The sequence below is a fragment of the Oncorhynchus mykiss genome, chromosome 2, assembly GCF_057628025.1.
Source record: "Oncorhynchus mykiss isolate SJ-2025 chromosome 2, ASM5762802v1, whole genome shotgun sequence".
In the NCBI taxonomy this organism is placed as follows: Eukaryota; Metazoa; Chordata; class Actinopteri; order Salmoniformes; family Salmonidae; genus Oncorhynchus; species Oncorhynchus mykiss.
In genome coordinates this window covers 48,252,145-48,324,233 of record NC_143023.1, presented here as the reverse complement: position 1 = coordinate 48,324,233, position 72,089 = coordinate 48,252,145, and the positions used below count along the sequence as shown (strand labels likewise).

At 43.2% G+C, this 72,089-nt stretch overlaps 1 long non-coding RNA gene across 1 annotated transcript; it reads left to right on the top strand.

The window, feature by feature from the left end:
• The first annotated feature begins 15,932 nt into the window (after positions 1-15,932).
• On the top strand, positions 15,933-43,040 carry LOC149985124 (uncharacterized). Its single transcript, XR_016486921.1, has 4 exons — positions 15,933-16,038; positions 32,353-32,493; positions 39,840-39,976; positions 41,802-43,040. It is a non-coding gene; the product is annotated as an uncharacterized LOC149985124 (long non-coding RNA).
• The last annotated feature ends 29,049 nt before the right edge of the window (positions 43,041-72,089 follow it).

The window sequence follows — 72,089 nt, the reverse complement described above, 5'->3', positions numbered from 1 at the left end:
ACATACCCCAAGCGACTTACAGCTGTAATCGCAGCAAAAGGTGGCGCTACAAAGTATTAACTTAAGGGGGCTGAATAATTTTGCACGGCCAATTTTTCAGTTTTTGATTTGTTAAAAAAGTTTGAAATATCCAATAAATGTCGTTCCACTTCATGATTGTGTCCCACTTGTTGTTGATTCTTCACAAAAAAATACAGTTTTATATCTTTATGTTTGAAGCCTGAAATGTGGCAAAAGGTCGCAAAGTTCAAGGGGGGCGAATACTTTCGCAAGGCACTGTAAGTATTCAGATCCTTTACTCAGTACTTTGTTGAGGCACGTTTGGCAGCAATTACAGCATCGAGTCTTCTTGGGTATGACGCTACAAGCTTGGCACACCTGTATTTGTGGAGTTTCTCCCATTCTTCTCGGCAGATCCTCTCAAGGTCTGTCAAGTTGGATGGGGAGCATTGCTGCACAGCTTTTCTCAGGTCTCTCCAGAGATGTTAGATCGGGTTCAAGTCCGGGCTCTTGCTGGGCCACTCAAGGACATTCAGAGACTCATCCCGAAGCCATTCATGCACTGTTTTGGCTGTGAGCTTAGCGTCGTTGTTCTGTTGGAAGGTGGACCTTTGCCTCAGTCTGAAGTCCTGAGTGCTCTGGAGCAGGTTTTCATTCAGGTTTCCTCCAGACGTGACGCTTGGCATTCAGGCCACAGAGTTCAATCTTGGTTTCATCAGAACAGAGAATCTTGTTTCTCATGGTCTGAGAGTCCTTTAGGTTGCATTTTGCAAACTCCAAGCGGGCTGTAATATGCCTTTTACTGAGGAATGGCTTCCGTCTGGCCACTCTACCATAAAGGCCTGATTGGTGGAGTGCTGCAGAGATGGTTGTCCTTCTGGAAGCTTATCCCATCTTCACAGAGGAACTGTGGATCTCTGTCAGTGTGACCATCAGGTTCTTGGTCACCTCCCTGACCAAAGCCCTTCTCCCCCGATTGCTCAGTTTGGTGGGGTGGCCAGCTCAAGGAAGAGTCTTGACAGTCCCAAACTTTTTCCATTTAAGAATGATGGAGGCCACTGTGATCTTGGGGACTTTCAATGCTGCAGAAATGTTTTGCTACCTTTGCCCAGATCTGTGCCTCGACACAATTCTGTCACTGAGCTCTACGGACAATTCCCTCGACCTCATTGCTTGGTTTTGCTCTGACATGCCCTGTCAACCTTATATAGACAGGTGTGTGCCTTTCCAAATCTTGTCCAATCAATTGAATTTACCACAGGTGGACTCCAATCAAGTTGAAGAAACATCTCAAGGATGATCCATGGAAACAGGATGCACCTGAGCTCAATTTCGAGCTTCATAGCAAAGGGTCTGAATACTGAATACTTTTTTATTTGTTAGAAATTTGCTAACATTTCTAAAACCTGTTTTTGCTTTGTCATTATGGGATATTTTGTGTAAATTGATGAGAAAAAATAAATATTTAATCCATTTTAGAATAAGGCTGTAATGTAAAAAAAAACTGTGGAAAAAGGGAAGGGGTCTGAATACTTTCCGAATACAACGTAAATCATTCTCAAGTTCATTCTATTATCTACACCTCTTTTTTCTTTAATTAAGAAAATATACATTTTATGTATGAGCTTGTCTGACCACCACGCTTTCTACTGCCAGTTTCACATTTCTGAATCTCCTAAAAGAGCCACATGCTGGCGTTTCAACGTTTCATTACTACAAAATCCTACATTCTGTGACCAATTTAAAACTGAACAAAACTAATTCATAATGATCAATAAAAATTCAGTCGATAACCCACGGATTCTATGGGAGGCCACCAAAGGTTTTATAAAAAATTATGCAACTGCATTTGCATCTGGGTTGAATAAATTACCATTAAAGAAGATAACTGTTAACTGTGTTAGAGGGTTCTCAACAAACACTATTTTCAGATCAGATAGCTATTACTCTTTCCAAAGTCAAGACAGGACTTAATTTATTGATAGGACAGAAAACAGAATCTGCTATCCATCGCTTAAGACTCAACCATTGCTTCCATGGTAATCGTCCCAGTAGTTTACTGGCCAACAAGCTATGCAGTAATTTTCAATAAACCGATATAGAAAATGCTGAATGTGAAATTTTTAATTTTTAAAAACAAACGTATACATATGAACAACAACTTACAGATACACAAACAATGACTACATCTAATTCTGCCCAGACCCCATGCTCACACCCCGATCCCTAATGCCTGCATTATTGTTTGCCTCTTGGCCTTAAATTGTACCAATTCGTTTTTCTCGCCCATGCTATTTCAATATTTCAATAATAAATAATTCGATTTTTCTATTGTGTCAATGGTGGCAGATTGGTTGACTTCCAAGTTTTTAGTATACGTTTTTTCAAGATAACAATAAAAATAATCCAGGTAGCCATTTGATTAGCTGTTCAGGAGTTTTACGGCTTGGGGTTAGAAGCTGTTGAGAAGCCTTTTGGACCTAGACTTGGCGTTCAAGTTCCTCTTGCCATGCAGTAGCAGAGAGAACAGTCTAAGACTAGGGTGTCTGGAGTCTTTGGCAGTTTTTTGGGCCTTCCTTTGACACCGCCTGGTATAGAGATCCTGGATAGAAGGAAGTTTGGCCCCAATGATGTATTGGGCCGTATGCACTACCCTCTGTAGTGCCCTGCGGTCAGATGTCGAGTAGTTGCCATACCAGGTGGTGATGGAACCAGTCAGGTTGCTCTAGGTGCAGCTATAGAACTTTCTGAGGATCTGAGGACCCATGCCAAATATTTTCAGTCTCCTGAGGGGGAATAGGCATTGTTGTGTCCTCTTTACGACTGTCTTGGTGTGTTTGGACCATGATAGTTTGTTGGTGAAGTGGACACCAAAGAACTTGAAGCTCTCAACCTGCTCCACTACAGCCCCTTCAATGAGAACGGTGACGTGATTGGCCCTCATTTTTCTGTAGTCCACAATTATCTTCCATGTGTGCAACTTCTGAAAGCACCTCTACACTACTGCTCTATGCCACTACGCAAAAGCGCTGACAATGCATGCAATGCTTATGGAGATTTGCTTTTCATGCATTCCGGTACCTCAGAGCCCCCCAGGTCACCCCCTATCTCGCACACTGACATCTGCCATTCTATAAGCTTTGTTATTATTTTATTGTCAGAGTTTATTTAATAAACTATGTATCTTAATCTTTTAAAATTATAACTGGTTTAGCATGTATTCGTTTTGTGAGAGCTGTGAGATATTTACCAGGTTTATTTTCTAGTTTTTGGCTCTCTTCAGAAGTAAAATATTGTATTTCTGCTTAAGTTCAGAAATTGTATTTTCTACTTTACCTTGTAGATATTTTTAGGGGCTTTATCTAAGATTGTGATTTATTTTTATTTGTATAAATTTTATTCCGAGTATGAGATTGTCATTCCCCAAATTATATTGGGGGTTGGCTTTTCTCTGTTCTCTGTGTCTACATTTGTAATGGTAAAGGTAAAAATTTTTTTGTTTATGTATTTAATACAAAACATCTGCTCTGTTCATTCTCCAAATTCCGTTGCTAAATGTATTTTCTGTTAGTGTAATTAAGCATAATACCGGCGAATGATCCGATATCACTATATCATAATTTTTTTTCCCCAGTAATTTTTATTTCCAAAAATGCAGTCAATTCTTGAATAGCTTTTCTTATTTTGAGAAAAAAATGAATAATATTTTATAGTTGTCCTGTAAATTATTTGTAGAGATTTCATTTTTCAGACTCTTTGGAGGCTCCCTAAATGTTTTTTTTTTATTACTACGTCTGTCAATCTAGTAAAATGTATGTTTTACGTCACCTGTTAAAATAATACTTCCTGTCTGGATTTGATCTAACATAGCTTGAATTCTATCAAAAAACACCAGATTTGCCCCTGGTGGGATATACAATGGATTACTATCAGAACCCAAATGAACCATTCAAAGATTCTCCCGCTTCTACAAAGAACTGTACACCTCTGATTGTAAATCCACACCATGCCAGACTTTGAAGAATTCAAAGTAGAACGTAGAAGAATTAAGAACTCCTCTTCTCTCAACAGAGGAAGCCACGTCGCTTGCAGCCTAAATATCTTTCAAAAGGGCATTGGATAGCATGAATATAGGCAATTATGCCCAGTATTGCTCGAAATGATTAACATAACTGTTCACAAAGGTTAATTTGGGAGAGATGTGAATACAGCACTAATTTCACTTTTATTACAAAAAGGTGAAGATGCCACCCAGTGTTCTCACTATCTTTGATAAACGCAGATGGGTTCAGAGGGTTCATTAAAAAGCGTTTATCTTCGGATAACCTCTGTTGACTATTACATATCTCAGATGCTTCATTAGAAACAACAGCTCCTTGGGCTGTATTATCTCTTGATACAGAAAAATATTTTGATATAACAGAATGGTTATATCTTTGGTCTCTCTTGGAACATATGGGAATTGGCTCCAATATCATTAATCTGATTAAAATACTATATGCCAATCCCTCAGCCATAGTTATAACAGAGTATATCTGCTCTACTCCACTAAGAATCACGAGAAGCAGCAGACAAGGTGATCCAATTTCGCCATTGCTTATTATCTATTGAAACCTTGGCCCAGGCAATTCATAAATCTAAGGAATTAACACCAATTTCCCTCAAATCTACTGATCACTTCTCATTATACGCCTGCCAATATCTCAATCACTACCAAACGCATTGAAGATCAAGATAAATTCAGCTTAATCTCAAATTATAAAATTAATCTAACCAAATCAGACCTACTGCCTCTCAAGACGCCCCGAAGGAGGACTCCCATCGCTACTTATAGAATCCCAATCGTATCCCATAAAACATATTTGGGAGTAGAAATAGATCTAATTGAATCTGAACAACCCTTTAAGTGGAACAGAATATGGAAAAATATGATCTGGCATCCTGTAATCAGAACCATCAATTTATAAATGTTAAGTTTGTTCACAGACAGTATTTAATACCAAGGATCCGTTTTACGATTAAATTGGCCCCAACTCCCAACTGTTCCATGTGTCCCTTGAATCAGGTAGGCACATTCCTTCATATGATGTGGGACTGCCCTATAGTTAAATGCTTCTGGGGCAAAGTTACAAAATACATTTCGAATTGCATGAATTTAAATATTCAATGCTTTGCATCTATTATGCTACTTAGTGATGAAAGCTCCTTGAATCTCTCAGTCAATCAGAGACGATTACTAATGGCAGGCAACACTGCGGCAAACCACCTCACTCTCTCCCACCAGTGGATACAGTTACTGTTAGTAAGTTATTTATAACAGAATTTTATCGACAGCGATAATGAATTTTGTTAGTCAAGGAACAATTGAGACCTGGACAAATATACTTGATGCTAGGCGGGGTGGGATGTTTCTGGTTCGGGAGGGAAGTTGTGGACAAGTGGATGGGGAGTGAGGGGTGGAATGGCTTGGGTTATCTTTGTATGCAATTCTTTGACATTTTTTTTTACCTGTAACCATCCCTCAAAAAAAGACAAAATGAAATAAAAAGTTGATCACAAAAAAAACACCTCTACAGTGCAACCAGTAGGGCTGTGTCTCCAGATGGGATCATTTAGTAGTTCATGTATTCTTGGTTGAAATATTATTAAATTCCTGTGTATAGTGATCATGTTCCTGTACAGTGGATATATATAATGTTCCTGTAAAGTGTATCTAGAGGATCTACAGTTGAAGTCGGAAGTTTATATACACTTAGGTTGGAGTCATTAACTTCATATGGCTTCCGGGCAGGATTTCGACGTCTGGATGAGAAGCCCAAAGTAAACTGGCTGTTAGTCAGGCCCAGAAACTATGATATGAATATAATTGGTATATTTAAAACACTCTAAAGTTTCCAAAACCGTTTAAATAATGGCTGTGAGTATAACAGAACTGATATGGCAGGCGAAAACCTGTGGAAAATCCATCCAGGAAGTGGGATTTTTTTAATGTGGGTATTTTCAATTGAATGCCTATAGAGTATTCTAATGGGATAAGACCCAGAATGCAGTTCCTACGGCTTCCACTAGATGTCAACAGTCTTTAGACATTGTTTCAGGCTTGTTTTCTGAAAAATGAAGAAGAATGACACCTTTCTGTCAGTGGACTGTAGAATCATGCAGTGCTGTCAGTGGACTGTAGAATCATGCAGCGCGCCCTTTGTCATTTTTCCTTTCTATTGACTACACTATTGTCCGGTTGAAATATTATCGATTATTGAGACAATTGACAACCTGAGGATTAATTATAAACATCGTTTGACATATTTTGACAAACTTTACCGGTACAATTAAGGAACCTCGTCCTCCTCTCCCGAGGAGGAGAAGCGAGAAGGATCGGAGGACCAAAACGCAGCGTGGTAAGTGTCCATAATGTTTATTTTAAAATATAAACTGAACACTACGAAATACAAAACAATAAACGTGAAATGAACGAAACAGTCCCGTGTGGCGACAAACACTGACACGGAAGACAAACACCCACAACTCAAAACTGAAACCCAGGCAACCTAAGTATGATTCTGAATCAGGAACAACAATTGACAGCTGCCTCTGATTGAGAACCATACTAGGCCGAACTAAAAAATCAACATAGAAAAACAAACATAGACTGCCCACCCAACTCATGCCTTGACCATACTAAAACAAAGATAAAATAAAATAACTATGTTCAGAACGTGACAATTAGGATGTATTCGTCTGCATGTTTTGACAGCCTTTGAGCCAGTGGATTACTGAACAAAACACACCAACAAAGGTTTTTGGGATAAAAATAAGGACTTTATAGAACAAAACAAACATTTGGGATAAAGATTTGGGATAAAAAAGGGACTTTATAGAACAAAACAACATTTATTGTGTAGCTGGGACTCTTGTGACTGCCACCAGATGAAGATCTTCAAAGGTAAGTGATTAATTTTATCGCTATTTCTGACATTCATGACTCCTCTATTTGGTTGGAAAATGTTTGTATGCTTTTGTAAGCGGGGTGCTGTCCTCAGATAATCGCATGGTATGCTTTCACAGTAAAGACTTTTTGAAATCTGACAAAGCGGCTGGATTAACAAGAAGTTAATCTTTAAACTGATGTATAACACTATAACACTGTGAATGTTTATTATGACTATTTCTGCATTTTGAATTTGGCACTCTGCAATTTCACCGGATGTTGTCGGGGTGGGTCGCTAGCGGAACGCCTGCGCCAGAAAGGTTAAAACTTGTTTTTCAACCACTCCACAAATTTCTTGTTAACAAACTGTAGATATGGCATGTCGGTTAGAACATTTATTTTGCGCATGACAAAAGTAATTTTTTCAACAATTGTTTACAGACAGTTGATTTAATTTATAATTACCTGTATCACAATTCCAGTGAGTCAGAAGTTTACATACACTAAGTTGACTGTGCCTTTAAACATCTTGGAAATTCCAGAAAATTATGTCATAGCTTTTGAAGATACTGATAGGCTAATTGACATCATTTGAGTCAATTGGAGGTGTACCTGTGGATGTATTTCAAGGCCTACCTTCAAACTTAATGCTTCTTTGCTTGACATCATGTGAAAATCAAAAGAAATCATCCAAGACCTCCACAAGTTGTAGACCTCCACAAGTCTGGTTCATCCTAGGAAGCAATTTCCAAACGCCTGAAGGTACCACGTTCATCTGTACAAACAATAGTACGTAAGTATAAACACCATGGGACCACACAGCCGTCAAACTGCTAAGGAAAGAGACGCATTCTGTCTCCTAGAGTTGAACGTACATTGGTGCGTTCCTAAAGTTCAAATCAATCCCAGAAAAACAGCAAAGGACCTTGTGAAAATATCGGAGGAAACAGGTACAAAAGTATTATTATCCACAGTAAAACGAGTCTCATATAAACATAACCTGGATGGCCCGCCTCATTAAGGAAGAAGCCATAGCTCCAAAACCGCCATAAAAAAGCCAGACTACAGTTTACAACTGCACATGTCGACAAAGATCGTACTTTTTGGAGAAATGTCCTCTGGTCTGATTTAACAAAAATAGCACTGTTTGGCCATAATGACCATCATTGTGTTTGGAGGAAAAAGGGTGTGGCTTGCAAGCCGAAGACCACCATCCCAACCGTGAAGCATGGGGGTGGTAACATCATGTTGTGGTGGTGCTTTGCTGCAGGAGGGACTGGTGCACTTCACAAAATAGATGGCATTATGAGGGAGGAAAATTATGTGGATTTATTGAAGCAACATCTCAAGACATCAGTCAGGAAGTTAAAGCTAGTTCGAAAATGGGTCTTCCAAATGAACAGTGACCCCATGCATACTTCCAAAGTTGTGGCAAAATGGCTTAAGGACAAAAAAATCAAGGTATTGGAGTGGCCATCACAAAGCCCTGACCTCAATCCTATAGAAAAATAGAAAATGTTTGGGCAGAACTGAAAAAGCGTCTGCGACCAAGGAGGCCTACAAACCTGACTCAGTTACACCAGCTCTGTCAGGAGGAATGGGCCAAAATTCACCCAACTTATTGTGTGAAGCTTGTGGAAGGCTACCCAAAACGTTTGACCCAAGTTAAACAATTTAAAGGCAATGCTACCAAATACTAATTGAGTGTATGTAAACTTCTGACCCACTGAGAATGTGATGAAAGAAAGAAAAGCTTAAATAAATAATTCTCTCCACTATTATTCTGACATTTCACATTCTTAAAATAAACTGGTGATCCTAACTGACCTAAGACAGGGAATTGTATGTAATGTATTTGGCTAAGGTGTATGTAAACGTCAGACTTCAACTGTATGCCCCTATACAGTGTATACAGTATTACAGTCATTTCTGAATATATTCAGACCCCTTCACTTTTTCCACATTTTGTTACGTTACAGCCTTATTCTAAAATGGATTAAATACATGTTTTTCCTCCTCAATCTACACACAACACCCCATAATGACAAAGCGAAAACCGGTTTTGACATTTTTGCAAATTTACATATTTTTTTCAACAGAAATACCTAATTTACATAAGTAGTCAGACCCTTTGGTATTGGACTCGAAATTGAGCTAAGGTGCATCCTGTTTCCATTGATCATCCTTGAGATGTTTCTACAACTTGATTGGATTCCATCTGTGGTACATTCAATTGATTGGACATGATTTTAAAAAGGCATACACCTGTCTATATAAGGTCCCACAGTCGACAGTGCATATCAGAGCAAAAACCAAGCCATGAGGTTGAAGGAATAGTCCGTAGAGCTCCCAGACAGGATTGAGTCGAAGCACAGATCTGGAAAAGGCGCCCAACAAATTTCTGCAGCATTGAAGGGCCCCAATTACACAGTGGCCTCTATCAATCTTGAATTGAAGAAGTTTGGAACTACTAAGAATCTTTCTCGAGCTGGCCACATTGCCAAACTGAGCAATCAGGGAGAAGAGCCTTGACACCATCCCTACAGTCAAGCATGGTGGATGCAGTAGATGGTATTGAGTACAGTATATACATATGAGATGAGTAATGTAGGTAGGGTATGTAAACATATAAAAGTGGCATTGTTTAAAGTGGCTAGTGATACACATATTACATCAAGATGGCAAGATGCAGTAGACGGCATAGAGTACAGTATATAAATCAAATCAAATCAAATTTTATTTGTCACATACACATGGTTAGCAGATGTTAATGCGAGTGTAGCGAAATGCTTGTGCTTCTAGTTCCGACAATGCAGTAATAACAAGTAATCTAACTAACAATTCCAAAACTACTCTCTTGTACACAGTGTAAGGGGATAAAGAATATGTACATAAGGATATATGAATGAGTGATGGTACAGAGCAGCATAGGCAAGATACAGTAGATGGTATCGAGTACAGTATATACATATGAGATGAGTATGTAAACAAAGTGGCATAGTTAAAGTGGCTAGTGATACATGTATTACATAAGAATACAGTCGATGATATAGAGTACAGTATATACGTATGCATATGAGATGAATAATGTAGGGTAAGTAACATTATATAAGGTAGCATTGTTTAAAGTGGCTAGTGATATATTTACATCATTTCCCATCAATTCCCATTATTAAAGTGGCTGGAGTTGAGTCAGTGTCAGTGTGTTGGCAGCAGCCACTCAATGTTAGTGGTGGCTGTTTAACAGTCTGATGGCCTTGAGATAGAAGCTGTTTTTCAGTCTCTCGGTCCCAGCTTTGATGCACCTGTACTGACCTCGCCTTCTGGATGATAGCGGGGTGAACAGGCAGTGGCTCGGGTGGTTGATGTCCTTGATGATCTTTATGGCCTTCCTGTGACATCGGGTGGTGTAGGTGTCCTGGAGGGCAGGTAGTTTGCCCCCGGTGATGCGTTGTGCAGACCTCACTACCCTCTGGAGAGCCTTACGGTTGAGGGCGGAGCAGTTGCCGTACCAGGCGGTGATACAGCCCGACAGGATGCTCTCGATTGTGCATCTGTAGAAGTTTGTGAGTGCTTTTGGTGACAAGCCGAATTTCTTCAGCCTCCTGAGGTTGAAGAGGCGCTGCTGCGCCTTCTTCACAATGCTGTCTGTGTGAGTGGACCAATTCAGTTTGTCTGTGATGTGTATGCCGAGGAACTTAAAACTTGCTACCCTCTCCACTACTGTTCCATCGATGTGGATAGGGGGGTGTTCCCTCTGCTGTTTCCTGAAGTCCACAATCATCTCCTTAGTTTTGTTGACGTTGAGTGTGAGGTTATTTTCCTGACACCACACTCCGAGGGCCCTCACCTCCTCCCTGTAGGCCGTCTCGTCGTTGTTGGTAATCAAGCCTACCACTGTTGTGTCGTCCGCAAACTTGATGATTGAGTTGGAGGCGTGCGTGGCCACGCAGTCGTGGGTGAACAGGGAGTACAGGAGAGGGCTCAGAACGCACCCTTGTGGGGCCCCAGTGTTGAGGATCAGCGGGGAGGAGATGTTGTTGCCTACCCTCACCACCTGGGGGCGGCCCGTCAGGAAGTCCAGTACCCAGTTGCACAGGGCGGGGTCGAGACCCAGGGTCTCGAGCTTGATGACGAGCTTGGAGGGTACTATGGTGTTGAATGCCGAGCTGTAGTCGATGAACAGCATTCTCACATTGGTATTCCTATTGTCCAGATGGGTTAGGGCAGTGTGCAGTGTGGTTGAGATTGCATCGTCTGTGGACCTATTTGGGCGGTAAGCAAATTGGAGTGGGTCTAGGGTGTCAGGTAGGGTGGAGGTGATATGGTCCTTGATTAGTCTCTCAAAGCACTTCATGATGACGGAAGTGAGTGCTACGGGGCGGTAGTCGAACTCACCAGAGCCAGTGAGTTCGGATCAGTCTGATTCTTTGTGCTTCGAGTCCGATGGGGACCAGCTTATGGTAGGCTATACCTTCCAAAACTGGTGTAAAATACATGGCTCCCATTAATAAACACCGCACTAATCCATCAAATTGTCTCACAATAAAGTGTAACTTGTGTATTTGCTTGTTTACGTCTCTGTCTCCTACCCTGTTCCCTGTTCTTCAGGACCTTGGGGTTCTGCCCAACACCCAGATTTGGATCCACCTGATGTCCTCCATTACCAACCACCCTCCAACTTTTCATTACATCATCTACAGCTAATGTTACTGTCATGTTGTCATTATCTGCTAAGGAAGTGTTCTTGCTCTATCTTACTGGGCACATGATATATGGAATAAACAGATGAACTAAAAACACTAGCACTGCAAACATTCAGAACAATTGCCTGGTGTCACACCCTGATCTGTTTCACCTGTCTTGTGCTTGTCTCCACCCCCCACCAGGTGTCTCCTATTTCTCCCCATTATCCCCTGTGTATTTATACCTGTGTTTTCTGTTTGCCTGTTGCCAGTTCGTCTTGTCTCGTCAAGTTTCCCCAGTGTTTTCCGTGTGTTACCTTCTCTCTAGTTTTGTAGTCTTCCCAGTTCCGACTTTACTGCCTACCCTGACCATGAACCTGTCTGCCATTCTGTCCCTTGTTGGCTCCTCTGGGATTACGAACCTCTGCTTGCCCTCGACCTGCCCTTTTGCCTGACCCTTTGTGATAATAAATATTCTGAGAACCGAACCATCCGCCTCCTGTGTCTGCATCTGGGTCATAGTATGACCATGACTTATCCAGCAGACTCAGACCAGCTTCACAACACTGTCTCCCTGCAAGGAGCCACCATTGGAAAACATGAGGAGCTACTTCAGAACCTTATGGAGGAACACCATAGCTTGACCATATATTCAACTCATTACTGGAACAAGCCACAATGGAAACCTCCCGGATGCTCAGTAACCTTGCTACTAGCGATACTTCTCCCCAGACTACCCCGGCTTCCCGCTTACACACCTCCGGAGCGTTATGCTGGAGAAACTGGGACCTGCCGGGCATTTCTCTCCCAGTGCTCTGTCATGTTTGAGCTACAGCCCTCTCCGTTTCCTTCGGATCGATCGAAGATAGCGTATCTATTAACACTGATGTCTGGATGCTTGGGCTACGGCGGTGTGGGATCAACAAGCAGCCGTTTGCCTTAGTCTGGATGATTTTGGAGCAGAGGTAAGGAAGGTGTTCGATTCCCCAGGAGAGAGGCAGCTTGGAAGCTACTTCGTCTGCATCAAGACTCCTGCAGTGTGGCAGACTATGCAATAGACTTTCGCACGCCGGCCGCAGAGACTTCCTGGAACCCAGATTCCCTGTTCGACACCTTCCTTCATGGATTATCGGAGGAAATCAAAGACAAACTTGGCTCCCTCATTTTCTAATCTAACCTTTATTTAACTAGGCAAATCAGATAAGAACAAATTCTTATTTACATTGACGGCCTACACCGGTCAAACCCAGACGACGCTGTGCCAATTGTGCGCCGCCCTATGGGACTCCCAATCACGGTCGGTTGTGTTACAGCCTGGATTTGAACCAGGGTGTCTGTAGTGACGCCTCTAGCACGGAGATGCAGTGCCTTAGACTGCTGCGCCACTCTGGAGACCCCTCATAGCCTTGACTATAAGGATCGATGGGCACCTACTGGAATGCAGGATGGAGAGAAGTCTGTTCTCAGCTACACTCGCTCGTCCACGGTTTCTTCCTGACCGCCAAAGAACCCCAGAAGTCCCCGACGCCTGCATTCCCGAGAGAATCCAAAATCACCCGAGCCCCATCGAGGATCATCGGGGCCTGGCGACTCGTCTTCTCCTGAGCCCATGCAGTTGGGCAGGGCTAGACTGTGTCCTAGCGAACGTTTACGCAGGCTGAGCTCCAACAGTTGCCTGTATTGTGGTGCTACAGGACATTACATATCCACCTATCCAGTAAAAGACCAGGCTCATCAGTAGGTGCAGGTATGCTGGTGGGCCATACCGGGAGTCTCCAAACTCCCATTACTTGTACTCCTCTCCATGCTATCCTACTGTGGGGTGACCGGCGAAAATCTCTCTGGGTGCTCATTGACTCTGGGGCTGATGAGAGCTTCATGGACGCTACCCTGGTATCTGAGATGGGTATCTCTACTCAACTCCTCTCCATTCCCATGGACACCAGAGCTTTGAATGGGTGCTCTCCTGGCAGTATAACTCAGAGTACGGTTCCCATTAACCTGCGAGTGTCGGGTAATCACAGTAAGTCCTTACAGTTTCTACTAATTGAATCTCCTCATACACCTGCGGTTTACAGATTTACATGGCTCCAGAGACACAATCCCCTGATCGACTGGGCTACTGGTACTATCCTGGGTTGGAGCCTGTTCTGCCACACACATTGCCTTAAGGCAGCGCCGCCTGCCCTGGGACATCCTTCTGCGGACTTGGGAAAAACCTTGGATCCCTCCGCCGTTTCCACAGAATACTATGACCTCCAGAAGGTTTACATCAAGGCTCAGGCCACAACGCTTCCTCCACATCAATCCTACGATTGCGATATTGACCTCCTCCCGGGCACCACACAACCTTGGGGGTGGCTTTATTCTGTCTGGCCCAGAGACCAAGATCATGGAGGTATACATTGAGAACTCTCTAGCTAACGGGATCATGTGTCCTTCTGCCTCCCCTGGAGGGTTTTTCTTTGTGGAAAAGAAGGACAAAAACCTGCACTTGTGTATCGACTATCAAGGCCTCAATGACATCACTGTAAAAAATCGTTACCCGCTACCATTCCTCTCCTCGGCTTTGAGCATCTCCAGGGGGCGAAGGCTAGCTTTTTCAAACAGAAATTTGCATCCTGGAACACAAACTCCAAAAGGCTTTCGACTCTGTCAATCAACACATTCTTATCGGCAGACTCAACAGCCTTGGTTTCTCAAATGACTGCCTCGCCTGGTTCACCAACTACTTCTCAGACAGAGTTCTGTTGTCCGGACCTCTGGCAGTCTCTATGGGGGTGCCACAGGGTTAAATTCTTAGGCCGACTCTTTTCTCTTTATACATGAATGATGTCACTCTTGCTGCTGGTGATTCTCTGATCCACCTCTACGCAGACGACACCATTCTGTATACTTCTGGCCCTTCTTTGGACACTGTTAACTAACCTCCAGACGAGCTTCAATGCCATACAACTCTCCTTCTGTGGCCTCCAAAAGGTCTTAAATGCTAGTAAAACTAAATGCATGCTCTTCAACCGATTGCTGCCCGCACCTGCCCGCCCGTCCAACATCACTACTCTGGACGGTTCTGACTTGTGTATATGAATATGAACAACTGCAAACTACTGCAACTACAAACAACTGCAAAAAAAAAAAGAATATGTGGACAACTGCAAATACCTAGGTGTCTGGTTAGACTGTAAACTCTCCTTCCAGACTCACATTTAGCATCTCCAATCCTAAATGAAATCTAGAATCTGCTTCCTATTTCGCAACAAAGCTTCTTTCACTCATGCTGCCAAACATACCCCCGTATAACAGATTATCCTACCGATCTTTGACTTCGGCGATGTCATTTACAAAATAGCCTACTCTACTCAGCAAATTGGATGTAGTCTATCACAGTGCCATCCATTTTGTCAACAAAGCCCTGTATACTACCCACCACTGCAACCTGTATGCTCTCGTTGGCTGGCCCTCACTACATATTCGTAGCGAGGGCCTATGAATATAGTGGGTGGGGTTATATCCTTCCTGTTTGGCCATGTCCGGGGGTATCATCGGATGGGGCCACAGTGTCTCCTAACCCCTCCTGTCTCAGCCTCTAGTATTTATGCTGCAGTAGTTTATGTGTCGGGGGGCTAGGGTCAGTTTGTTATAGCTGGAGTACTTCTGTCTTATCCGGTGTCCTGTTTGAATTTAAGTATGCTCTCTCTAATTCTCTCTTTCTCTCTTTCTTTCTCTCTCTCAGATGACCTGAGCCCTAGGACCATGCCTCAGGACTACCTGGCACGATGACTCCTTGCTGTCCCCAGTTTACCTGGCCATGCTGCTGCTCCAGTTTAAACTGTTCTTCCTGCGGCTATGGAATCCTGACCTGTTCACCGGACGTGCTACCTGTCCCAGACCTGCATTTTTCAACTCTCTAGAGACAGCAGGAGTGGTAGAGATACTCTTAATGATCAGCTATGAAAAGCCAACTGACATTTACTCCTGAGGTGCTGACTTGCTGCACCCTCGACAACTACTGTGATTATTATTATTTGACCATGCTGTTCATTAATGAACATTTGAACATCTTTGCCATGTTCTGTTATAATCTCCACCCGGCACAGCCAGAAGAGGACTGGCCACCCCTCATAGCCTGGTTCCTCTCTAGGTTTCTTCCTAGGATTTGGCCTTTCTAGGGAGTTTTTCCTAGCCACCATGCTTCTACACCTGCATTGCTTGCTGTCTGGGGTTTTAGGCTGGGTTTCTGTACAGCACTTTGAGATTTCAGCTGATGTACGAAGGGCTATATAAATAAATTTGACTTGATTTGATGATTCGTCGCCAAACTCACTGGCTCCAGGTCATCTATAAGTCTTTGCTAGTTAAAGCCCTGCCTTATCTCAGCTCACTGGTCACCATAGCATCACCCATCCATAGTACGAGCTCCAGCAGGTACAGTATATTTCACTGGTCACCCCTAAAGCCAATTCTTTTTTGGCCACCTTTCCTTCCAGTTCACTGGAATTTAAGCATCAGCTGTCAGAGCAGCTCACAGATCATTGCACCTGTACATAGCCCATCTGTAAATAGCCCATCCAACTACCTCATCCCCATATTGTTATTTTTTTGTGTGTGTTCCTTTGCAGCCCTGTATCTCTACTTGCAATTTCATCTTCTGCACGTCTATCACTCCAGTGTTTAATGGCTAAATTGTAATTACTTCACCACTATGGCCTATTTATTGCCTTACCTCCCTAACCTTACCTTTTTGCACACACTGTATATAGATTTCTTCTATTGTGTTATTGACTGTACGTTTACTTATTCCATGTGTAACTCTGTGTTGTTTATGTCGCACTGCTTTGCTTATTCTTGGTTAGGTCGCAGTTGTAAAAGAGAACTTGTTCTCAACTGGCCTACTTGGTTAAATAAAGGTGAAAAAATATATATGTACTGTATAGACTTTCAAAGTTGGATCTTCAGAACGCCTACCACCTGGTTTGGATACGGGAAGGGGACGAGTGTAAGACACCCTTCAACACAGCTAGCGGACACTACGAGTACCTGGTTATGCCGTTTGATCTGACCAACGCTCCCGCAATGTTCCAGGCCTTGGTCTGGGTACTCCTGACCATGCCCCAGGACTACCTGACATGATGACTCCTTGCTGTCCCCAGTCCACCTGGCCGTGCTGCTGCTCCAGTTTCAACTGACCTGAGCCCTAGGACCATGCCTCAGGACTGCCTGACATGATGACTCCTTGCTGTCCCCAGTCCACCTGACCGTGCTGCTGCTCCAGTTTCAACTGTTCTGCCTTATTATTATTCGACCATGCTGGTCATTTATGAACATCTTGGCCATGTTCTGTTATAATCTCCACCCGGCTCTGTACAGCACTTTGAGATATCAGCTGATGTACGAAGGGCTATATAAATAAATTTGATTTGATTTGATTATGTGGTCCCCAGATGCTGACCGGGCGTTTCTGGATCTGAAGCATCGTTTCACCACAGCCCCCATCCTAATTGATCCGGACCTGTCCCGTCAGTTTGTGTTGGAGGTTGACACCTCGGACATTGGGGTGGGGGCTGTCCTGTCCCAGCGTTCTGTCCAGGATCAAAAGCTGCATCCCTGTGATTTGCTCTCCCATCGTCTCAATTTTGGTCTATGATTGCCATGTGATGGTACAAAAAAAAATTGCTGAAAATAAATTAATGAAATATCTGTACCAAAACATAATCTAAGTTTTTATATACAAATCTTAAATATTGCCAGGTTGGACTTCACAGCTGTTTTTACAAGTGATTCATTATTGTAAATGGTAAGGTATCACTTTTTCAGTGTAGATAAGGGCAGGTGCAAACAAAAACATGACAACCAGACAAGCCAGTGTATGAATCAAATGGATTTGCGTTTGAATGTAATGGAAATTAGCTGACTTTGTGATCTGTAAGGCAAGTAACATTAATGTGTCAAGCAGATTACACATTTTATTTGCCATTTCCAAAACATAACAACGTTTAAGAATGGATTTCATGTTGTAATGTTAACAAGGTACCCAAAAGTAGTTTGAAGTAATGTTTTCATATTATTAGCTAAATAAACTTGTTTAACTTCTTTGGGACTGGGGGGGTGCAGTATTGAGTGGCTTGGATGAAAAGGTACCCAGAGTAAACTGCCTGCTACTCAGGCCCAAAAGCTAGAATATGCATATGATTAGTATATTTGGATAGAAAACACTCTGAAGTTTCTAAAACTGTTTGAATGATGTCTGTGAGTATAACAGAACTCATATGGCAGGCAAAAACATGAGAAACAAATCAACTAGGAAGTGGCAAATCTGAGGTTTGTAGTTATTCAAGTCATTGCCTACGGAATATACAGTGTCTATGGGGTCATATTGCACTTCCTAAGGCTTCCACTAGATGTCAACAGTCTTTAGAACCTTGTTTGAGGCTTCTACTGTGAAGGAGGTGAGAATGAGAGCATTTTGAGCCAGAGGCGTGGCAGAGTGCCATGAGCTGATCACACACTCACGTGAGAGGTAGCTGCGTTCCATTGCATTTCTAAAGACAAAGCAATTCTCCGGTTGAAACATTGTTGAAGATTTATGTTAAAAACATCCTAAAGATTGATTCTATATATTGTTTGACATGTTTCAAAAAAGTTATATTACAGTTCATAGAAACATGTCAAATGTCATGTTTTCGCACACACACCGCTTTGATAATTTTTCCTCTCTTTCATGATATGTCTCAAACTAATTTATTTCTGCCTTTTTTAAAATCTTCCCACCATCATCGTTCAGTTTGTATGCACAGCTTGATTTGATTGGCCTGTATTGGCGCGATGCGTGAAATTTGATTGGTCACTGAATTAACAAAGCTGGAGCATTTTTTTTTTTTTTTGAGGCTACGATGGGCTCTCGCAAACTTTCTGTGCCCTCATGATCTACTATTATGGATAGCCTACAAAATTGTACTCTGTAAAGGATGGTTTTAAAAAGGTAGTGAAGTATAATACTTATTTGAAAACATACAGTACTTATGTAAAATTAGTGGCTATGTCCGAATACTCATACTTGCATTCTAAACAGTAGCCAGTTTGAGTATGCGAAAGAAAGTTTCTTAGTATGCGACATTTTGAAAATTGAGTATACTTTAAATGCACGGATGTCATAATAATTTGGGCTTTGACAACAGCTGATCAGTTAGATATAGGGATGCACTACCAAAATCAACGAATTGCGGGAAACATCGCAATCGTGCACAATGAAGCTTCTGTGGTGGTGTTCAAATGTAATTTGTTTTTGTTAATCTACATTTTTAAAAGAATGATCACGAATATTGCATTGTAGGCTACACCTTTGAAAACAGAAGTGTTTTTTTTTTATCTCTAATTGCATTTCTGTTTTCTCGTTGTGTTTCTTGTTCTCTTGGCCTTCGTCAGAGTTTTTAAACTAAATACTAAACCATCTTTTGATTTCTGAATGTGTCAACACCGGGGACTCAGGATGTTACTGCATTATTTTAGTCATGTTTAATAAGGCCTTTTTATTTTAACACATGGACTTGTTTTAATTTTGTAGGCAAGGCTACCCATTAAATTATTTAATTAATGCATCAAGCCTTAGCAGTCATTCTGATCTCGTTCCCAATGATCAGTGCTTTATGTTGCTGTCCAGCGGTTCTAAATTTAAGGCCATGTGAAAAGGTTTGGTGTTGTACTAGGCTATTTGATTTAATTTATACACAGTACCGGTCAAAAGTTCGGACACCTACTCAATCAAGGGTTTTTCTTTATTTTTTACTATTTTCTACATTGTAGAATAATAGTGAAGACATCAAAACTATGAAAAAACATATATGGAATCATGCAGTAACCAAAAAGGTGATAAACTAATCAAAATATATTTTTGATTCTTCAAAGTAGCCACCCGTTGCCCTGATGACAGCTTGTCACACTCTTGACATTTACTCAACCGGTGTCACGGTTTTCTAGGTGTGAAGGAGAGTCGGACCAAAATGCGGCGTGTCTATTGCAATCCATGTTTAATGAAGAAACACACTAAACACAAACACTACCAAAACAATAAACTTAAACGAAAACCGAAACAGCCTATACTTGTGTATCCTAACACAGAAACAATGACATCAGGACACTAAGGACAATCACCCACGACAAACTCAAAGAATATGGCTGCCTAAATATGGTTCCCAATCAGAGACAACGATAAACACCTGCCTCTGATTTGAGAACCACTTCAGACAGCCATAGACTTAGCTAGAACACCCCACTAGCTACAATCCCCATACACACCACATACAAAAACCCCATGCCACACCCTGGCCTGACCAAATAAATAAAGATAAACACAAAATACTTTGACCAGGGTGTGACAGAACCCCCCCCCTAAGGTGCGGACTCCCGAACGCACCTCAAAACAATAGGGAGGGTCCGGGTGGGCGTCTGTCCATGGTGGCGGCTCCGGCGCGGGACGTGGACCCCACTCAATCAATGTCTTAGTCCCTTCTCCTCGCGTCCCTGGATAGTCCACCCTCGCCGCCGACCATGGCCTAGTAGTCCTCACCCAGAACCCCACTGGACTGAGGAGCAGATCGGGACTGAGGGGCAGCTCGGGACTGAGGCAGCTCGGAACTGAGGGGAAGCTCAGGAGTGAGAGGAAGCTCAGGAGTGAGAGGAAGCTCAGGAGTGAGAGGAAGCTCAGGCAGGTTGATGAATCTACCAGATCCTGGCTGGCTGGCAGATCTGGGAGAGTCTGGTCGACCGGCAGATCTGGGAGAGTCTGGTCGACCGGCAGATCTGGGAGAGTCTGGTCGACCGGCAGATCTGGGAGAGTCTGGTCGACCGGCAGATCTGGGAGAGTCTGGTCGACTGGCAGCTCTGGCTGCTCCATGCTGACTGGCTGCTCCATGCTGACTGGCAGCTCTGGCTGCTCCATGCTGACTGGCAGCTCCATGCCGACTGGCAGCTCTGACTGCTCCATGCTGACTGGCTGCTCCATGCTGACTGGCGGCACTGGCTGCTCCATACTGACTGGCAGCTCCATGCCGACTGGCAGCTCCATGCCGACTGGCAGCTCTGGCTGCACCATGCTGACTGGCTGCTCCATGCTGACTGGCGGCCCTGGCTGCTCCATGCTAACTGGCAGCTCTGGCGGCTCCTTGCAGACTGGCAGCTCTGGCGGCTCCTTGCAGACTGGCAGCTCTGGCGGCTCCTTGCAGACTGGCAGCTTTAGCGGCATCCTGCAGACAGGCAGCTCTGGCGGCTCCTTGCAGACTGGCAGCTCCATGCAGACTGACAGCTCCTTGCAGGCTGGCAGCTCCTTGCAGACTGGCAGCTCCTTGCAGACTGGCAGCTCCTTGCAGACTGGCAGCTCTTTGCAGACTGGCAGCTCTTTGCAGACTGGCAGCTCTTTGCAGACTGGCAGCTCTTTGCAGACTGGCAGCTCCTTGCAGACTGGCAGCTCCTTGCAGACTGGCAGCTCCTTGCAGACTGGCAGCTCTGGCTGCTTCATGCAGACTGGCAGCTCTGGCTGCTCCTTGCAAACTGACAGCTCGGGCTGCTTCATGCAGACGGACAGCTCAGGCTGCTCCATGCAGACTGACAGCTCAGGCTGCTCCATGCAGACTGACAGCTCAGGCTGCTCCATGCAGACTGACAGCTCAGGCTGCTCCATGCAGGCTGGCAGCTCCTTGCAGGCTGGCAGCTCCTTGCAGGCTGGCAGCTCCTTGCAGACTGGCAGCTCCTTGCAGACTGGCAGCTCCTTGCAGGCTGGCAGCTTTAGCGGCATCCTGCAGACAGGCAGCTCTGGCGGCTCCTTGCAGACTGGCAGCTCCATGCAGACTGACAGCTCCTTGCAGGCTGGCAGCTCCTTGCAGACTGGCAGCTCCTTGCAGACTGGCAGCTCCTTGCAGACTGGCAGCTCCTTGCAGACTGGCAGCTTCTTGCAGACTGGCAGCTCCTTGCAGACTGGCAGCTCTGGCTGCTTCATGTAGACTGACAGTTCTGGCTGCTCCTTGCAAACTGACAGCTCGGGCTGCTTCATGCAGACGGACAGCTCAGGCTGCTCCATGCAGACTGACAGCTCAGGCTGCTCCATGCAGGCTGGCAGCTCCTTGCAGACTGGCAGCTCCTTGCAGACTGGCAGCTCCTTGCAGACTGGCAGCTCATTGCAGACTGGCAGCTCGGGCTGCTTCATGCAGACTGGCAGTTCTGGCTGCGCTGAACAGGCGGGAGACTCCGACAGCGCAGGAGAGGAGAGAGGCTCCGTCTGCGCTGAACATGCGGGAGATTCCGGCAGCGCAGGAGAGCAGAAAGGCTCTGGCTGCGCTGAACAGGCGGGAGACTCCGGCAGCACAGGAGAGGAGAAAAGCTCTGGCTGTGCTGAACAGTCGGGAGACTCCGATAGCGCAGTAGAGAAGAGAGGCTCTGGCTGCGCTGAACAGGCGGGAGACTCCGGCAGCGCAGGAGAGGAGAAAAGCTCTGGCTGCGCTGAACAGGCAGGAGACTCCGATAGCGCAGGAGAGAAAAGAGGCTCTAGCTGCGCTGAACAGGCGGAAGACTCCGATAGCGCATGAGATGAGAAAGGCTCTGGCTGCGCTGAACAGGCGAGGCGCACTGTAGGCCTGATGCATAGTGCTGGCACAGGACGTGCAAGGCTAGGGATGGGCACAGGAGGCCTGATGCGTGAGACTGGAACCAACTTCACCAGCCGACTAAAACGGACCTCAGGACGAGTATGGAGCGCTAACCCAGGTGCCATCAAATCCCTGACACGTTCCGTCAGGCGAATTCTATGCAAAATGCACCAACACAGCAACTCCCTCATTTCTCTCTCCTCCAATTTCCCCATTAACTCCTTCACAGTCTCTGTTTCACTCACCTCCAACACCGGCTCTGGTTCTGGTCTCCTCCTTGGCTCCTCACGATAAACAGGGAGAGTTGGCTCAGGTCTGGCTCCTGACTCTGCCACACTCTCCCTGAGCCCCCCCCCAATACATTTTTGGGGCTGACTATGGGGCCTCCGTCCGCGCCGCCTTGCTTGCTTCGCAAACTCCATTCTCCTATATCCTTCCGCGCACTGCTCCATCGAATCCCAGGCGGGCTCCGGCACTCTCCCTGGGTCGGCCGCCCACCTGTCGATCTCCTCCCAAGTCGTATACTCCATACTGTACTCCTCTTTGGGCTGCTCCTGTTGTTTCTTCTCCCGCTGCACCTTTGGGCGGCTACACTCCCCTGGTTTAGCCCAGGGTCCTCTCCCGTCGAGGATTTCCTCCCATGTCCAGAAATCCTTATTGCGCATCTCCTCGCGCTGCTCCTGCCTGTTGACACGCTGCTTGGTCCTTTTGTGGTGGGTGATTCTGTCACGGTTTTCTAGGTGTGAAGGAGAGTCGGACCAAAATGCGGCGTGTCTATTGCAATCCATGTTTAATGAAGAAACACACTAAACACAAACACTACCAAAACAATAAACTTAAACGAAAACCGAAACAGCCTATACTTGTGGATCCTAACACAGAAACAATGACATCAGGACACTAAGGACAATCACCCACGACAAACTCAAAGAATATGGCTGCCTAAATATGGTTCCCAATCAGAGACAACGATAAACACCTGCCTCTGATTGAGAACCACTTCAGACAGCCATAGACTTAGCTAGAACACCCCACTAGCTACAATCCCCATACACACCACATACAAAAACCCCATGCCACACCCTGGCCTGACCAAATAAATAAAGATAAACACAAAATACTTTGACCAGGGTGTGACAACCGGTTTCATGAGGTAGTCACCTGGAATGCATTTCAATTAACAGGTGTGCCCTGTTAAAAGTTAAATAGTCTAGAATGTTTAGATTTTTTAAACACTTTTTGGGGTTACTGCATGATTCCATACTGTATGTGTTGTTTCATAGTTTTGATGTCTTCACTATTATTCTACAATGTAGAGAATAGTAAAAAGAAATAAAAACCCTTGAATGAGTAGGTGTGTCTAAACTTTTGACAGGTACTGTAATGTTACAGCACTTTGGTTTCACAAATAAACATGTTGAAATGGAACCAAACGATCTGTTTCTGTCTTCAGTCCTTTTTAAATGGGAATAGATGGGCTATATGGGCTATGGTATAGGTCGCCTGAATAGGCCTATACCTCCATTCCTATTCCAGGCTGGTTAATGTGATTCATGACTGTTGAATTTGGAAAAATCCACCCACACTCGGCCCTGCCCCACCTACTCAGCAAGTCAGGAGCCACTACTGTGTTGCGGCATACTGCATACTTTTTCCTAAATGATATGTGCTAAATAGTTTGTGACGATGAGTACATAGTATGCATTTTACTTCAGCAGTGATAATATTTTTTACACATTCATGAAAATAGTAATGGTCTCCAGCTGCCCCCTGGACCCCATTCCAACTAAACTACTGAAAGAGCTACTACCTGTACTTGACCCTCCTATATTGAACATAGTAAATGGCTCCATATCCTATGCATGTGCACCAAACTCACTAAAAGTGGCAGTAATAAAGCCTGTCTTGAAAAAGCCAAACTTTGACTCAGAAAATGTAAACAACTTTTGGCCGATATCTCCCAGTCCTCTCAATTCTTTGGGAAAAAGCTGTTGTGCAGCAGCTCACTGCCTTCCTGAAGACAAATAATGCATAAGAAATGATTGTCTGGTTTTAGACCCCATCTTAGCACTGAGACTGCACTCATGAAGTTGGTAAATTACCTCTTAATGGCATCAGACCAAGGCTCTGCATCTGTCCTCGTTTTCCTAGACCTTAGTGTTGCTTTTGACACCATCGATCGCCACATTATTTTGGAGAGAATGGAAACCCTAATTGGTCAGTTTGTCTCTATGGATTGAGATTTTCAATGTTCTTAAGATTCTATTTTAGGACCACTATTGTTGTCACTTTATATTCTACCTCTTGGTTATGTCATTCGGAAACACATTGTCAACTTTCAATGCTATGTGGACAACAAACAGCTATACATTTTGATGGAACATGGTGAATCCCCAAAATTGCCTACCCTGGAAGCCTGTTTCAGACATAAGGAAGTGGATGGCGGCAAATGTTTTACTTTTAAACTCAGACAAAACAATTCTAGGTCCCAAGAAACAAAAGGGATATGCTGATGGATATGACAATTAATATTGATGGTTGTACAGTCGTCTCAAATAAAACTGTGAAGGACCTCGGCATTGCTCTGGATCCCGATCTCTCTTTTGACAAATCTATCAAGAATATTTCATGGACAGCTTATTTCCATCTACGTAAAATTGCAAACATCAAACGTTTTGTCCAAAAATCATGCAGAAAAGCTAATCAAGGCTTTTGTTACTTCTAGGTTAGACTACTGCAATGCTCTACTCTCCGGCAACCTGGAAAAAGCACCAAATAAACTTCAGTTAGTGCTAAACACAGCTGCTAGAATCTTGACTGGAACCAAATAATTTGATCATATTATTCCAGTGCTTGCCTCTCTACACTGGCTTCCTGTTAAGGCTAGGACTGATTTCAATATTTTTCTGATAGCCTACAAAGCATTACATGGACTTGCTCCTATCTACATCTATGATTTGGTCCTGCCGTACATACCTACACGTACGCTACAATCACAAGACACAGGCCTCCTTATTGAACCTAGAATTTCTATGCAAACAGCTGGAGGCAGGACGTTCTCCTATAGAGCTCTATTTTTATTGAATGGTCTGCCTCAATATCGACCTTTAAGTCTTTATTGAAGACTCATATCTTCAATAGGTCCTATGATTAAGTGTAGTCTGGCCCAAGGCACTGGAGCAACAAACCAGCGTTGCTGTCTCTGCCTGGCTGGCTTCCCTGTCTCCAATGGGATTATCTGCCTCTGACTCTATTACGGGGGCTGAGTCACTGGTTTACTAGTTCTCTTCCATGCCGTCCCTAGAAGGGGTGCATCACTTGAGTGGGTTGAGTCACTGACGTGATCTTCCTGTCTGGTTTTGCGCCCCCTCTGGCTCATGCAGTGGAGGAGATCTTCGTGGGCTATACTCAGCCTTGTCTCAGGGTAGTAAGTTGGTGGTCTGTTGATATCCCTCTAATGGTGTGGGGGCTGTCCTTTGGTAAATTGGGTTGGAGTTATATCCTGCCTGGTTGGCCCTGTCTGGTGGTATCATCAAACGGGGACAAAGTGTCCCCGAGCCCCCTGTCTCAGCATCCAGTATCTATGCTGCAATACTCTATGTCTCAGTCTGTTATATGTGGTGTAATTCTCCTGTCTTATCTGGTGTCCTGTGTGAATTTATGTATGCTCCTGATTTTCTCTCTCCCTCACCTCCCGGAGGACCTGAGCCCTAGGACCATGCCTCAGGACTACCTGGCCGGACGACTCCTGGCTGTCTTCAGTCCACCTGGTCGTGCTGCTGCTCCAATTTCAACTGTTCTGCCTGCGGCTATGGACCCCTGACCTGTTCACCGGACATGCTACCTGGTCACGGACCTTCTCTCTCTCTCTCTCTACCACACCTGTTGTCTCGACCTCTGTATGCTCAGTTATGAAAAGCCAACTGACTTTACTCCTGAGGTACTGACATGTTGCACCCTCTACAACCACTGTGGTTATTATTTGACCCTGCCGGTAATTTATGAACATTGGAACATCTTGAAGAACATTCTGGCCTTAATGGCCATGTACTCTTATAATCTCTTATAATCTCCACCCGGCAGCCAGAAGAGGACTGGCCACCCCTCAGAGCCTGGCCACCCCTTCCTCTCTAGATTTCTTCCTAAGTTCCTGCCTTTCTAGGGAGCTTTTCCTAGCCACTGTGCTTCTACATCTGCATTACTTGCTGTTTTCTGTTTTAGGCTGGGTTTCAGTATAGCACTTGGTGACATCTGCTGATGTAAAAAGGGCTTCATGAATAGATTTGATTTGAAACGCTAGTATAGGTACTTGGACATGGCCACTGACATTGAAAATAATAAAAGTACAAGCACTCGAAAAAGCTACATAATTACAGTAAGTGTTTGTAATTCGTTACTTCCACCCCTGGACAGCAGTGATCTAATTAGAGTCTTAGTGAAACTATTACATCTTTCACAAATTGAACTGACCAATCACAGCTATGAGGCAGCTGATGATTGACAGCGGGTGAAGTCTAGACAGACAGGTTGCCTCCCACAATGTGCCAATGTTTCAGCATACATGTCTGTACTTAGGTCAGTTTGGCAAAGAGGAAAGGGCTGAGTTGGGACACGCTTCGGAAATCCATCCAGTCCTATCCATTCATGTCCTGCCATAAAAATGTCCCGTAGTTAGCTGGATGGAACTTGAGGAGGATATTTTGAATGAGTAGTTCGCCTGCACCATGATATCATCTGTCATGTTTCTGATTGTTTATAAGCCCTGCCTACCCATACTTGTAATTTGTTGGGAGAGTTGTCTGAAGAGCACCCTTCCCAAAAATGTTTTCTCCCCTTTCGAAGTGGTGCTGTTGCCCTAGGTCTAGGATTTCTGAGACTAGTGAATTGCTGTAAGGGTGAAGTCATAGGTGCTCTATAGATCATAGACACTCTATAGGTAAAGTCAGACAGAGTAACAAAAATACATGTATGGACTTGTTTGGAGTTACAGGTCAGACAGGGAGCGTGAAAGGTACAATTATGAACATCCCTATCTAGGGATCGAGCTTGACTCACGCACACGCACGCACGCACGCACGCACGCACGCACGCACGCACGCACGCACGCACGCACACACACACACACACACACACACACACACACACACACACACACACACACACACACACACACACACACACACACACACACACACACACACACACACACACACACACACACACATACACACACATCCTTGAACCACCCTAGAAATCTAGAAGGGTCAGAGGAAGTTTTGGTGTCTTTGTTGCTGTTGGAAGATGTTATTAGAATATCTAATGGTGATTCTGCCCAAAGGGTAGTCTTGTTTTTTGACAAGACAGTATAGGGGTAGGGCTGTTGCGATGACTGTATTACCGTCACACCGGAGGTCATGACCGCTGTAAAAATCCATGTGACCGTTGAGTAATGGTAATCTCCTTTTATGCACTCTGGACATACTTTGGTAGTACCCAAATTGATACTGTAACTACCATCAGGTCCTAATGGCCTGGTAATCCGGGCTCTATTGTCCCTTTAACCACTTTGACATCAATGCAAATGCGTTTGAAAATCACATCAGGCGCATATCATAAAAACAGTATGGTGCTTTTAAAAACTCACCTCACTGTGATGATCAGTTTGAGGAAAGAAGTTCAGCAGCAGGTTGAAACTGAGTGTAAAAACATTGTTGTTGTGGACTGGTTACCTTATGCTACGCTCAAAAATGTCTGTCTACGAGTCTGGGAGAGAAGTATAGCCCTAGGCGATGCTGTTTGTTCATTAATTGTACAGGGCGGCTTACAGTTAGTCTACAATTATAATTAAGGATTCTAAAAATATATAATAATAATTGGGTGACACACTATCTTTAGCTATACAGAATATCTCACCACCATCTCCTCCTCTCTCTTGTATCCCTTTCTTGAGCGCGCAGAGGGGTTGTCTATAGTTTAGTGAAATATGTTAAGTTGCAAAAACATGTTACTATCAATGTTCCCAAACAAATTTCACTTGGTTTCCAAATTAAACACGGGGTAGCTGCAGGAACAGGGTTGGAAAGACCATGACTTACAGAGTTTGGGCTGAATATCACGTATCACACAGTGAGAGCATGCTCCTCAAACAGTCATTAATTTGTGGAGTGAAATAAGTGTAATTATATTTATTTCCGCTACAAAACCGAAGTAGCCTACCCCACATAATTGAAAAACAGCCCAGCGGGAAAGCGTATGGCCTCCATTTGCTATTCAAATGCATACAGATGGAGGCTATAACAGCAGCAAAGGGGGGACCAACTCCATATTAATGCCCATGATTTTGGAATGAGATGTTCGGTGAGCAGGTGTCCACATACTTTTGGTCATGTAGTGTATGTCACTACTATAACAGCCTCCACTCTTCTGGGAAGGCTTTCCACTAGATGTTGGAACATTGCTGCCAGGGACTTGCTTCCATTCAGCCACAAGAGCATTATTGAGGTCGGGCACTGATGTTGGGCGATTAGGCCTGGATCGCAGTCGCAGTTCCAATTCATCCCAAAGGTGTTCGATGGGGTTGAGGTCAGGGGTCTGTGCAGGCCAATCACGTTCTACCACACCGATCTTGACAACCCATTTCTATATAGACCTCGATTTGTGCACGGGGGCATTGTCATGCTGAAACAAGAAATGGTCTTCCCCGCACAAAGTTGGAAGCACAGCATCGTCTAGAATGTCATTGTATGCTGTAGCTTTAAGATTTCCCTTCACTGGAACTAAGAGGCCTAGCCCAAACCATGAAAAACAGCCCCAGATCATTATTCCTCCTCCACCAAACTTTACAGTTGGCATTATGGATTTGGGCAGATAGCATTCTCCTGGCATCCGCCAAACCCGAATTTGTCAGTCGGACTGCCAGATGGTGAAGCGTGATCCATCATTCCAGAGAATGCGTGTCCAGTGCTCCAGAGTCCAATGAAGGCGAGCTGTACACCATTCCAGCCAAAGTTTGGCATTGTGCATGGTGATCTTAGGCTTGTGTGCGGCTGCTCGGCGATGAAAACCTATTTCCTGACAAACAGTTATTGTGCTGATGTTGCTTCCAGAGGCAATTTGGAACTCGTAGTGAGTGTTGCAACTGAGGACAAACCATTTTTACACGCCATGCGCTTCAGCACTGGGAGGTTCCGTTTTGTGAGCTTGTGCGGCCTACCACTTCGAAGCTGAGCTGTTGTTGCTCCTAGACGTTTCCACTTCACAGTATCAGCACTTACAGCTCTAGCAGGGCAGATATTTGACGAGCTGACTTGTTGGAAAGGTGTCATCCTATGACAGTGCCACGTTGAAAGTCACTGAGCTCTTCGGTACGGGCTATTTTAATGCCAATATTTGTCTAAGGAGATTGCATGGCTATGTGCTCGATTTTATACACCTGTCAGCAATGGGTGTGGCTAAAATAGCTGAATCCACTATTAATTTGAAGGCGTGTCCACATACCTTTGTGTATATATACAGGGTCAGTGCCAGTACCAAATTTACAATGTTTTGGGATACTGGAGTATTGACGTAGATATGTAGGCAAGGAGACAGTGACTAGTAGCAGGATGAATATTAATAATAATAGTAAACAATGTGGCAGCAGCGTAAGTGGTGGGTGGGTGTGTGCGTGGTGGTGAGTTTGTGTATGGAAGCTGATTGGTTTAATAGTCAGTTAGAATTTAGAACCTGAGGTTGACCCCTCTCTGAGGTTAGGGGTCACCCTAAAACACCATTTAATGCCCTTATTGACATTCCTGGGACTATGGCCACTGGCTGAAATTCAGCTATAGGCACTTTAAAGTGGTAGAGACGTCTAATCCAGGGTTCACTCTGACCTTGCAAGTTGCCTTATGTTTTGACCAAGGCCCAGGCACTCGGAGGCAGCTGGAGAGCAAACAGAGATAAGGATGAGTAAAAATGGTCTTGTCTTTAGAATGAGGAAAATTGCTACAAACCTTTCAGAGGAACGTGTGTGTCTCCCCATATGCATATGTCTGTTCATTGTTAGTATATTAAACCTTTAAATTTAGCAGTCATTTGCATTATCTTTGGGATCAGCATTTTCCACACCTTGAGCATAATCTATTAATCCTGACAAAGTGTACGTGTGTGTTTGTGCATTGTGTCAGTGTAGGCGTGATAGGCAGATATACATGTAAAGAGGGCGGAAATATGGTAATATACTAGTCAAATCAAGTTGTATTGGTCACGTACACATATTTAGCAGATGTTACTGTGGGTGTAGCGAAATGCTCGTGTTCCTAGCTACCTACAACAGTGCAGTAATATATAACAATTCACAACAATACACACAAATCTAGAAGTAAATAATGGAATGAAGAAATATACAAAAATTAGGACGAGCAATGTCGGAGTCTGGAGAGTAAATAAATATACACGTGATGGGACATTATGGTCAGTATGTGAATAGAATATTTAGTATTTCTGTAGAATACGTAGTATAGAATAGTACATACAGTATACGGCAATAGTTGAATAGGATGGCATTGACTAGAATACAGTGTATACTTATGAAATTTGTTAAAGTTACCAGTGTTCCATTATTAAAACGACCAGTGATTCCATGTCTATGTGCATAGGGCAGCAGCCTCTAAGGTGCAGGGTTGAGTAACCAGGTGGTTGCCGACTAGTGACAGGGACTAAGTTCAGTGCAGGGTACTGGATGGAGGCTGGCTAGTTATGGCTATTTAACAGTCTGATGGCCTTGAGATAGAAGCTGTTTTTCAGTTTCGCTGTCCCAGTTTTGATGTGCCTGTACTGACCTCGCCTTCTGGATGATAGCGGGGTGAACAGGCCATGGCTTGGGTGGTTGATGTCCTTGATGATCTTTTTGGCCTTCCTGAGACATTGGTTGCTGTAGGTGTCCTGGAGGGCAGGCAGTGTGCTCACGGTGATGCATTGGACAGACCACACCACCCTCTGGAGAGCCTTGTGGTACCAGGAGGTGATACAGCCTGATAGGATACTCTCAATGGTGCATCTCTAAAAACTTGTGAAGGTCTTTCTAGGGAGGAGAGTGGAGTGCAATTGAGATTGCGTCTTCTGTGGATCTGTTGGGGCGGGAAGCAAATTTGGAGTGGGTCCAGGGTGTCTGGGATGATGAGGTTGATGTGTACCATGACCAGCCTATCAAAGCACCTCATTACTATACTGAACAAAAATATAAACTCAACATGCAACAATTTCAACGATTTTATTGAGTTACAGTTCATATAAGGAAATCAGTCAATTGAAATGAATTAATTAGGCCCTAATCTATTGATTTCACATGACTGGGCAGGGGCGTAGGGGAGCCAGGCCCATCCAAAGGGGGAACCAGACCCAGCCAATCAGATTGATTTTTTTCCCCACAAAAGAGATTTACTACAGATTAAAAAAAACTCCTCAGTTGCATCAGCTGTCAGGGTTGCTGATAGCAGACGATCCCGCAGGTGAAGAAGTCGGATGTGGAGGTCCTGGGCTGGCGTGGTCACACATGGTCTGCGGTTGTGAGACCGGTTGGACGTACTACCAAATTCTCTAAAATTACGTTGGAGGCGGCTTATGGTAGAGAAATGAACATTAATTTATCTGACAACAGCTCTGGTGGACATTCCTGCAGTCAGCATGCCAATTCCATGCTCCTTCAAATCTTGAGACATCTGTGGCATTGTGTTGTGTGACAAAACCACACATTCTAGAGTTGCCTTTATTGTCCCCAGCACAAAGTGCACCTGTGTAATGATCATGCTGTTTAATCAGCTTCTTGATATGCCACACCTGTCACTTTGATTGATTTTCTTGGCAAAGGAGGAATGCTCACTAACAGGGATGTAAACAACATTTGAGAAAATACACTTTTTGTGTGTATGGAACACTTCTGAGATCTTTAATTTCAGCTCATGAAACATGGGACCAACACTTTACATGTTCCGTTTACATTTGTGTATAAAACATTACCCAGGGGTTGGGTGCTGTTATTATGTGAGTGGGTGTAAAAGTGTGTTGAAAGTGGTACCTGCTGCCTTTTGTCTTTGTTTATGTCTGTCTGAATTTGTGTCCGTAGAGCTGAAAGTATGTGTTCTGCAACAAGACCAGAGAAGCGCACCAGTCACAATAAACTTTCCACACAAACCTGCAAACACGAAGATGTCAAGACAACACATCAAAGCAGAGCTATAGAGGGCAACATGAATCATGGAGAAAGGTAATATTTTACTTCATGGTTTGGTTATAAGTAGTTTAAAAAACACTATTACATGGATTGTTAACACAAACACACACAAGCATACGCACAGACACACTTAAATGCATACTTGCACACACACATGCTCACACACACCCATGTCTTTTCAATTCGTGTGTCTCCATAGACTTAGCGCCTCTATCCCCCCATCCCCTATCATCACTTTGACGGGGATGAAATGAGGTATGTTGTGGGGGGTTGTAGTCTTTTCTGACTGTGCTCAGGTGCTTTCTGTCTAGACAGAACTATAGAGCATCCATATATGGCTCTAAACGAGACCACCTTGCCTTCTCACCCTCTCAATGACAAACAGAAGTTTTCACAGCTACAGAAAGACAGTCAGGCACTCAGAGAGGCTGTTTTATCGACTGGGACACCGGTGTTACACTGGTGTATAAACCCTGAAGTTGAGGGAAATTGTGTTTTATTTTTACAATTTTATTTCAACTTTATTTAACTAGGTAGGCTAGTTGAGAACAAGTTCTCATTTACACAGACAACAACACAGAGTTACACATGGAATAAACAATAAACAAGCCAATAACACAATAAAGTCAATGACACAGTAGAAAAAAAAGAACGTCTATATACAGTGTGTGCAAAAGGCATGAGGAGGTAGGCAATAAATAGGCCATAGTAGCGAAGAATTACAATTTAGCAGATTGATAAATGAGCAGATAATGATGTGCAAGTAGAGATACTGGTGTGCAAAAGAGCAGAAAAGTAAATAAAAACAGTATGGGGATGAGGTAGGTAGATTGGGTGGGCTATTTACAGACGGACTATGTACAGCTGCAGCGATCAGTTAGTTGCTCAGATAGCTGATGTTTAAAGATGGTGAGGGAAATAAAAGTCTCCAGCTTCAGCGATTTTTGCAATTCGTTCCAGTCACTGGCAGCAGAGAACTGGAAGGAAAGGCGGCCAAATTAGGTGTTGGCTTTGGAGATAATCAGTGAGATATACCTGCTGGAATGTGTGCTACGGGTGGGTGTTGTTATCGTGACCAGCGAACTAAGATAAGGCGAAGCTTTACCTAGCATAGACTTATAGATGACCTGGAGCAAGTGGGTCTGGCAACGAATATGTACCTAGGGCCAGCCGACTAGAGCATACAGGTCGCAGTGGTGGGTGGTATAAGGTGTTTTGGTAACAAAACGGATGGCACTGTGATAGACTGCATCCAGTTTGCTGAGTAGCGTATTGGAAGCTATTTTGTAGATGACATCGCCGAAGTCGAGGATCGGCAGGATAGTTCGTTTTTCTAGGGTAAGTTTGGCGGCGTGAGTGAAGGAGGCTTTGTTGCAAAATAGGAAGTCGATTCTAGATTTGATTTTGAATTGGAGATGTTTAATATGAGTCTGGAAGGAGAGTTTACAGTCTAGCCAGATACCTAGGTATTTATAGTTGTCCACATATTCTAGGTCAGAACCGTCCAAGGTGGTGATGCTAGTCGGGCAGGCGGGTGTGGGCAGCGAACGGTTGAAAAGCATGCATTTGGTTTTGCTAGCGTTTAAGAGCAGTTGGAGGCCACGGAAGGAGTGTTGTATGAAGCTCGTTTGGAAGTTAGTTAGCACAGTGTCCAAGGAAAGGCCAGAGGTATACAGAATGGTATCGTCTGCGTAGAGGTGGATCAGGGAATCGCCCACAGCAAGAGTGACATCATTGATATACAGAGAAAAGAGTCGGCCCAAGAATTGAACCCTGTGGTACCCCCATAGAGACTGCAAGAGGTCCGGACAACATGCCCTCCGATTTGACACACTAAACTCTGTCTGCAAAGTAGTTGGTGAACCAGGCGTGGCAGTCATTAGAGAAACCAAGGACTTTTGAGTCTGCCGATAAGAATACAGTGAGTGACAGAGTCGAAAGCCTTGGCTGCACAGTACTGTCTTTTATCGATGGCGGTTATGATATTGTTTAGTACCTTGAGCGTGGCTGGCAACCGTGTCCATGTCGGAAACCGGATTGCATAGCGGAGAAGGTACGGTGGGATTCGAAATGGTCAGTGATCTTTCGAAGACTTTAGAGAGGCAGGGCAGGATAGATATAGGTCTATAGCAGTTTGGGTGTGGAGTGTCACCCCCTTTGAAGAGGATGATGACCGCATCAGCTTTCCAATCAATAGGGATCTCGGACAATACGAAAGAGAGGTTGAACAGGCTGGTAGTAGGGGTTGCAACAATGGCGGTGGATAGTTTCAGAAAGAGAGGGTCCAGATTGTCTAGCCCAGCTGATTTGTACGGGTCCAGGATTTGCAGCTCTTTCAGAACATCTGCTATCTGGATTTGGGTGAAGCTGGGGAGGCTCGGGCGAGTAGCTGCGGGGGGGAAGGGGGGTAGCGGAACTGATGGCCAGAGTTGGAGTAGCCAGGAGGAAGGCATGGCCAGCCGTAGAGTAATGCTTATTGAAATGTTTGATTAACATGGAATTATCGGTGGTGACGATGTTACCTAGTGCAGTGGGCAGCTGGGAGGAGGTGCTCTTGTTCTCCATGGACTTTACAGATGTTTTTGTGCTGGTCAAGAGCAGTCAGGTCTGGAGTGAACCAAGGGCTATATCTGTTCTTAGTTCTGCATTTTTTGAAAGGGGCATGCTTAACCTAAATGGTGAGGAAATTACTTTTAAAGAACGACCAGGCATCCTCGACTGACAGGATGAAGTCAATATCTTTCCAAGATAACCGGGTCAGGTCGATTAGAAAGTCCTGCTCACAGAAGTGTTTTAGGGAGAGTTTGACAGTGATGAGGGGTGGTCATTTGACTGCAGACCCATAGCAGATACAGGCAATGAGGCAGTGATCACTGAGATACTGATTGAAAACAGCAGAGGTGTATTTGGAGGGCAAGTTGGTCAGGATAATATACATGAGGGTGCCCATGTTCACGGATTTAGGGTTGTACCTGGTGGGGTCCTTGATGATTTGTGTGAGATAGAGGGCATCTAGCTTAGATTGTAGGACTGCCGAGGTGTTAAGCATATCCCAGTTTAGGTCACCTAACAGAACGAACTCTGAAGCTTGATGGGGAGCGATCAATTCACATAAGCTGTCCAGGGCACAGCTGAGAGCAGAGGGGGGTGGGTAACAGGCGACAACAGTGAGAAACTTATTTCTGGAGAGAAATTCCGAACTGTTTGGGTATAGACCTGGAAAGTATGACTTTGCAGGATATCTCTGCAGAAGATTGCAACTCTTCCCCCTTTGGCAGTTCTATGTTCCCTTTCAGTTCAGTCACTCAACTTTGGTACAACCTGGATGTTGTGACTGAAGTTTGTATGGCTTTCATTATTTCCTAATCACAAATATTGCCGGTTATGGGAGGCTACTTGAAGAGAGAGGACGGCCAGGCTTGATGGGTATCCCCCACTGCAAGTGTCTGTCTCGGTCAAGCACCGCCTGCCTTTCTTCCAAGACTTATCAATGAAGTGTCCCGTCCCACTTTGGTGATCCGGACCTACGTATACTTTTGAGACCAATCTAGCTAACAAGTTCTGCATAGCATGCTAGACAGGTTAGCTAACTCACCGAGGTAGCATTCAGTTGCTTGGTTATTCTAAACAGAACGTACTGCAGTCAAAGAGGCTAGTTGGCTCATTACAGGGATTCATTGTTGATTCCTGCCTGTAGCACCCTAGTCCCTACGAGGTGTCTAGTGATACAAGTTATGGGTCCTGTAGGCGATTGGTGATTGGTATCGGAGTCGAGGGAACAAGCAGGGTCAACCATGCTATTATCCCACACAGTTGCTGTGGTTTTATGAACCCCAACATTTCTCTAGCGCAATGCTTTTCGTTTCTGGGAATTAGATTAGATTACCCTTTCTGGCAATTGGTCCGTTTTTCAGCGTTGTCTGTCCCATTCCCAGCTATGTTACAAGGCGCTTTGTCGCCAGTACCTATGACTGGTCGGTAGAGTAACCGCCATGATAATGTTTTCAAAGATAACGTTTTTAAATTTTTTAATGCGTATGGGTGCCAGCCAGTTACCTCCTAAACTGAGTGTGGCTCATTGTGACAAGGGTACCCTCAGGTGACACTATCAATCGGGGTACGTCACTGATTACCGGAGTCATTGTACCCAGAGTGGGCCGCGATTTAAGCAAACCTTGGCACATAAACACAGGTTTTACAACCTCAAGATCCACAGTGTTCACGGGTGTCAAAAGTGTTGTGACTCCCACATGTGAGTTAGATGAAAAGTGTCCCTTCTCCACATTCAGACACACGGTTGTCAAGAGTGGTGGAAATGGAAATATAACCAATCTCTCCCAGTCCACCAGGTGGCATCCCACCCTTTGAGATTACACTTCAACAGAGCCTCGCTGTCTGCTCCAATCATTGGTGCACATGTACAGTGTCACACTTGATCATGCGAACATTGGGGTACTGGCCACAATTTGTTGGCCATCCCCCACAGCTTTATCATGTCGACTGTCTCGATACCTCAGCGCCCACTTTGAGAGAGGAAATATCCTCCCGTCTCCAGAAGCAGGCAATCTGAGTGGCATCTATGTCAAAAATCCACGAAGGATGGTACAGACGATTTTTCCGGGTTCCCATTCTAGACCTACGTGCCCTCAACAAGCACCTCAAGATTGGCTAGTGGCAGCAGAGTCCAATGGGCAAGCAATGTTACACACATCCATGATATTGTCTCGTATTCAGTCTCTAGGCTTCATAAGAAACTAGAAAAGATCTGCCTGTCCATATTCCTTTTTTGGGCCTCAAGCAAGACTCACTAGCGTATTGCACATTTCTATCCCCATGGAGGGTGTCCAGGTTATGGCTCTGCATAGCCAAATTTCAGATGGATCACCCAGTACATTTTCACCAGTGCCTACGCCTACTGGGGATAATGGCTTCTGTGATGGAAGTCGTTCACCTGGGGCTATTGTTGATGCAGCCCTTCCAGCTCTTCCAGAGCCTAAACCAGATGCCTCGGGTGTCCTTGTCAGAATCTGTTTCTCTTCATCCTAACCTTGGCTCACTCCCTATTGCTTATGAGCAGTGCACCCATGCTCTCGCTTTTTGTGTCTCCCCGTGGCCCTCGAAACCTTGGTTCGCAGAGATCGTCCGCCTATTAGGCGGAGACTTGTGGCAACTTATCCCAAATGCACGGACAGGTTTGGCACCCCTCGAGAGGTCCAATCTTGCGGCTAGAGGTTTACCTCAGGAAGGGATTGCTACTATTAGTCCGCAAGGTCCCCCTCCCCAGGAGGGCTGTATGCATATAAGTGGCAGGCGTTTGAGCTTTGGTGCCAAAATAAATAAATGTTTCCTTTTCAGAGTGATGTAGGGGACATTTTAATACCTTTGCAGGAGCTTTTCGGACAGGATCATTCATTCTCTATTTTGAAAATGCACATGGTGGCTATTACAGCGTGTCATGGGTGACAATGTGAGGTCACCCCAGGTCTTGTACCCTGGTGCAGTTCCTAAAGGGTGTGCACTGTCTCAGACCGGTTTCTAAACCTATTGTTCCCGCTTGGGATTTTGTTTGGATGTTGTGTGAAGTTCCCTTCTGAGCCACTGGAGTTTGTGGATCCTTAGCTTTGCATACTTTGAAGGGACCCGGGATATCCGCTTATGTGACCATCTTTTTGACTGTTTTGCTAATCCAGCTAGCTAGCTTTCATAATACTCTAACTAGGCATTCCAAAGCATATCAATGTACTTGGCCAGCTGCTATCTGGCGATGTGATTTGTAACTCAGCAAGCTAACGTTAGCTTCGTTAGGTTACGCTAACTAGCTAACTAACTACCGCAGAGGGTAACGTTATGTGTTCTATTTAGAGTCCGATCTCATCAACATCTGCAGCACCAGGAACTAGTGTAAGTAAGCTTATAAAATCTACCAAATCTTTCCATGACTCCATGATGAGCAAATAGATATGCTGGAGATAGGCATAAACATGGTCCATGTCTTGTTGTCATGGTTGGTGTGTTTACAGGTAGACTACAGCTTCTACTCGAGTTCTCTCTTATGGGGGCTTACAGTAGTTGGGTCCCGCTTTAAATGACGTCCAGCTTCTAAAGGCATCATTAAGCCTTCATAAGCACTAGATAAATGTGTTACAAAGCATCTATAACCGTGTCATGCTTTATAAAGGGTTCATAAATGTGGAATAACTGTGACATAATTACCTATGTCAAATGTGACATAACCCACTAGGTCAAATATGATATAAACATGTGCGTTGTATAAAGGGTGATGGTGTGCTGAAGGATGGCATACACTCTAAAGTGATGTCATTTTAGTCACATTTACACCTAATTCCGTTTCGAGACACTTCCGCCCAAATGTGCTGAAGGTCTGGTGGACCAACACTTCAAACTTACCGTTCATTAATTAGGGTTAGGATTAAAATCACATTTTAAGAAGATCAACTGTGGAAATGGGCAGGGTTTAGCAACATGTATTACTTTCGACTGTGTTAGTTGTTTTTCTATTTTAAAAAGCATCTAAATTGGGGGAAAGCAGAAACAAATGGGTGAAATCCAAAACCTGGAAAAACAGAAACAAGTACACAAAAAATAAAAACAGATTTTTTAAAAGGCCTTACCAACGTGTTTTGCTGTGTGTGTGTGTCATATTGCAGGACAGCATTTTGAGGGAAGTTGAAGTCAGGTCCAATATTGACTATGCACCCAAGAGCGAAAGAGGTTTGACCATCCTAGAAATGTTTTAGTGAAATATAATATATACAATCCAAAGTGGCTTACAGTCATGTGTGAATACATTTTTACGTATGTGTGGTCCCAGGAATCGAACCGATCGATATCCTGGCCTTGTAATGCTCTAACAAAATGCATGACAAGGTAATACATACTTTGCAAAGCCTCAAAATAATATGATATATAAGGCCTTTATTAAGCGGTGCTTATGCCACCCCTTATAAAGCACAGGTTTATGTCACATAGTGGTTATGCCATATTTGACATTGGTGGTTGTGTCACACAGCTATTCCACATTTATGAACTCTTATAAAGGATGACATATGGTTATAGATTTGTAACACATTTATGTGGTGTTTATGAAGGCTTTATGAAGCCTTTACAAGCTGCACGTCTTTTAAAGCGGGACCCTTCGGTGATTGTTCAAGGCTTGAAGTCTAAATCAGAGAACATGAGGTATTATTAAGGAGGGGGTGGTGTGGGTGACTGACTGGTGTCTGTTGTGTGTGAAGGTTAGTATGCATGACCTATTGACATGAGCGGGGTGAGTGGATATAGTACCTTGTCGGAGTGCGTATTGATGGGAACAAAGTAGTAAGATGTTGGCTTATCACTGACTACTATGTGTCCTGCAGACTAATCTTGCTTCTGATGATGATGACCTTGACACCAGCTTCAGTAGTACAGAGCCTGTAGATCCATTGGATGAAAGCTTTCAGCCTGGAATAAGCTCAACATCATCTGACTTTGAAACAAGCCAGGACAGCCAAAGGTATTTATGGAAGCACAATACCCTCTTGAGAAATCAAAATAACCAATACATTAAACTGTCTACAAGACAAGTTACTGGTGACGCAACGCACGTCTGCGTAGTCTGTACTGCTGCACTGTTTATTGCTACTTGGCTACCTGACAAACTTTTTAACAAGTTTACCAAGGTCTTAGTTTCGTACTCACAACTTTTTCACCCCAGACGCTTTCTGGACATAGATCTGCAAGACCTCCTCCAGCCGAATAAAGAAGCTTAATAACATTATGCCTCCTCATTGCAGTCTCCGCACTCTTAATATGAAGGATAACTGTCACCTTATGGTGAGAATAGCCAAGTTGCAAGCCCTGCTTCAGACGCAATCGTTAGGCAAGGGCAATTTTAAGTGTAGGAAAAGATGATACAGCGTCTGTGCCACCAGGTTTTATTTTATTTTATTTAACCTTTATTTAACTAGGCGAGTCAATTAAGAACAAATTCTTATTTACAATGACGGCCTACCAGAAGGCAAAAGGCCTCCTGTGGGGGACGGGGGCTAGGATTAAAAATAACAAATAAAATTAAAATAAAGGACAAAACACACATCACAACAAAGAGACACCACAACGCCATATAAAGACAAGAACATAGCAAGGTAGCAACACAACATGACAACAGCATGGTAGAAACACCACATGGTAGCAGCACAAAACATGGTACAAACATTATTGGGCACAGACAACAGCACAAACGGCAAGAAGGTAGAGAAAACAATACATCACGCGAAGCAGCCACAACTGTCAGTAAGAGTTTCCATGATTGAGTCTTTGAATGAAGAGACGGAGATAAAATTGTGCAGGTTGAGTCTTTTTTGCAGCTTGTTCCAGTCGCTAGCTGCAGCGAACTGAAAAGAGGAGCGAGCCAGGGATGTGTGTGCTTTGGGGACCTTCAACAGAATGTGACTGGCATTCCTCTGACACCGCCTGTTATAGAGGCCCTGGATGGCAGGAAGCTTGGCCCCAGTGATGTACAGTACTGAGCCGTACGCACTACCCTTTGTAGTGCCTTGCGGTCAGAGGCCGAGCAGTTGCCATATCAGGCAATGATGCAACCAGTCAGGATGCTCTCTATGGTGCAGCTGTAGAACCTTTTGAGGATCTGAGGACCCATGCCAAATCTTTTCAGTCTCCAGAGGAGGAATATGTTTTGTTGTGCCCTGTTCATGACTCTCTTGGTGTGCATGGACCATGTTAGTTTGTTGGTGATATGGACACCAAGGAACTTGAAACTCTCAACCTGCTCCACTGCAGCCCCATCGATGAGAATGGGGGTGTGCTCGGTCCTCCTTTTCCTGTAGTCCACAATCATCTCCTTTGTCTTGATCACGTTGAGGGAGAGGTTGTTATCCTGGCACCACACGGCCAGGTCTCTGACCTCTTCCCTATAGGCTGTCTCGTCGTTGTCGGTTATCAGGCCTACCACTGTTGTGTCATCAGCAAACTTAATGATGGTGTTGGAGCCGTGCCTGCCCATGCAGTAATTAGTGAACAGGAACTACAGGAGTGGACTGAGCACGCACCCCTGAGGGGCCCCCGTGTTGAGGATCAGCATGGCAGATTTGTTGTTACCTACCCTTACCACCTGTGGGCGGCCCGTCAGGAAGTCCAGGATCAAGTTGCAGATGGAGATGTTTAGTCTCAGGGTCCTTAGCTTAGTGATGAGCTTTCAGGGCACTATGGTGTCCAATAGTCTACAGTATGTGCCGGGGGTGGTAGGGTCAGTCTGTCTTACCTGGTGTCCTGTGTGAACTTAATCAATCTCTCTCTCTCTCTCTGAGCCCATGCCTCAGGACTACCTGGCCTGATGACACCTGGCTGTCCCCAGTCCAACTGGTCGTTCTGTTTTGCCTTCGGCTATGGAACCCTGACCTGTTCACCGGATGAATGCTTGGCTATGAAAAGGCAACTGACATTTACACCTGAGGTGCTGCCCTGTTGCTTCCTCTACAACCATTGTGATTATTATTTGACCCTGCTGGTCATCTATGAACATTTGAACATCTTGAAGAACAATCTGGCCTTAATGGCCAGGTAGTCTAATAATCTCCACCCGGCACAGCCAGAAGAGGACTGGCCACCCCTCAGAGCCTGGTTCCTCTCTAGATTTCTTCCTAGGTTCCTGCCTTTCTATGGAGTTTTTCCTAGCCACTGTCCTTCTACATCTGTATCGCTTGCTGTTTTGGGGTCTCAGGCTGGGTTTCTGTATAAGCACTTTGTGACATCTGCTGATGTATAAATACAATTGATTTGAAGTGTTCCTCAAATGTTTCACACCCTTATAATCAGTTCTTTGGTATGGAGGAGAGGGGCTGTTAGTATACTCTTCTAGCCTAATCACTCTGTTGGCAGTGCTTGTCTACTCAACAGCACAACTGGAGGTGCTCATACACAACGATAAAAGACTGTCTACAAGTCAAGCCCCCTTCAAACTTTTCACATCTTTGCTAACAGCCAATTTCAATTCCCCATTATTGCCTCTGCGTGTAACAAAAACACGTACCCGTCTATTGTACCCTTTTTTGTTTGCAGACAAACATGGTTTAGTGTATGGTTACACATCATCATGATCAGTCTTCATGTCTTTCAAGGAGACTTGCAGTACATACAAATATTCTGGAAGAGGTTGAAGCAATGGGTGAAGAAGAACATCGCCACAGTGCCAAAACCTGCTAAACCAGCTGCCATTACTCAACACAAAAAGAGGTTCACCAGCTGAAGAACATTCTGGATCCTGCCTGAAACGTTCAACCAACAACATCCATATTCAGTTAGACTGATGTTGTGGTATAATATGGAATGCCTAGTATGCTCACAACTGCGTTGTGGTATAGATATTGCTAGCTGTTGTATATATGTATATAATGGGGTTTCATATCATTTTTTTTTACAAGTGCACTAACAAGTGACTAAATGATTCCAGCTGTATCAGAAACCAATATAACTGTTGACTTCAACTTCTGGATCAATTCATTTTGATATTCATGAAATGTATTTGAATAAACTAGATTCAATATTCCTGCTCAAACACATAATGCACAGAGATGGTGTATCATTTAATTTGTTAGCAAGAAACCTGTTTCAATAAAACAGTAGATTAGTCTGTCAACATAGCAAATAAGTGGACATGGCTTGTATTCAAGACAAAGTTTATTTGCTCTGGACACCGAGGTGAGTTTACACAGCAGTATGCAAAAACGGTTATGGTAATGTATGACATATATGCAGTAAAAAAAAGATATACACACTTATAATAAATACTACAGTTCTAAAGGGAATACTTGCATGGTGTGTTTGGGTGGTGCAGTGAGATGTTCAGAGTCATTTCAAAACAAGGGGAGATTGTTGTTATGGGTCCTTTCACATCTACTCGAGAGTCATCAACTTCTTTGTATCCAATCGTTACTGTCTGTGAGAGCAATCGTTGTGTACTGTCTGTATTCCTACTGTAGCAGCACGGTGTAGAATATGACACATCCCACAGACGCACGTTAGCTAGCTATATAACTAGCTACAACACACGGGTATAGTTACTCCGAGACTAGTATGAGTCATAAAGTCAAAGTCATTCCTTTACTTTCCTCCATCATAAAAAATGATCTTCAGTGTTGCTCCTAATGAGAGGCACTGAGGCTAGTTAGCTAACTAGCTATAACGTTAGTCTACAGTACATTTTAGGTATAGCAAACACAGCTGGCTAGCTAAACTTGGCTAGCTTGGCTTATAGTGGTACTAGCAAGACCTGTTATGGCTGAATTGATCACCAAATTGTACTGTACTGAACAACACTGCCTCATGTAAAAAGAGAGGTTATATTGCTAGCAAGCTACTGACAGCAAAACGTACTTGTTTGTCATTTGCCCTTCTGAGTCCTGGTCCAGCAGGTCTAGGCTGCTGCATGATGGTCTTGTAGTTATTTGTCCTCGCTGTCTCAACTCTCCTTCAGTGTATTCCGGGTCAAGTTGGGGAGGCAGGTAGCCTAGTGGTTAGAGTGTTGGACTAGTAACTGAAATGGTTGCAAGATCGAATCCCTGAGCTGACAAGGTGAAAATCTGTCGTTCTGCCCCTGAACAAGGCAGTTAACCCACTGTTCCTAGGCAGTCATTGAAAATAAGAATTTATTCTTATTAACTGACTTGCCTAGTTAAATAAAGGTAAATAGGTCTGTATTTTGCGAACTTGGAAAGACAGTGTATGGTTTCATAGCTCCAGTGACCCTGTAAACTAGTTCCACCCCAGTTTTGAAAAGCCTGCCCGTAGTCTTTACAAAGCTAGGGAAAATGAGTCAACCTAGATATCCTGCAATGTCCTGGCAGATAGGAACATTGTTGAGACAAGTCTACTGGCTCTATTGAACAAAGACAAACTTATCTACTCGCTGCAATCGGCGAAACACAGAGTCCACAATAATTGCTACAAAACATGTCTCCATTCATTTTTAGATCAGACAGCAGGCTCAATCAACCAATGATTTCATCTCTCCTGGCGCGAAAAATAAAAAATAAAGCCATAGTGCAGAATTACAGTATGTCTGAAATACCCTCTTGCCACTCATAATTATGTAGGTAGACTGGAAAAACACCCCAAAGGGTCTAGTGGTGAAGTTTCCCTTTAAATTGAAGGAATCCCCAGGCCCAGACGGCATCCCCAGCCGGTGCCCTCAGAGCATGCACAGACCAGCTGGCTGGTGTGTTTACGGACATATTCAATCAATCCTTATCCCAGTCTGCTGTTCCCATATGCTTCAAGAGGGCCACCATTGTTCCTGTTCCCAAGAAAGCTAAGGTAACTGAGCACTCACTTCCGTCATCATGAAGTGCTTTGAGAGACTAGTCAAGGACCATATCACCTCCACCCTACCTGACACCCTAGACCCACTCCAATTTGCTTACCGCCACAAAAGGTCCACAGACGACGCAATCGCAACCACACTGCCCACGGCCCTAACCCATCTGGACAAGAGGAATACCTATGTGAGAATGCTGTTCATCGACTACAGCTCAGCATTTAACAACATAGTACCCTCCAAACCCGTCATCAAGCTTGAGACCCTGGGTCTCGACCAAGCCCTGTGCAACTGGGTACTGGACTTCCTGACGGGCCGCCCCCTTTACACTTTTGTGTATAAGGTAGTAGTTGTGGAATTGTTAGGTTAGTTTACTCGTTGGTTATTACTGCATTGTCGGAACTAAAAGCACAAGCATTTCTCTACACTCGCATTAACATCTGCTAACCATGTTCAATTGACAAATAAAATGTGATTTGATTTGAATGAGCCTCACGCTTATCATCTGTGCAAGACGCGGCTTCCAGCGAGGCGTGGATTTTATTTGCCTTGTCAGGCGTGATTTTAGATCATTCAACCGAATTTGCGAGAGTATAGTATGATGTACCTCATTTCTCTCCTTCAGGGAACAGTGGTTATAGTCATAAAATTATGTTTCCATAGCTAGAGCTGACACTGAGGACTTGTGAAGTACATAATCAACAACCTCTGCATAATTAAAACAGTTGCTTTGTGAGAAGGTGTTAATTGTGAAAAGTTAGCCATTGTTATGTACTGTATGTATTCTGAAAAGTCCCAGTCCCCCTCAGTCTGGCCCGAAGTCAGAGCAGGTCCACCGAGACTATAGCCCAGTGGACATGGAAATAGAAAAGTCTGAGACTTTTCGGTCAAAAGCCAAGGTAAATCTCCAGTAGAAATTTGCCACTACAGTAGCTACAAGACTAAACAACATATTCCATGAACTGGTGACTCATGTTTATAGAAAAATGTACTTTATACAGTGAATCACCAGATGTCCACTTTCAAAATAAACATATTTTTCATGAGTCACTCCATATCAGATGCTGTCATATAATCATTACAGCTTTTCATTCGTAAAGTTCCCTTCGGTTCTCTTTTCAAAGACTTCTCACATTGCAATGTGTAATCAAGTGACTCAGAAAGGAAAACCAAAGTACAGGGAATTATGTGCACTTCAACTGCATGTGCTTCTTTTAAAAATGTACTTGTGATTCACCTTCCAAAGATCCCAAATTAATCAACCATATAAGAAACAGAAAGTGAAATCTGTAAGTCAAATGTACCATATCACCATACTCTTAACTAAAGTGGTGATATGCTTTGATGAAAGGTTAGAGTTACTAACAGTTCACAGGTGTTCATTTTCATTCAACTAGGGTAACCATCGACATTCACATAGAACTGAAATACTTATCAGATCTTGCAATAAACCCTTGAAAGTATCACCCTGTCTAGATCACCCTAGATCTGTTATAAGGCAGAACAATGAGTTCATGTTGGCCATGTTTCACCTTTTTTATTGTATTATTTTTCATTTATATTTTGATCACATTGGAGCTAGTTATATAGTCACACCCACACAGTAATTGAAAAGAAAAGTATTCCCTTTCATCTGTACTTAGCCACAATTGACTAAGGGAAGCTACAGAAACAATTATAGAACACATAAGAAATAATGACATGTTTCCTGAGGGTGGTAGACCCAGATCATACCAGATCGCCCAAGGAGTCTGTCTCTCCTAGCCTCCACCCACTCCCACTCTTGCTCAGGCATGCCTGGACTTGTCCCTCTCTACTCTACTCTTGTCTTTCAACACCCTTCTCACTTCTCCTCCTCTCTGCTCCTCCTCCACTTCTACTACCCCGCTACTCGCCTTATCTCCTTTCATCCATCCTCTCCTCTCAAGGTTGCCTCTACCCCCTTTCCATTCTCGCTATTGGATGCACAGACTTGTCCTTCTTTCAACACGCTGCTCTTCTACTCCTATTCCTCTCCTCCTTTACACCCCTTTTGTTCTCCTCTTCCAAACCTCTTCTATTCTCCTCTCCTCCATTTGCCCTTGCTCGGGCATGCCCAGACTTGTCTGTCTCTCCTCTTCTCCCAGCACACCATTCTCTGCTCTCCTCCTCTTCCTCTCCTTCACTCCTGCTCACTCAGGCATGCCCAGACTTGTCCCCCTCTCTGCTCTCCACCCTCACGTGCCTTTCATCACTCCACATTGTTGAGATTGTTTTAGAGAGGACTCAGCTGCACCAAGGGCCATAACCACTGAACTGAGCAAACATCTGATCTGTCTGCGCCCTTTAGCCAAGACACAGTACAACAGATTAGACACACCTAAAGACTGGGTACTCAGTCCACTCTCACACCCTAGAGAAAGCTAGAGAAAGACAGAACAGGAGAGAAAGAACAGAATGGTTGAAGAGCAAGAGAGAACAGGAGGTAGAGTGTAAAAGGAGGCAAATATGGTACTGTAGGAAAAAATAAACAGAATGATGTTTTCAAATAAATGTTATTTCCACATGTACTGAATACAACAGGTGTGACATCTGCTGATGTAAAAAGGGTTTTATAAACAATACCTTCCTAACAATGCAGTTAAAAATAAGAAAAATACAGTTTATTTCAATCACTTTGGTGCAATTATCCAAAGTATGTGGTAAATTTTCACAACGCTTAGTACACAATCATCAAAAGGGCAGTTGCTTCAAAACTCTAAGCACATTTTCAATTGACTAAGTACAACACACAAAATCATACACCGTTTCACCAAACTTAGTCAATGTTTCATCTAGAAATACATGTTTCACATTGCAATACATTGCAATATAAAGTCATTGCTTTTCACAACGCAATGCTCATTTGATATGATTGTCTTCTCATTTGTTAAAATACATTACACTTAATCCAACTGCTCTTAATTGATAATCACTAACAGTTTGGTAAACCTATAGATTCGAAACTTTGTCTACTACAGATTGTGAACTACATATTGAAAAATGTATAATACATAATACATACAGTATACATGTATATGTATGTGTATTATGATTATGGCTATTATGATTTTCTTGTACAATAAGTTTTATAAAATCTAATACCGACAAGATCATATATCAGGGAACCTTTGAGAGATACTTTTAGCTCTCATTTTTTTTATAGCTTTCAAATAGGCACTTTTACAGGGCATCACTACAGAACCTGGTTTATTGCCAGGCTGTATCATAGGGTGGTGCACAATTGGCCCAGTGTCATCTGGGTTGGGGTTTGGACAGGGTAGGCTGTCATTGTATATTTATTTATTTACCTTTAACTAGGCAAGTCAGTTAAGAACAAATTCTTATTTTCAATGACGGCCTAGGAACAGTGGGTTAACTGCCTTATTCAGGGGCAGAACGACAGATTTGTACCTTGTCAGCTTGGGGATTCGAACTTGCAACTTGCAACCTATCGATTACTAGTCCAACGCTGTAACCACTAGGCTACGCTGCCACCCCGTATATAAGAATTTGGTCTTATGACTTCCCTAGTTAAATGTGTTTACAAAATGTGTTTTCTGTCAATATATTTAGCAAAATTTTAGTTAATAAACAACCCGGAAGGGCCCCATAAAATAATATTTTTGTATTTTCCGGATTTCTGTTTTCTCCTGTTTCTTTTCATGCTTTTAGTCTTTTTTACTCAATAATACAATTACTCATGCCTAAATGACATTAGAAGACACATTTTCAGGTCGGGATTTTTTGCATTAGTACCCATTTAACACGTACCAACAAATAGGTAGGCTCATTCTACAGTGGTCCCTGCAGCATAAACTCAAACCGGTGCGATTAGAACGCTTATTTAGAACGTCCATTTTCGATTGATGCAACAGTCAGCATCTGAGCTGGCCACATTGTTTTTTCACAGAAACATTTTACACAAGCACAGTCCTTACAAAGTTATGTCCTGAATGTGACCAGTTTATTTTTGGACGCAATGTTCAGACATTCACAGAAGTAGCAACAGCATAACACGGTCATCCAAACTGGAAAATGTAGGCTGCAGTAGCATTACAGTAGCATTAACTGAGGAAAGATTGACAGAAACCACAATATGAATTAGCTAATAGCAATTAATATTAATAATTCATCACATCATCATCATGATGTAAGGCGTATAGGTGTAGCAGGTATGGCGGAGTCAGGTGCAGGACACAGAGATGAGTAATACACGTAACTTTTACTCAAAACAACAAATATTCTAAGGAGGAAAATGATCAAGCTCACAAATACAGACCCACTTACAAAGAAAAAACACGCACAAAACCATGGGGGAACCAGAGGGTTAAATAAGGAACATAATTATGGGAATGGAAACCAGGTGTGTACAATGAAGACAAAACAAATGGAAAATGAAAGTGGATCGGTGGCGGCTAGAAAACCGGTGACATTGACCGCCGAATGCAGCCCGAACAAGGAGAGGGACCAACTTCGGTGGAAGTCGTGATAGTACACCCCCCCCCCCCACCCCCACCCCCCTGGAGTGGACCAGCCACCACCGGCCTGAGGAGAGACACATGGAACTAGGGGAGCTAGGTAATCGGGGGGAGCTGTAACCTATAACAAACCTCATTCAGTCTCCTCAGGACTATAAATGGACCCACAAACTGCAGACCCAGCTTCCGGCAGGGCAGGCGGAGGGGCACGTTTCGGGTCGAGAGCCAGACCCGGTCCCCGGTGCATACTGCGGTGGCAGTCGGCCGGTTGGGCCATCTCTGCCCAGGGGATGAAAGTCGCCCACTCCCCCGGCCGGTCCTGTTTGGGCCCAATAGATCAAATGGTCGACGACAGCAAACGAAATGTACAGACGCCCAGCTGGACATTGGGTGGGAGTGGGCTCTGTACGTAACGCCCGCTCGATGTCCGCCTCCAGCTCCCACACCACCGGTGCCACCAGGCAAGAAGCCGGAAGTATGGGAGTGGGATCCATGGGACGCTCCTCTGTGTCATACATCCGGGACAGTGCGTCTGCCTTAGCGTAATGGGAACCTGGTCTATAGGATAGGGTGAAAACAAAACGGGTAAAAAACATGGCCCACCTTGCCTGGCGAGGGTTCATTCTCCTCGCCGCTCGGATGTACTCCAGATTGCAGTTGTCAGTCCAGATGAGAAAAGGGTGTTTAGCCCCCTCAAGCCAATTCCTCCATACCTTCAGACCCTTTACGACAGCCAACAGCTCCCGGTCCCCCACATCATAGTTTTGCTCCGCCGAGCTGAGCTTCTTCGAAAAGAAGGCACAGGGGCGGAGCTTTGGTGGCGTACTCGAGCGCTGAGACAGCACAACTCCTATCCCAGCATCGGACGCGTCCACCTCCACTATGAATACCAAGGAGGGATCCAGATGACCCAGCATGGGAGCCAAGGTAAACAGAGCCCTCAGGTGACCAAAAGCCCTGTCCGCCTCAGCTGACTATTGCAGTTGCACCGGTCCCCCCTTCAGCAGTGAGGTAATGGGAGCAGCTGCCTGACCAAAGCCCCGGATAAACCTCCGGTAGTAGTTGGCAAACCATAAGAACTGCTGCACCTCCTTTACCGTGGTTGGAGTCGTGCAATTACGCACGGCTGAATTGCCTTCTTACAAACATAAATACATTAGTCAAAACTGTATTATACCATCAAAAATGTATAACGTCACAATGTTGGAGATGATGACTCGGAGTAACCCAAAGTTAGGCAAGTTTACTCTTTTCGTGTTTTTGTATTTTTTTTTACCCCTTTTTCTCTCCAATTTCCTGGTATTCAATTGGTAGTTACAGTCTTGTTCCATCGCTGTAACTCCTGTACAGACTTGGGAGAGACGAAGATCAAGAGCCGCGTGTCCTCCGAAACACAACCCAGCCAAGCCGCACTGCTTCTTGACACACTGCTCACCTAACCCGGAAGCCAGGCGCACCAATGTGTCGAAGGAAACACCATACACGTGGTGACCGTGTCAGCGCTCAGCGTGCGCTGTTCCCGGTCCACCACAGGAGTCGCTAGTGTGCGATGGGACAAGAACATCCCTGCCGGCTAAACCCTCCCCTAACCCGGACGAAACTGGTCCAATTGTGCGCTGCCCCGTGGGTCTCCGGGTGTAACAGAGCCTGGACCCAAACCAGGATCTATAGTGGCACAGCCTTAGACCACTGCGCTACTCAGGAGGACCAGGCAAGTTAACTCGGTGGTGCTGAAATAATATAACCGCTGTCTAGCCAGCTGTAATTATTACTGTTTGTGTAAAGGCCAGGAAACAGTCTGTGGGCACAGTTTGTTACACACAAACTGATTACATTTTACAAATTTGAAATGGCAAAAAAAGGTTATCCTCATATTCATTCAACAGTAGTCTAATCTGCAAATTGCAAACAAAAATGCATTTAGGCCTACCATAACTCAGATAATTCTGTATTGTGTTTGATATATCAGAAAACAAGGCTGAAGTCTCCATATGTCTGTCTATGGAATTTAGCCGCTGTTAGCTCAGCTGACACCGTAGGGCTATCTCTTTTCTAAACAATATTACAGTTTCTCCGATGTGCTGACCAGAGATGTAGTAAATTGTAAAAATGTTTAGCTGTTAGGTCGTAACCTTTTAGGGATAGGGGGCAGCATTTTCACTTCGAATGAATTGTGTGTCCATAGTGAACTGCCTCCTACTCTGTCCCAGATGCTAATATATGCATAGTATTATTACTATTGGATAGAAAACACTCTGAAGTTTCTAAAACTGTTTGGATTATGTCTGTGGGTATAACAGAACTCATAGGACAGGCAAACTTCCAAACAGGAAGCGGAAATTCTGGGGCTGGTTGATTTTCAACTCATCGCCTTTTCACATCCCAGTAAGATATGGATCTCTTCACACTTCCTACGCCTTCCACTAGATGTCAACAGTCAGTAGAACGTGGAATGAAGTCTCTAGTGTGTTTTGGGACAGGATGGGAGGGGAATGAGTCAGTGGTCTGGCAGAATGCCAGTTCCTGGTTGCGCACATTACTCTTGATCTCGTCTTGCATTCCATTACTCTGTAGACAAAAAAACGGTTTGAACGTTATTGGATATATATGATAATAACATCCTGAAGATTGATTCTCTACTTAGTTTGACCAGTTTATTCAACCTGGAATATAACTTTTGAAGTTTTCGTCCGAGTTCGCCTGGACCAGCACCAGCTTTTGGACAAGTGAACTAAACGTGCTAGCAAAAGTAGCTAATTGGACACTAGTAATGGACATTATCGAACAAAACAACGATTTATTGCGGAACTAGGATTCCTTGCACTGCATTCTGATGAAAGATCATCAAAGGTAAGGGAATATTTATGATGTCATTTCGTATTTCTGTTGACTCCAACATGGCGGAGAAATATATTTACGTCTGAGCGCCGTCTCAGATTATTGCATGGTATGTTTTATTCGTAAACATTTAAAAAAATCTGACACAGCGGTTGCATTAAGAACCTCTGTATCTTTAATTATATGTAAAACATGTATCTTTCGTCAAAGTTTATGATGAGTATTTCTGTTATATGACGTGGCTCTCTGTAATTACTCCGGATATTTTGGAGGCATTTCTGAACATGGCGCCAATGTAAACCGAGATTTGTGGATATAAATATGCATATTATCGAACAAAACATAAATGTATTGTGTAACATAATCTTCATCAGATGACACTGATATGACATCATCAAAGGTTAGTGATTCATTTTATCTGTAATTCTGCTTTTGTGACTATCTTTGGCTGGGAAAAATGGCTGTGGTGATCTAACATAAATATATGTTGTGTTTTCGCTGTAAAACATTTAAAAAATCAGACACGATGGGTAGATTAATTTATTATGGTATAGGGGATGGTTGAGTCCCACTTGGGCAAAAACCAAGGAAAATGCATCGCGGCAAATAAAAGAAAATGATATAAAAATCAAACTTTCATTAAATCACACATGTAAGATACTCAATGAGCTACACTCGTTGTCAATCCAGCCAACATGTCAGATGTTAAAAAGGCTTTTCGGCGAAAGCATAAGAAGCTATTATCTGATGATAGCACAACAGTAAACAAAGAGGGTAGCATATTTCAATCCTGCAGGAGCTACACAAAACGTAGAAATAAAATATAAAACATGCCTTACTTTTGACAAGCTTCTTTTGTTGGCACTCCAATATGTCCCATAAACATCACAATTGGTCCTTTTGTTCGATTAATTCCGTCCATATATATCCAATATGTCCATTTATTTGGCGCGTTTGATCCAGAAAAAAACAGCGCAACGTCACTACAAAATATTTCAAAAGTTGCCTATAAACTTTGCCAAAATATTTCAAACTACTTTTGTAAATACAACTTTAGGTATTTTTAAACATTAAATAATCAATCAAATTGAAGATGGGTCTCTCTGTGTTCAATACAGGAAAACAACAAACCAAGCTACTTTTCACGTCTTGCCCAACTCTCAACAGTGTTACGCAGTACCTAGATCGCCTACTTCTTCATTGCACAAATGAATAACCTCAACCAAATTCCAAAGACTGGTGACATCCAGTGGAAGCGGTAGGAACTGAAAACAAGTTCCTAAGAAATATCGTTTCCCCATGAGAATCCATTGAACAGACAGAGACCTCAAAAAAAAAAAATCTGAACGGTTAGTCCTCCGAGTTTTGCCTGCTAAATAAGTTCTGTTATACTCACAGACATGATTCAAACAGTTTTAGAAACGTCAGAGTGTTTCCTATCCAAATATACTAATAATATGCATATCTTATATTCTGAGTAGCAGGAAGTTGAAATTGGGCACGCTATTTATCCAAAAGTGAAAATGCTGCCCCCTATACCTTAAGAAGTTTTAACAAGATGTTTATCTTTCATTTGCTGTATTGGACTTGTTAATGTGTGAAAGTTTCATATTTCTAAAGCATATTTTTGAATTTTCCGCGCTGGCCTTTCAGCGGAATGTTGGGGTTCTGCTAGTGGAACCTGTGTCCTAGACAGGTTAACCTATTGTTTGTTTTCTGTCAGCGCAACCTGAAATTTAGACTGGTTTATATTTTGTTTCATAAAACTGCCTACATTTTTGTTTTGATTCATGTATAATATTCCTTTGATGCATTGGATTTATTGAGATATAATTATATTGTGATGTGACTCTTTTCTTTGATGGTTTGAATTATATTTATCAGACATTTCGATAGTTTAAATATGTAAATGTCGTTATTTATCATCATGTGTATACATTTGTCCTCCACATTTTTGTGGAACAGTTACATTTCAATATCGGCATTTTGATTGGTGGTACAATTAAAAAAAGGAGCACGAATGGATAGGTTGACATCATCCATGGTCACACTACCTAGGACATACGAAATGGCAAAAAAATAACATAACCCACACCAGTATCTACAGCAGGAGTTGTGTAAATTAATTAATAACATTTCTCTGTCTGTTCTATATGTTTGCAATGCATCTGTTCAGCCATTTATGCCATCACCAGCCACCAGCCAATCACATCACATCACACCAGAGCTACTTCTCGTCATTCAAACTTCCCACCAGTTCATTTCCAACACTGCAGCCTACCTTTATACTCTGCTTTTCTCCTCTATTATTAAAAAAAAATTGCTCAAAATAAGTGTCCAAACTATACTGCTATTCCTGTGACTTGCATTGTGCTATAGGCTACTCGTTCAGCTATTAAGGATAGAGGGAGCAGAGGAGAAGAAAGAGAGGCCAGGGGTTGAGGCCAGCAGAGATATGTGAATTGTACAAGAAGGGAACAGTGATTAGAAATTAGGATAATTCAAATGTTAATCTATCATTCGGCCTTTGCTGCCATGAACATGTGCTATGGAAAACAGAGCCAAAAAACTATTAGCCAGCTGTTAGATAGGCCTATTATAGACAGATTTACAGTAGATTTATCATACACACACATTCAAATGTGGTGTCAGCAATCCGCATAACCACACTAAAATGTCTAATGGTTGTACATTTCACCGTCATCATATACCTACTATTGTATAGTTGCCTCCCTATCCCCCTTCAAACTTTCCTTGTCAATTAATTTGATGTTTTAGCATTATCCTATACAGGGGTGCAACTTAGGTTTTAAAAGTGGGGAACTGACAGATCAATAACGTTACATTGCTCTACTGCTATACTGACTCTAATAAAAACTCATTGCGCTTTCAAAAAGTAGTAGTCTAGCTCTCCACTCACGTAAATGATATTGATCACATCCAGCTCGTGGCTTCAGCCAATCAGACAGTCCCAAAGCTCCCCACAATCTGCCCATGCACTGCTCCTAGCTAGTCCAGCACTGGCCTGTCAGGTCTATTGCATGCTTTCTCAAGCATATAAGTATTAGCCGGGCCTGAACTGTGTTTTTCCAGTCTGAGAGGGTGGGTGGACATTTGTGCATGGGATGCGTAAACAAAGTAAGTTGTTGTCACTGTTGTAATCATTGCAGTATGTGCTAGAGTAGCAGTATTCTATGTAGTTCTCCTTCCTTTTATTATTATGTTACAACTGATATTGTCTGTATTATTATTCACTGTTTTTAATTCTTCTTATTTCCTATATATTTAAATACAGTCCTTGCTCTTACATTTATTTTGTGACCGCAGTTGGCTAAAGACGTTCTTGCCCTGGGCCCAATAATTGTTTAATCCGGCCCAAATAAATAGCTCTGATGTATATCGGAACAATGTTAATGCTTAGGTTATTGGTTATGTGGTGCATTGGCATGCACACAAACCTGTTGGTGAAAGATTATTTGTAGAGAAGGGACCAAGTCACAATTTTGCAAGTCCTGAGTAAGTCAAGTCTTAACCTTTGGGTCTCGAGTCGAGTCCCAATGTCACGACCGTCGTATGAATAATTGGACCAAGGCGAAGCGTGAGTAGAGTTCCACATTTGAATGATAGTGAAACTTCCAAAACAACAAAGATATAACGATCGTGAACTACGCAGCGCTCATAGGCACTCATACAAAACAATATCCCACATAGCAGGTGGGAAAAAGGACACATTAAGTATGAACCCCAATTAACGATATTCAGCTGCCTCTAATTGGGAACCATACACACACACACACACCAACATAGAAATATAATACCTAGAAACCCCCCTAGTCACGCCCTGACCTAAAACACCATAGAGAACCCCGAGGGCTCTCTATGGTCAGGGCGTGGCACCCAGGTAATAATGGGCAAGTCTCAAGTAATGTCCCAAGTTCAACAGCACAGGTCGAGTCAAGTCTCAGTTTTGGGGTTTCGAGTCCACAAGTCAATGGTTAAGTGTTCAAAGCTAATTTCATTGCAATTGCAATGCATCAGTGATTTTGGACCCACAAGTTTTACAAACTGCATGACTTTTTTCCCCAACTACCACATAGTATTTGAAATGAAATGCAAACATTTTTGGGACCGATGATGCCCTTATGCAGAGGTGGCACCACAGGTACCAGAGTGGTGGGGGAGATTGTTTTCCCTGTGGCCTGGAGCTTTTCCTAATCTGGTAACATAACCAGGTATAAATCAGGACCCTATAGGGTCTGAAAGTGATAACCTATTTACAACTAATTTTTGATGGGAGTGGGACCAGATTTACATCTTAGTCATGTGTGACTCACCACCTGGATTCGGTCTTACGTAGCAAAATCTGAAATTGTTTTTTTTTACATTAGATAAAAAGTAGAGACTCAGAGCTACAAATGGTATATCATACACTGCATTTTTTTTTAGCAACAATGGGAAAGTAATTCTGCTTTGAAAGTTAATACACTTGTAAACTCACTTTTCAGAAAAGGGCCTTTTAATGTTTTGGTACCTACTGGAGAGCTTTCCTTTTTCTACACCCATTCAGCATTGTTCACACCCTCTTAAGCCTTAGCCCCACCCATCTCGTTAACGATTCACATGTGAGGTCATGTGCTAAACAGAGAGTATGTAGTAAAGATTAAGAATAAATGTTCTAGTAGCCTACAATAAGGAAATATTTGAGGTAAACAGAAAGTGTCCAGATGTAAAGGTACTTTTATAATGAGTGAGCGGAGAGTCAGGAAGCAAGTTCAGGGAGTGAGTATTTTAATAAATAAAAGAAACAATGACCAAGAAACACAAACAACGCACTGACGTGAAAACAGTGTCAATAACACCTGAGGAAAGAATCAAGGGGAGTAAAGAAATAGGGAAGATAATCAAGGAGGTGGAGTCCAGGTGAGTGTCATGAGGCGCAGGTGTGCGAAACGATGGTGACAGGTGTGCGAGATAATCAGCAGCCTGATGACCTAGAGACCTGAGAGGGGGTATACGTGACAATACCCCCTCCCCGATGTGCGGCTCAAGCCACAGGTCGCCGTCAAAGGGGACGAACCCGGGGACCTGGAGCGGACCGGTCACCCCTACTGATGCGCAAGAACCTGTCACGCCAGCTGAGGCACGGGTACCTTGAACCGGACAGATCGGTTGAGGCAGGGGTGCCTGGCGATCTGGCTGAGGCATGAGTACGTGACTAGCCGGTGGAAGCAGGGGAGCCTGGCGATCCGGCTATGGCATGAAAGTCCGACGAGCCGGCTGAGGCAGGGAAGCCTGGCAATCTAGTTGAGGCATGAGAGCCTGTAGCAGTTCCCAGACCCGACGTCTTTACTCTGACACAACAAAATGTAATAAAAAAACACTCCCTGATGCTTCCCTTAGGTGAGGTGCTATTCTGTAACGAGTGAACTGAAAGTCGGGAAGCAAGTTCAGGGACTGAGTGTTTTAATAAATAAAAGAAACAATGAACACAAAACACAAACGCATTCACATGAAAATAGCACCTGAGGAAAGAACCAAGGGGAGTGACAGATAGGGAAGATAATCAGGGAGTTGATGGAGTCTAGGTGAGTGTAATGAGGCGCAGGTGCGCGAGACGATGGTGACAGGTGTGCAGGATAATCAGCAGCCTGATGACCTAGAGGCCGGAGAGGGAGTATACGTGACAGGCACTGTCTCTGTCCCCAGTAGATGTCACATGCTCTGTCCATAATAAGTCTCTACCTAACACTTTAAACAGTTGAGTAGGTGAATACAGAAAATCATCAGTTCTATTTAACAGGGTATAGGCTTATTTCAAAATGCATTATCAGGGTGGAAGAAATGTTCTAAAGCGTTTATAGTTTTATTGGTTAGGGGTAAGTCAAGTCCCATACAATGCTCTAACCTTATCATACCTCAAATGATCCATAAAGGGACCACTCTTTACATTTCTCAGAATACTTTTATTTCTCAGAACACTTACGTATGTCTACGTGTGTGTGTGCAAGTTGTAAATTATAATTATCTTTCTATTCTTACTTCATCAGATCATCATAATAACCCATTATACTCAATATTATGTTACCATATTACATTTGTGTTCCATTACAAATTCCTACTCTATAACAGTGTTCTATTCATACAGGGGTTTAAATATTCATTAGTTCTACTAAACAGCATATTCGGAAATAGTTCTCTCTTCTTTCATGTCTCCATTCATAATAACATTTTACATCAAACACCACTGGTGAGACATGTTATCCTCATGTAATCTCAAGTCATGTTAACCTCAGAGACATGTTATCCTCATTACTAACGAGACATGTTATCCTCTGAGACATGTTACGTATGAGATTTTTGAGACATGTTATCCTCTACCTGTAGATCCAAGGGGGTTTTGGACAAACCCCTAGATAGTGTTACAGATCGAAAAACTCAGCTCACAGAACTGGAAAACTCTGCTCACATTCATTCTGGAGCTAGTCCCCTAACAACTCTCATTCACTTAGTACTTAAAACTTCTTCGAGATAGGGGGCGCTCTTTTAATTTTTGGATGAAAAACATTCCCATTTTAAACAAGATATTTTGTAAGGAAAATATGCTCGACTATGCATATAATTGACAGCTTTGGAAAGAAAACACTCTGACGTTTCCAAAACTGCAAAGATATTGTCTGTGAGTGCCACAGAACTGATGTTACAGAAAAAACCCAGATAAAAATACAATCAGGAAGTGCAGCATTTTTTAAACCGCCTCATGGCAATGACTCCTTATATGGCTGTGGAGGAGCTAGGAGTCAGCTTACCTTTTCCACGTTTTCCCCAAGGTATCTGCAGCATTGTGACGTATTTGTAGGCATATCATTGGAAGATTGACCATAAGAGACTACATTTACCAGGTGGTCGTTTGGTGTCCTCCGTCGCAATTATTGCGTAATCTCCAGCTGCAGCATTTTTCCGTTTGACTCTGATGAGAAACCGACCGCCAGGAATGATTTTTCATCGAATAGAATTGTGAAAAACACCTTGAGGATTGATTCTAAACAACGTTTGCCATGTTTCTGTCGATATTATGGAGCTAATATGGAAAAAAGTTTGGCGTTGTACGTGACTGCATTTTCATTTTAATTCCTAGCCAAACGTGATGAACAAAACTGAGCTATTTCTCTTACACAAATAATCTTTTTGCAAAAAATGAACATTTGCTATCTAACTGAGAGTCTCGTCATTGAAAACATCCGAAGTTCTTCAAAGGTAAATTATTTTATTTGAATGCTTTTCTTGTTTTTGTGAAAATGTTGCCTGGTGAATGCTAGGCTTAATGCTATGCTAGGCTATCAATACTCTTACACAAATGCTTGTGTAGCTTTGGTTAAAGCATATTTTGAAAATCTGAGATGACAGTGTTGTTAACAAACGGCTAAGCTTGTGTTTCAATATATTTATTTCATTTCATTTGCGATTTTCATGAATAGGAAACATTGCGTTATGGTAATGAGCTTGAGGCTATGATTACGCTCCCGGATACGGGATTACTTGACGCTAGAGGTTAATAGCTACATTTCAATCCTCTTGTCATCCAAATTTCAATCAGCTTAAAACCTGTTGATGCCAGGAGTTCCTCTGGAGGAACACCCCCCCCTCCGTTCAGCTCAAACGATGGCGCATGGAACGCAAAAATATTCTTAGAAATATTTAACCTCCACACATTAACAAGTCCAATAGCTCAAATGAAAGATCATCTACCCAGCATGTCAGATTTTTTAAATGTTTTACGGCGAAAACACACCACACATTTATATTAGACCACCACCGAAACCAAGACAAGCGGCAGCCATTTTGTCCCAGAAAATATAAAATTATAAAAGCAGGATTAAAAACTAAATCGCTCACTAACCTTTTGAAAATCTTCATCAGATGACAGTGATAGGACATGTTACACAGTACATTTTTTTTTTTTCAATAATATGCCATATATATCCATAAATGTCCATTTACAATGTACTCATGTTCAGAAATTACTCAAAAATGCCCGCAGGAAATCTAGGTAGCTCGGCAAGATAACGTAAATAGACATCATAAACTTTGGCTAAATATACATGTTCTACATATAGTTAGAAAGATACACTGCTTCTTTATGCAACCGCTGTGTTAGATTTATTTTTAACGTTACAGAAATCGCACACTATTCCATATGCTGAGACAGCGCTCAGTTCCAAGCTACATTTCCACGTAATGTTGGAGTCAACAGAAACACAGATTTAAGCATAAATATTCCCTTACCTTCGATGGTCTTCGTTCAGAATGTTCTGGAAGGGTTCATACTTACCCAATACATCGTTTGGTTTCAAGTCTTGCGTCTTTGTATTAGCTACTGCTAATAACATCAGCTGAAATGCACCCAAAACGTCCTCCGGTCCGGATAAGTTGCGCATCAAAACTTCAAAATTACACATTATATGTCGACTAAACAGGTCAAACTAAGTGCAGAAGCAAGCTTTATGATGTTTTAGACGTGCAAAACAAACTTCAATTCAACCGGGCATCGTTTGCTCTTCCCAGGAGTGCTGGAACAAAGGAATGGCTGTGACCAATTCGCGCCCTAACGCACAGGTTTTTTTCTCGCGACACTTACTCCAATCACTCCTATAGGGCCAATTCTCGCGCGATTTGAACGATTGAACGCTCTAAAGAAAGAGGACATCTAGTGGAAGAGATGGAAAGTGTCCCCAGATCCATAAGTGGTCGGGAAGGGTGGGGGCCATGACGTCAAAGTTGCTCCAACTTTCATGGCCACAAAAACTAGTTTGGAAGAATGCATGCCCTGTGAGTTCTGCTATACTTACAGACATAATTCCAACGGTTTTAGAAGCTTTAGAGTGTCTTCTATCCAATAATAATTATTATATGCATATATTAGCAATTTTTGATATTTTTTTTTTCAGTTTACTAGGGGTACCCAATTTCTCCAAAGGGGGCGTAAATCTGCCATGCCCTCAAAAGGTTATTAACATCCCATATCTCACAATCCCACAACTTTCACATCCACATTCACTTAGTGCTATTCCCAAACACACTCAGTAATCTCCTCATTACCCCATGTGCATCGTCAACAATTCTCTTGTCGTTACTTGCTATGCACCATATGTATCATCGACGGATCTCTTGCCGCTACTTTTGCTATACATATAAATAACACTCCATATTCAAAAATACCTTGTGTTATTTGTAGTGTCTGCAGACCACATAGACATTTCTTCTAAATGCCTACAGACAGCTGTCAGCGGGGCTTTCCATGGTACCGTTATGCCCTCGCTCTAGTTTTCTCATAAAACTGGTGAATAGTCCTCTCTCTATAAGATTATGGGTACCTTTTTATGTGTTACTCACCTTGATTTTATTTTTTATAATTTTGCAAAATGTTTATACGGATTCATTTAAATTGACTTACTGAAATCAGTTTCCGTCCCTCAATTGTTCACGGATGATGTGTATCCTACTGAGCAGCTCACAGTAAAGGTCTGTTCCTGGCCGGTCTTGTCGTTTTTGGTCAGACGGGAATTTCCCTCAAGCTTCATAAAATGTGCCACCGGTTTTCTTCTCAGACCCCCACTGGAAAGCTTCGCAGGCAGAATCAATCATCCTTTTCGTGATGCCAAATTGTTGTGGAAATTCTTACACAGGGACACTCGAAGTCAGTCTTAAATGAATCATTGTTTATTGTCAGCAAACTGGAGATGTTCCAACAAACTTAATGCACCATAGTGAATGTCTGTCAGTCGCAGCAGTTTTCTTATATACGGCCATATACAGACAAGTTATATTTGCCTGATTTAGCATAATTAATTAATCATTACCATTTTGTTTCATTCATGTGACCGACCAATGCTGGTTCACCTCACGAGGATTCTTCTCTCGAAGATGAGACCTTGAAACGGAGATATCTTTTGTTCTGTTAGGTTCTAAATGAATCTAGTAAAACTCATGGACGAGTAGTAAAGCTTAAACCAAGTGTATTCACCCATTGGGACATACAGCTGCATAAGACAAAGACATTCACACAAGCACTGATATTTAACCCTTTCTCCTATGCTGAGTCTCCTCCTACACATCTGAACAGCCAATACACCCCTGTTGCTAGACAGAACCTTAGTGGTATCTGTTCTTCCTTACTTCATCTGACCTGACTTTGGCCCCAAATTGCTCACTCCTCCCCAACTCACAGCTGTCATGTTGACTTGTACCAGACTGTGTCTCTTCTACTCCCATAGGATCCCTGATGGTTAACATGTCCGGACAGAATGTACATGTTAGACATTCTCCTCTCTCCCTCAGTGACATTAATAAGTATATTTCATATTTTCACATTTATGAGTCAGAACCCAACAGTTCTTAAAACAAGGTCTGGGCATACTGCCAAATTGCAGCTACTGATAGTGAGGATTCGTTCAGTCTGCCACTTGCATGAACACTGAAATTGGTTTTATAGAACAGCACATGAATAGAACATAGCAATTAGTTACAAGAAAAGCACATGTATAAAATGTCCATCACAATCACAACTACAAGTACTGTACTGGGTGTCTGCCAACATTGTAACAGAGTAACGACATATGAATTACTTTAGTAAGTTGAGTGTTCCTGTGTAGAAACATTCTAATTGCAATACTTTTCTTTATAACGACATTGTGATATAGCCTGTCAAATATTTAATAATATTGAAAATACATAGTACAATGGTTCTTCCTTTAAAAGTTTTGAGCTTACACCCTGACCGTTTGTGGTAGATGGTGGCAAATTGTTGTAAATTGTGTCATTCTGGCAACAATGGCTGACACTTAAATAATGTGCCATAGAATTATATGGCACCCACACAAGCTGTGCTGCAGTACGTGGCAGCTTTTAAAGGAAGAATCACTGTAGCTACACACAAATGTGCTGTAACAACATTCTTCCTAGATTGAGATGGATTCCCATTGATCACAGCTGCAGGTACTGTACTGGGTGCTTGCAAACGTTATAATATCGTAACTACATAGTACTGCAATTACATGAGTAATTCATGGTCTGCTTCACTTTAGGTTAAGTTGCTTGTTCCTGTGTAGAAACATTGTAGTTACAATACTTTTCTTTATAACAACATTGTAATAACTGACATTTTGATATCTGTTGTGAAATATGTAATTGCATTGAAGTACATTGTAATTACAACAGTTATTCTACATTGAAGTGTATTTTCCCAATGATTGTAATAAAAGGTTTCCTGTGTTTCACTTCACTTGAAGCTGCTTGCTCATGAGTACCTACATTAACATTAAACATATTATTTTGAACAACATTTCACTTACATTACACATTTGAAGCCAGAGAAATAAGCCCAAAATCCCTTCTCAAAGGCAGGTACATAGTATTTACAAAGGTTATCCCATTATGTGTTTCACTTCAAATTCCTTGCTCCTGGTTAGGTGCATTATAATTACATGTATATCCATTGTAAATACATTGCTCTTACATTTAATTCAGTACATTCTTTAAGACAAACAATATGAAAATAAGTTCACTGAAGTTGTAGTTAATGATAGGGTGTGCATTGTTACAAAGCTGACGGAGTCCTAGCCTAGTTTATTTTGGTAGTAGTGACTTATGTAGTCACATGTAACAAGGTTCGATAATAGGATGCATTGTTACAGCAGCTGACGGAGTCCTATCCTAGCTTATTTTGGTGGTAGTGACTTATGTAGTCACATGTAACAAGGTTACATTGTTACAGCAGCTGACGGAGTCCTAGCCTAGTTTATTTAGGTGGTAGTGACTTATGTAGTCACATGTTACAAGGTACATAATAGGATGCATTGTTAGCATGGTGCTACACAGGAAATTGCAAAAGTGTAATTACAGAACATGTTAGTAACATTTGGAACAAGACATCTTGTAATTACATATACATAAATCATGAGTAATTACACATGGAATAACTCTGACAAGCTGATTTGTAATTACATGTATTTGTTCCACTTTTGTAATAACCTGTACGCTAAACCCTTATTACAGTGTAACTACATAGTATTTACATAGTAATTATTTGTAACTACTATGGTATAAATACATTTACTGTTTGGTTACATATTAATAAATGTACACTCAAGGCAAAGTGCTACGAGATATTTTTTTTACTATCTGTTTTTCCATGTATGAATCTGTTATTCAATGTGTTTCTCAAATCAATCCAAACATTATTTGTCACATGCGCCTAATACCGTGAAATGCTTACTTACAAGTCCTTAACCAACAATGCAGTTCAAAAAATAGTTTTAAAAAGTGCTAAATAAACTAAAGTAAAAAATGTAATATAAAGTAAGAAAATAAAAGAACATTAACGAGGCTATATACAGGGGGAACCGGTACCGAGTCAATGTGCAGGTGTACAGGTTAGTTTGTACATGTAGGAAGGGTTTAAGTGACTATGCATAGATTTTTTATTTTGTTTATTTCACCTTTATTTAACCAGGTAAGCAAGTTGAGAACAAGTTCTCATTTACAATTGCGACATGGCCAAGATAAAGCAAAGCAGTTCGACACGAACAACAACACAGAGTTACACATGAAGTAAAACAAACATACAGTCAATAATACAGTAGAAAAATGAGTCTATATACAATGTGAGCAAATGCGGTGAATAATACAGTAGAAAAATGAGTCTATATACAATGTGAGCATATGGGGGTGCAAAGGAGCAAAAGAAAGAAAGAAACCAATACAGTAGGGGGAGAGGTAGTGTTATATAAATATTCATACACATAGCTCATATAAACAAAGACATTCCGTCGTAAGAACACATACACCCAGCCAGAAGACTGACCCCCTCTTCCTTATATAAACACACATCTCATCTCCCTCTAACTGGCCGGTCCCAAGAGCAAAGAACTTTTGCTGTGCACCAATGGGGCCCGCTCTGGCTAGAGCAAGGCCCGCCTCCAACCCTCCGACCAGTCAAGAAGACCGAAACGACAAGACTCCACCTACTTTATTCTATGTATAAAAATGTGTGTAACCATTGTATAGGCCTCTTTTTCACCTGGCTCCTTGCCGAGTCATGTGAACTAGGTCCGTGCACGTAAAACTGCGGGACAAGATATCTCTGACTCATTAAAACTGTCTTTTGTTACAACTGAAATCCACTCTGTCCAGCGTCCGTGATTTGGTCTCAACTCTCCAGTATTTGAACACTAACAGAATTGGTAGCAGAGTTTGGTTGTTCTCGAATTCGATCTATTATAAGTTAGTGTGAGAGGACGAGACTGATCACGGCTAAAAAATCAGACGGAAGAGTGACTTCCCCAGCCATTCATCTTGCCTCAGGAAATCTGATCGGAGCGCTCTATATAAAGGTGAGCAGAGCCCGTTATATCGAAATCTGCATATTGTATTATAGCCTAAACCAAATTTTGATCAGAAAGTACTGGGCGTGAGTATGAATCGGTGCCCAAATTTTTTACATAAGAACCTAAGACATTGATCGGGGAGATCTTGTTTTGCTCGTTTTTATTTTTTATTTGTATTTTTATTTTTTATCAATTGGCCTATTATTAGAAGTGTAGTATGCACGTAAAAGTTCCTATTGAATAAGTTCTAAACTGTTTAATTGGTTGTGTTTAGAGATTTAGTTAATTAATAGATCGACTGAATCTGCATGTAAAAGTTCCTATTAAATAAGTGCTTACTGTTTAATTGGTTTTGTGTAGTATGCACGTAAAAGTTCCTATTGAATAAGTTCTAAACTGTTTAATTGGTTGTGTTTAGAGATTTAGTTAATTAATAGATCGACTGAATCTGCATGTAAAAGATCCTATTGAATGAGTTGTAAACTGTTTAATTGGTTATGTTAGAGGTGTAGTCGAATAGATATAGGATATGTAAGTTTGGCCTTCCACTAGACAGAGATCGGGAATGATGTGGCTATTGCACATCAAACAATAAACATAAGATGAACCAGAGTTGACATTCCATGATTTGGAGATGGGGGAAATTAAATTGAAAGAAACGTTTGTCGCGGAGTAGGTTGGGATACGTAACTAGGCTATTATGCACACGTGCTGGTAGACAAAGCCACCTTAGTATCGAATGGAATACTGATTTTCGTTTTTTTTCATTCCTGTTGATATTGCCTAAAGATATATAATTATTCTGACAATTGCTATAGAATCGCTCGAATTTACTGATATAAGTTCATAAAGGAATTTACTGAATTGTTTACAGAAAGTATTTAAATAATTCACTGAACAACTCTTAGTTGTCTAGACATTCTATCTATATTTCCTAGAGAGCTAGAATTACTCTGAAAATTGTTATAGAACCGCATATATTCACTGATATATTGTTCCAAAAGGAAATCGCAGAATCATTTATAGAAAATACCTAAACGAATCGCTGAACAAATTCAAATAAAATACCGGTGAAATACACACGTGGCGGGCGTCACATACTGATAACCCCCTTTGTCTCGACCAGGGACAGGCTAAGCATACAACGATAGAAATAAACACCACATAGTAAGGATTGAATATACCTAAATAACGCATTATACACATTATCAGACGACTTAGATAAAATGTCTGCAGCCATCACGCCCAAACAAATGATTGCAGTAGAAACTCAAGACCAAGGGGAGCAGCCAGATAACACTCAGATCGTGGCACAGACTGTCTCTCAGATGATCCAACAGCAGGCAGCCCCACCACCCCATTACCCTCCCCCACAGACGGCAACGGGCTCAACGAGGCCCCTACACTGGACCATACAGAGGGGGAAACTACCAGTGGTATAACTGCGGAATTCCCGGTCACTATGCCAAATATTGCACGAAACCACTCTCCCCGCAGCAACAGCAATGGAGAGAAAGAGGAAGAGGACGTGGAGGGGCACCAGGAAGAGGACCCTCTCCTAGACACATGCAGCAGGAGCAGCAAGATTACAACCAACCCTCCCACTTCAACACCTGATCACCCAGTAAGAATGATGAGGATGCCACTCCTGCCGATGACCACACTGTCTGAAGCCCAAGAAGTGTACTGGCTAAAATGCCTACCCACAGGGCCTGCCACCCCTCACATCCAGTTTAAGTTCAACCAACTGAAAGCTCAAATCTACACTCTGCACCCATATAAGACTCCCCAAGCTGAGATCCATTGCACACTCAATGCAACAGAAACTGATGACTGCCTCTACACTGCAGACTGGGACGAAGACATGATGCACCTGACCCCACCTATCAGGTGTTGTACCATTGGGTGTGGCCCAGAGGGGGTGGCAGCACCGGTCATCCTACGATCAAGGAACCTCCATGCACCCCTGGCCTGGACGGCTGAAGCATCAACAGCCATAGCACTCCTGAAAACAGATCTATCAGCGGCAGCAGCTCTGACTGCACCTGACTACAAGAACAAGTTCCATTTGGATGTTTCTGAAAGGGAGGGATTTACCTCATCCGTCCTATTCCAGAAACAAGAGGGGGAGAGAAGGGTCTTGATGTACTACTCTTCAAACTTGACCACATTGAGGTAGGACAGTCAACATGCTCCAGATACGTTGCTGCAGTAGCAAAAGCTATTGAAAAAACAGCTCACCTCGTGATGTCACCCTTCAATCAGCCATCATCCCTCAACCAGCATCGGCCAAATTAGCTGAAATCATCGGATTGACGCAGGTCCTCATCAGAGGAAAAGGAAAGACTGAATATTTATACAGACTCAGCCCATGCCCATGAAGCAGGCCACACTGATGGACCCAGAACTTTTATGAGAAACACATGGCCCCACACACGAAGGCAAACTAAAGACCCTCCAAAAAGGCCTCGCACATCTGGTGGCACCCTCACATAAAAAATATGACTGACTTATTTTATGACGATGATTTATTTTGTGACGAATGCAATGGTTGTGACAGACACAACCCAAAGAAACCATATCAAACACCAATGGGCTCATACGTAATACCTAATGCATGTTTTCAGGATATTAGTATAGACTACACCGACATGGGCCCCGAAAATGTATCTAAAGGCAAACTCTATCTCCTAGTCATAGTAGATAGGTTCTCCAAATGGGTAGAGGCAATACTAACAAAAGGGGAGGATGCTAGGTCAGTCTTTAAGTGGCTACAAACCAAACTAATACCCAGGTATGGCATCCCAAGACAAATCAAATTTGACAAATGGCTCACATTTAACAAACACCTGAGACAGGTGGAAGAAAGATTTGGCATAACCCACAGATTTGGATCTGTGTACAGGCCCCAATCCCAAAATCTGGTGGAACGTCAAACCAAAAGCTAAGATAGCTTTGGGATAATGACTGGTAGAGTCATGCATGGTCCACCAAGGGAGGGAGGTCATATGCCCGCCCTTGATGTACAACAAATTGTAATGTCTAATTATGTGAAAAAACTGACGGTTCTCTCTGCAGCACTCTCTACCCAGGTTCACAAGGTCCAGGAGGGGGAGCTGCCGGGGGACACGCCACTACTGAAGGTAAAGGTTGGTGACGGGGTGAGGGTTACAGTCCACAAGAGAAAGTGGCTGGAACCCAGGTGGACTGGACCGTACGAAGTGAAGGAGGTTACTTCACACTCAGTCCAGGTCAAAGGTAAATCAGGCACACCTTGGCACCGCCTTACACATTGCACCCCAGCCCCAATTCCTTCTAGAACACTGACTGAAGTCAGAGCTGATTTGAGCGGCCTAAATTCGATTCCAAATGAAGACACTCCTTCCTCAGGTGATGCGGCATCAAACTCCGCCTCCCCTGAGAAGGGAACCTCGCCCAGTTAGAGGGAAATTTCTCCCTCTCTGGGTGAGGCTGGGGATATCTGGTCCCTTATTTGTGATATTCATACTGATATTTGGAGTAACCCTAGGACTTTCACATGGTTAATTGAACAACTATTTCACCCTGCCACATCACATACACCAACCCCTACACATGTCCCTGACTCCTTTCCTGATATCACTCCCTCCAATCACTCCCGTCCCAAACGTAGCACTACACCTACAGACCCACCATGCAAATCAGACAAGGTTAGGAGCACCACCTTATGTATACCCACGATTGCAACCGCCACCTTTCTGCTATAGTTTTCACGTCTAATAGACGTGAAGAGGGGGATTTGTTATATAAATATTCATACACATAGCTCATATAAACAAAGACATTCCGTCGTAAGAACACATACACCCAGCCAGAAGACTGACCCCCTCTTCCTTATATAAACACACATCTCATCTCCCTCTAACTGGCCGGTCCCAAGAGCAAAGAACTTTTGCTGTGCACCAATGGGGCCCGCTCTGGCTAGAGCAAGGCCCGCCTCCAACCCTCCGACCAGTCAAGAAGACCGAAACGACAAGACTCCACCTACTTTATTCTATGTATAAAAATGTGTGTAACCATTGTATAGGCCTCTTTTTCACCTGGCTCCTTGCCGAGTCATGTGAACTAGGTCCGTGCACGTAAAACTGCGGGACAAGATATCTCTGACTCATTAAAACTGTCTTTTGTTACAACTGAAATCCACTCTGTCCAGCGTCCGTGATTTGGTCTCAACTCTCCAGTATTTGAACACTAACAGTAGTTGTTTGGGCTAAATTATAGATGGGCTATGTACAGGTGCAGTAATCTGAGAGCTGCTCTGACAGCTGGTGCTTAAAGCTAGTGAGGGGGATAAGTGTTTCCAGTTTCAGAGATTTTTGCAGTTCGTTCCAGTCATTGGCAGTAGAGAACTGGAAGGCGAGGCGGCCAAAGTAAGAATTGGTTTTGGGGGTGACCAGAGAGATATACCTGCTGGAGCGCGTGCTACAGGTGGGTGCTGCTAAGGTGACCAGCGAGGTGAGATAAGGCAGGACTTTACCTAGCAGGGTCTTGTAGATGACCTGGAGCCAGTGGGTTTGGCGACGAGTATGAAGCGAGGGCCAGCCAACGAGAGAGTACATGTCGCAGTGGTGGGAAGTATATGGGGCTTTGGTGACAAAACGGATGGCACTGTGATAGACTGCATCCAATTTATTGTGTGTGGTATTGGAGGCTATTTTGTAAATGACATCGCCGAAGTCGAGGATCGGTAGGATGGTCAGTTTTATGTATGTTTGGCAGCATGAGTGAAGGAGGCTTTGTTGCGAAATAGGAAGCCAAGCCAGATAATAAACAGCAAGTAGCAGCAGTGTAAACACAAGGGGGGGAGGGGGGGTCAATGTAAATAGTCCAGGGGGCCATTTGATTAATTGTTCAGCAGTCTTATGGCTTGGGGGTAGAAGCTGTTAATAAGGAGCTTCGGTAACGCTTGCCGTGCAATAGCAGAGAGAACAGTCTATGACTTAGGTGACTGCAGACTTTGACAAATGTTTGGGCCTTCCTCTGACACCAGTTCTGGATGGCAGGAAGCTTGGCCCCATGATGTACTGGGCCATACGAACTGCCCTCTGTAGCGCCTTACGGTCAGGATGCTATTGATGGTGCAGCTGTAGAACTTTTTGAGGATCTTGGGACCCATGCCAAATCTTTTCAGTCTCCTGATGGGGAAAAGGTGTTGTTGTGCCCTCTTCACGACTGTCTTGGTGTGTTTGGACCATGATAGTTTGTTGGTGATATGGACACCAAGGAACTTGAAACAAGCGAACCGCTCCACTACACCCCTGACGATGTAAATGTGGGTGTGTTTGGCCTCCTTTTCCTGTAGTCCATGTAGCTCCTTTGTCTTGCTCACGTTGAGGGAGAGGTTGTTGTCCTGGCACCACACTGCCAGGTCTCTGACCTCCGCCATGCAGGCTGTCTCATCGTTGTCCATGATCAGGCACAACAACAGCAGTCGTGGGTAAACAGGGAGTACATGAGGGGAGTAAGCATGCACCCCTGAGGGGCCCCTGTGTTGAGGATCAGCATGGCAGACGTGTTGTTGCCTACCCTTACCACCTGGGGTCGGCCCGTCAGGAAGTCCAGCATCCAGATGCAGAGGGAGGTGTTTAGTCCCATGGTCCTTAGCTTAGTGATGTACTTTCTGGGCACTATGGTGTTGACCGCTGAGCTGTAGTCAATGAATAGCATTCTCACATAGGTGTTCCTTTTGTCCAGGTGGGAAAGGGCATTTTGGAGTGCGATTGAGATTGTGTCATCTGTGGATCTGTTGTGACAGTATGAGAATTGGTGTGGGTCTAGGGTTTCCGGAATGATAGTGTTGATGTGAGCCATGACCAGCCTTTCAAAGCACTTCATGGCTACTGACGTAGTCCGTAATAGTTTACAAGCCCTGCCACATCTGACGAGCTTCAGAGCCGGTGTAGTAGTAGGATTCAGTCTTAGTCCTGTATTGACGCTTTGCCTGTTTTATAGTTCGTCTAAGGGCATAGCGGCAGCTCTAGCTCTATATTTGTTTTTCAAATATCTATTCGATAATATATCAACCGGGACAGTTGGCTTTTCACTAGGACCGGGAGGAAAAATGGCTACCTCTCTGTTTAGAGCAAAAATCACACTGAGAGCCAACAACTGACCACTTACGCAATGTGGACGTTTACGCTGATTCTTCAAAATGAAGGCCTGAAACTACGTCTAAAGGCGTAGGGAAGCCACAGAAAAGGGAATCTGGTTGATATCCCTTTCAATGGGCAATAGGGGTGCATAGAAAGACAGGGGCTTCAAAATAAGAGTCACTTCCTGATTGGATTTTTCTCAGGATTTCGCCTGCAATATCAGTTCTGTTATACTCACAGACAATATTTTGACAGTTTTGGACACTTTAGAGTGTTTTCTATCCTAAGCTGTGAATTGTATGCATATTCTAGCATCTGGTCCTGAGAAATAGGCAGTTTACTTTGGGAACGTTATTTTTCCAAAAATAAAAATAGTGCCCTCAACATTCTAGCCCAAAGTCCAGCACGTTATCGACTGTGCCCAAATGTATTAATTGGGGTTGGG